Here is a 70394-nt window from a genome sequence, read left to right on the forward strand (position 1 = left end):
CTTCCAGGCACTGTGGTTAGGATGCAGACCACAGCTCCCAGTCCAGAGTGGCCACCTGATAAAATGATCACATCTGCTTGTAGTTTTTTTGCCAGCACATAATGTACCTTCTGGTTGTGAGTGAAGTGACGTGGGTGGGCAAGGACAGGGAGGCTTGGGCTCCACACTGCACACCCTGCAATGCCACCTGGGCGTGGGAAGGGTTCATGATGCTGAAATGCACTGGGCTCTCGGGACCAGGCTTGGCTCCTCCTGTCTCAACCCAATTCTTTCATTTGTGCCACCAACATTTGTTGAGCTCCTACTGAGAGAGCTGTACCGTGGCAAACAGGACAGATACATGCACTCCTAAGAAGCTTGTGTTCTGGTGTGTGAGTGTAACACACAATACATAATAAAACTGTTACAGAAACAAGTGAATTCCAGCTTGATTAGTGTTAGAAAGGGCATAAACAGAGTAATATGGGAGAGAATAATGGGATGGTCAAGGAAGCCTCTCTTCTGTGACATTTAAGCTGAACTCTAAACTATGGGAAAAGGCAGGCCTGGGGAGAGTTGGGTTAAAGCATTGACCTGGGCCTGAGGAGCAGCCTGTGCAAAGGCCCTGTGGCGGGAATGAGCTTGCATATTTGGCAGGCTGCTGGAGCAAGTGGGAAGCAGGAGAGGAACTGAGAATGAGGAATGCAGGAGGCAGGGCCAGGCCTGGCAGGAGCTGGGGTTTTATCCTAAGCGTGAGTGAAAAGTGGAGGTTTGAAGCAGGGGACATGATGATTTCGTTTGTTCTCAACTATTTGCTTCTCTTCCCTGTGGGAGGATCCTGCTTTCTTACCTCATTGACATCAGGTTTAGTCATATGACTTGCTGTGGCCAATGAAATATGAGTAGAAGTGCCATGGGCTACTTTTGGGCAGAAGCTTTAGGGCCTTGCATGATTTTGCAACATCTCCTTCCCCTCCTCCAAAACAACTTGTAGTGTTCTAGAAGGAGGCTCCATCCACCCTGGTTTCAGAGTGAGGATGACATGGATCAGAGCTGCACCTGACCAGCAATGGACAGAAAGAAATCTTTGTTCCTTCAAGCCAGCCACTGAGTCAGCACAGCCCAGCCTGGCCTAATACAGGGGCTAAAAGTGAAACTGGAGAGACCAGTGGGAAGACTGTCTCTCTGGTTGAGGTGAGAGTTAAAGTGGCCTATGACCGAAGAGGTGGAGGAGTGAGGACTTTCCACCCATGATTAAGTCTTTGTGAAGTGTGTTCACTTGTCAGGAGGAAGAGGCTGAGTGTTCTCCTCTCTCCCTGTGAGTCCGCAGGAACAACATAGCCTATTTCCTGGAATTCATAGGCCTTGGCCTTCTGGTTCCTCTGGGCTCTCTCTGCCACCCAGAGATGCATTCCCAAAGGGCCTGCTCTGCTTAAAGAGAAAGGTATCTCCCTCTGATATTAAGGCCAGCTTGTATGTGGCATTAGGACTGAAGCTACTTTTTTTTTTTGGCTTGATGGCCAAGAGCCTAGATAGAGCCACCAAATTTTGGTGAGCTTTGTATCCTGGAGGGGCAGGCTGGGGACTTCAGGAAGAAATGCTCCATTGAGAAAGTGAGGGGAGAAGGTAGCACAGAACATGGTGGTGGAAGGGTCTCTGTGCCTTTTGCACTAGCCAGGGAACCCCTGAATGTCTCTAAAAAGTCACCTGCTGGGCTGGGCGCAGTGGCTCACGCCTGTAATCCCTGCACTTTGGGAGGATGAGGCGGGTGGATCACAAGGTCAGGAGATCGAGACCATCCTGGCCAACATGGTGAAACCCCGTCTCTACTAAAAATACAAAAAATAAGCCAGGCATGGTGGCGGGTGCCTGTAGTCCCAGCTACTCGGGAGGCTGAAGCAGGAGAATCATTTGAACCTGGGAGGTGGTTTCCTACAACCACAGGATCTTTGCACATGCTCTGTTTTAAATTCAGGTCTCAGGTCTATCATCATTTCATCAAGGAAGCATTACTGATCCCATGACAAAGTCAAAGGCCACTCATTAGATGCCCTTATGTCACTTATGGCTGTGCAATGGATGAAAACCTCAGTCACAAACAGGTGTACCATACGTGGAATATATTCCATTGGTCTATTTTTCTTTCCTTACATTAATACCACACTGTCTTGATTAATTTATAATAAGTCTTGATTTATTGTGGGTTAAGTTCTTTAACTTTGCTCTTCTTCAAGATCATCTTGTCTATTCTTGAACCTTGCATTTTTTATAAAAACTTTTAAAATTAACTTGTCTGTTTCCAACAACAAAAAAAGCCTGCTGAGATTTGGATTTAGATTGCAGACTAATTTATGGAGAATGGATGGTTTTTACAATATTGAGTCTCCTAATCCATGAATGTGGTATACTCTTCCATTGATGTAGGTCCTTTCTTTGAATACTGTTTTATAGTTTTCTGTTTATAGATCTTATAAATCTCCTTTGAAATTTATTTTTAATTATTTGATATTTTTGGTTCTGTTATAAATTATATATTTTACATTTTATGTTCTATTATTTTATGGATATATAGAAATACAATTGTTTGATAAATCTGCCAATTAATTTTAATTACTTATAAATTACTTTAGAATTTTTTTTTTTTTGAGACAGAGTTTCACTCTTATTGCCCAGGCTAGAGTGCAATGGTGCGATCTCAGCTCACCACAACCTCCGCCTCCCAGGTTCAAGTGATTCTCCTGCCTCAGCCTCCTGAGTAGCTGGGATTACAGACATGCACCACCATGCCTGGCTAATTTTGTATTTTTAGTAGAGACAGGGTTTCTCCATGTTGGTCAGGCTGGTCTCGAGCTCCCAAACTCATGTGATCCACCAGCCTCAGCCTCCCAAAGTGCATTATAGGCATTAGCCACCGTGCCTGGCCTACTTTAGAATTTTTATGGACACAACCACAATGTCTCCTTCTTCCTCTATAATCCTTAGATCTCTTTATATCTTTCTCTTTTTTAATTTAAAAAAATTGTTAATTTTTTTTTTTTTAAGAGATGGAGGTCTTACTATGTTGCCGAGACTAGTCTTGAACTCCTTGGCTCAAGTGATTCTCCTGTCCCAGCCTCCCAAGTAGTAGTTGGGATTACAGGCACAAGCCACCATAACCAGCCTACTTCTTTTCCTTACCTTAGCGTTCTGGCTAGAATTTTCAGTACTATGTTGAATAGAAGTGATAGAAGACACAACTGCCTCATTAGCACTCTCAGGTGAAGATTCTCAGTATTTTACCCTTTAGGTATAATGTATGCTGGGGTTTCACGTAGATCAGGTTTATCAGGTTAAGAAAATTTCCCTCTTTTTTACATTTTTAAAAGTTTAAAAATCATGAATGGGTGTTGACTCATCAGATGATTTTAAAAAATCTACTGATTGTATGATTTTATCTTTTATTTTTCTTATTCTATTAATGTGATCAATTACAATAATTGATCTTAAAACGTTAAACCAAACCTCTCATTACTGGGGGAAATATCCAGTGTAGTTGTGACTATAACAATCTTTGTACATATGAATTTTTTCAGTTCATCTAAATTACCAAATTTATTATTGTAAAACTTTGCACAATAACTTCTTATTAATTTTAAAATATTTTATTTTTATTTTTATTTTTATTTTTGAGATGGAGTCTTGCTTTGTCGCCCAAGCTGAAGCGCAGTGGTGTGATCTTGACTCACTGCAACCTCCGCCTCCTGGGTTCAAGCAGTTCTCATGCCTCAGCCTCCCGAGTAGCTGGGATTACATGTGCCCACCACCACGTCCTGCTAATTTTTGTATTTTCAATAGAGACGGAGTATCACCATGTTGGCCAGGCTGGTCTTGAACTCCTGACCTCAAGTAATCTCAGCCTCCCGAAGTGCTGGGATTACAGGTGTGAGTCATCATACCTGGCCTAAAATATTTTTAATATCTGTAAGCTCTGTAGTGCTGTCTCCTTCTTTTCACTTCAGATTTTGGTTATTTGTGCCTTCCACACAAAACCAGCTTTGGGAACCTTGATGAAGCTATCCATATTACCAGCCCATAAACCATCCACCATTTATGCTCTGGGATTTTGCCGCTTCCCTGGATTCTCCCTGGGAATGAGAATTCTAGATTTTTTTCAGATCCCACGAGACTATCTGCATTCTGTTGTCTTCCCCAGTACTTGGTCTAGGGGAAATATAACATAGGGTCTACCTTTCCAGGGAGCTACGATCTCTACACCACACCACTGCTTCTGACTCCTCACAAGCCCTGTATGCCCACTGCATACATTTCTACTTACATCAGTCCAGGGATCAGTACATAATCTGAGGGGTGGGGGAGTTTGCTCTCACTCTTTATACAATCGCCAAAATTCCTCCATGACCTGAGGTTTTGACTACCTTTTTTGAAATTGAAAACCAGGAAGAAATTCCTATTTTCTCTCTTGGCTGTCTCATTGCTTCCTTGAACTGAGTCAGGTCAGAGCACAGAGAAATGGGGTGAGTGGGTAGAGATGAGGCTTGGGAAGTAGGCAGGTGGGCTTCAGTCCATCACTTAACCCCTCAGAGCCTCAATTTCCCCAGTTATAAAATGAAGGTAAAGGACTTTATCTTGTCTTGCTCACAGTGTAATGACAGAGGATTAAATAAATGCTCAAAAGCAAGGATGCTTAAAGAATGTTTATTTTATTATGAACTATACAAACCACTCAAAAGGATGTGTAAATATACATGTACGGTTTAAGCAATAATTATAATGGTACATAATTATTAATATAAGAAATCTCTATAATAATAATAATGATAAAACAGATGCCTGCGCCCACATCACTCAGCTTAAGAAATCACTGTATTCTAGAAGCTCCATGTGCGTCTTGATCCCTTATTATGTTTCTCCCGAGAGATGGCCGACATATTCAATTTTGTATTAATCATCTCTTTTTTCTCCTTATAGTTTTACTTCTTAAAAAGCCCTTAACAATATGCTTTTTAAGTTTTGCTGATTTTTGAGCTATATATAAGTAAATCTCACTCTATGTCTTTTGGTGTGATTTGCTTCTTTCATTTGACATTGTGTTTCGGAATCCATTCGTGTGTTTGTGTATAGCTATAATTCATTCATTTTCACTGCTGTATAATATTCTGTTGTAGGAATATAACAGGATGGAGTATCATCCTTATTGATGGATCTTTGGATTGGTTCTAGTTGAATTACTTCAAAAAATGCTACAACACATATTCTTGTATGTGTCTCCACACAACAGCTGTAGCCTAATGCAGACCAAAGACTTTCTTTAGGAGTGAAATTGCTGAGTCTTAGGGTGGGTACATATTTAACTCAAAAATATTATTTACTAGGTGCATTAGTTTCCTATTCCTGCTGTAATAAATTACTACAAACTTAGTAGTTTTTAAAGAATACACTTATTATCTTACAGTTTCAGAGACAGAAGTCCTAATTGGAACTCACTGGGCCAATCCAGGAGTCAGCAGGGCTGAATTCCTCTGGAGGCTCTAGAGGAGAATGTTTCTCGGCCCTTTTAAATGTCTAGAGGCTGCCTGCATGCCTTGGCTTATAACCCCTTCCTCCATCTTCAAAGCCATCAGTGTAGCATCTTCGAATCTCTCTCTGAGTCTTCTTTTTCTCTCTTCCCCTTACAAAACCCTCGTGAATACATTAGGCCCACCAGATAATCCAATCTCCCCATCTCAAGGTCAACTGTTAAGCAACCTTAATTTCATGTGCAACATTGATTCCCTTTGGCCGTGTAACCTAAGATAGTCATAGGTTCTGGGGATTCGAATATGTGCACATTTGGGGGTGGGGTGGAGTTTTATTCTACCTGCTACACCAGGCAGTTCAAAATCTTTTCCTAAAGCTGTTGAGCCTTTTTATGCTTCTGCCAGGGAAGGCCCAGTACTTTGCTCCTGCAAAAACAGCTTTTCAAATTTTAAATTTACTTATACTTTTAACTATTATTATTATTATTATTATTATTATTATTATTATTGAGACAGAGTCTCGCTCTGTTGCCCAGGCTGGAGTGCAGTGGCACAATCTTGGCTCACTGCAACCTCCACTTCCTGGGTTCAAGCAATTCTCCTCCCTCAGCCTCCTGAGTGACGGGGACTACAGGCGTGCATCACCACGTCCTAATTTTTGTATTTTCAGTAGAGACAGGGTTTCTCCATGTTGGCCAGTCTGGTCTCGAACTCCCAACCTCAGGTGATCCACCCGCCTCAGCCTCCCAAAGTGGGATTACAGGCGTGAGCCACCGCACCCGGCCTAATAGTTTTGATTATAATGTCTTTATTTTGAGATAGTAAGATTCACATGAAGTTGCAGAAATAGTACAGAAATGTCCCCTTCACCGGGCTTTTACGTGCACTTTATTTTTTTGGAGACTGTGTAGTTTTATGATATTTGATCACCTGCAGACTAGAGTAACCATCACCACAGTCAGGATAAAGACCCCTTCAGACCCTAATCATGGTACAAATCTTAGTGATTGTCATGACAAGGCCAGCCCCTGAGGCCTCATGTGGGTAAGAGGAATGGCTCAGAGCCAGGGGATGTTCTGGGGTGAGACCGCAGGGGAGGTAAAGAGAGGGTCAAGGCATCTGAGGTGCTGACCCACTGGGAGGTTCGCCTCTCTCCGGGGGTCCTGGTGAAGGTCACCTTGACCAAGTCCTTCTCCATGCACCTGAGCACGCAGGCAGCAGGGAGACGCAACGCCTTTAACTCTCCCAGATTAATCCTTCTAAGTTGCAACAATATTGATATGCTATTATTTTCCATCTTTATTCATCCCCCGGCGAAGAAAGAATGACTCCCCCCAGGCCATTCATAATTGAAAAATGCTTTTAAGGCCTTTATGAGTTGAATACTAAATTTCTCGAGGTGCCTGCTTTATTGGGCCTCCAGTCACCGATGATACATTTGCTCCCTAATGTTCTTTAAGGAAAGGAGCTCGAGCGGCATGATGGATGTGTCCGATTGGAATCAATGCTCATTAGTGACTCCAGTGGCCAGGTGGGCCTGGGCTGCTTGCTGGGCAAGGGACGGGCTCTCAGCAAGAGACAAGGGTGAGGCCTGTTGGCTGCCATTTGCCTTGGACTGGAGCTTAGCCTGCCTGACTTCCTTCCTTCCTTCCTTCCTTCTATCCTTCCCTCCTTCCCTCCTTTCCTCCTTTCTTCCTCAATAGATTCTTACTCTGCCAACTGTGCCCCAGGCCCAATGCTGGATACAGGCCTGGATCAGGCCCAGACACAGTCCTCAAGAAGCTCCCAGGACACACAAACAAACACACAAAGACAATAGAGTGCTCCGTGTTTGACACTGAGAGTGTGCTTGGGGCCTGGGAGGCATGAAGAAAAGAGAGGTTAGTTTTACCTGGCGGCTAGAGGTCAGAAAACACTTCCTATCAGAGGTGACAGTGGCATGAGATCAATACATGTGGTGTGAACGAAGGGACTCACCAGTGGAGGAGGAGAGAGTCACACGGTCACAGGCAGGGAGGTGTGACCCAGCCTGGGACGAGGGGAGCCATCAGCTGACTTCTTAGATAAGTCACCCAGGTGGCCAGAGCTGCAGCCCTGCCGATCCAACTCATACAATCCCTTACTTGACAAATAACAGAATAAGAGGAGTCGTCGGAAAATACCTGACCCCACCCCTCATTATTCTGATGGGCAACTGAGGCCCAGAGAGGGAACAGGACTTGCTCAAGGTCTCCTAGTGGGGCGATGGGGAGAGCCAGGACCCAGGGATGAGTCTCTGGCTGGATCACCTCGAGACCAAAGCCCTGCTTCGGCGCTGACCTTGGAAGTCTTAGTTTGTCATTGCATGAGAGTGTGGGCTCAAGACTTGAAACTTGAAGTCTCCTCAACTTCCAAATGCTATGAAGACCAGAGAGAGAAAGGTCTGATGTCAGGTCACCACAGCGAGTTAGTGACACAAGTGGTGGTTGGGGATGTACAAATAAATTTAAGCTGAGTAAAAATAAGCAGAGAGAGGAGGCCAGTGTTCACTGCGCGCCTGGGGCAATCCGTTCCTTATCTGCGTCCTCCTGTTGAATCTCTAGCTAGCCTTGGTGGTGCACAGTGTAGCTCTCGTTTTGCAAATGAGGAAACTGAGGATAGAGGCAGGGTGACTTGCCCAAGGTCATACAAGGGGAATCAGGATTTTAACCCAGTTTTTTTTTAATTTTATTTTTTACTATCATTTTTTAAAAGTCAGGCCCTCTCTCTGTTGCCCAGGCTGGAGTGCAGTGGCATGATTATGGCTCACTGCTGCCTCAACCTCCTGGCCTCAAACAGTCCTCCCACTTCAGCCTCCCAAGTAGTTGGGACTACAGGTGTGCACCACCGTGCCCAGCTAATTTTTTAAAAAATTGTTTCTTTTTTATAGAGGTGAGATTTTGCCCTGTTGCACAGGCTGCTCAAACTGCTGGCCTTAAGCAGCATTCCTGCCTCGGCCTCCCAAAGTGCTGGGATTACAGGTGCAAGCCACTGCCCCTGGTAGGAGCCCAGATTTTTTGAAAATGTCAAAGCGCCTGTGCTTTCTCGTGTCCTGGGCTGTCCCCTTATGTGTCTCAAAGAGAAGCTGAGGCTCAGACACAGGAGAGCTGCCCCCTCTAGGGTTCCTAAGGGGCCTCAGTCCAGGGTCTCTGACCATCCCCCATGAGGCATTAAAACCTGTCAAATAGTTAAGTGACCAGATAGGCCTGGTCTTTGTCCTCCCCTGAGGAGGCTGATGCTCAGTCTCTGTCCAAAGCTCTGGGGTTGGGGGACGGTGCCGTAGGGAGACAGCCACCAGGATGGGCAGAGGGGCAGGGCCAGTGCCCCAGCTCTGCCTCTCCAAGGGCCTCCCTGGGCAGGCCTCTCTCCCCACGGCCTGCTGAGGATCCAGGAGGTCTTGGTCTAACACAGACTTGGCATGCAGGTGCTCGGGGGGCAGTCAGGCCTCTGACCCCTGCAGCTGGCTGTGAGCCTCACACCTGAGCTGTGGGCTTGGGATCTAGTCTCTTCTCCCTGAGTGACGCCACCCTAGTGGTCCATGTGGGCCATGTGTCTGCAGTCACTTGCTCCGTCCTTAGGCCCGGGGAGCCAGCCACAAGTTGAACAGGCCCCTGGCAGTCATAGAGTCCAGCTGGTCTCACTCACAGGCTGTCTTAACTCAGCTAACCTCAGGCCTGGGGTCCTTGGCCAGCACACCTTCTCATTGCATCCAGCCACTATATCAAGGTCCCTCCAGCATGGACCTGGACGTGGCCAGGCCAGCTGCCCAGAAGGAGCAGTGGTTTCTTGGGGTCCCCCAACCCAAGAGATGGGCAGCCTGGTCTCCTTCCTTCCTTGATCCATCTCTGCCCCTCCAAGTACTCTTTCTCTTCCTCACGATGCTGCAATACTCACTTTGGGGTCTTTCCCCAAATCTTTGAGTGGCCCTTGGCTTGTAGCTCAAACATCGCATCCCTAGCTAGGATCTCTGGGCTAAAGCAGTGTCCCCTGCCCCGGTCACTTTCTGCCACATCACCCTGCATTGTTCTCTTTAAGGCATCGCAACTCCGAAATCACTTTATTGACGTGTGTGTTGATGTGTGTGTTTACCTCTGTGTTATCCGTCTCCCTCATAGGGAAGTTGTATTTAGACGGGTTAAATGAGTGAAGGAAGAAAGAGTGAACGAATGAATGGGTCTTGGCCTGACTGTTGCTCAGAGCTTAGAAGGGGTGCTCTGACTCAGTGGGCTTAAATCCCTGCCCTGCCACTAACTAGCTGAGTGAATAGTAAACAAGTGACCTCATGTCTCCGGGCCTCTGTTTTCCCTTCTGCAAAGTGGGACCAGTGACAGCTTCCTCCCAAGGAATAGGAAAGTGAACACAGCGGTCAGGTGAGGGTCTCAGGATGCAGTGAGATCTCACTGCCAGGGGCTGATGAATTGCTGGGCAAAGAACATTTCCTTGGGGTGTGTGGGGCTGGGGTTGGAGCAGGCTGAGTGCAGTGAGTGAATTTGGGAGCAGCAGGAACCTTGGATTCTGGTCCCAGCAGCTCCTCGCTGGCCATGTGACTTTGGTCTGATGACTGTTCCGGGCCTCAGTTTCTCCATCAGACTCACGGGAAGACTCATTTTTCATGAAGACACACAAGAAATGGTTTGGGAGCACACGTGAGAGCATGTATCCGTGGGGCAGAGGGAGAAGGAGCACACACTTGGGCCTCTGATGGGCCTGGGCTTGTGCCTCGGCTTGGAGAACCACCAGCTGTGTGGCCTTAGCCACAGTGAAGTGAAGGTGGGCCCCACTGAGAGTGGGACCAGCCCTGAGGTTGCCAGCTCCAGGCCTGCCCTTGGGTGCTCGCAGGAGGTGCTAAGTAGAGACAGATGGTAAAGGAACAATGTTGGCCCAGCAGGGAGAGTACACTCACACAGGAGGCCCAGGGGCTGTGGGAACCAGCCCTAACCCTGTGTGTCCCTAACCCAGACACTGTGTCAAGGAAGGCTTCCCAGAGGAGGCAGCACAGAAGCCAAGACCCAAAGGGCGAGGAGGAGCTGGCTAGTGATAGAGTGAGGAATGGGGAGGGGGAATGCCAGGCAGGAGAGACAGCTGTGCAAAGGCCTGAAGGTGAGCAAGAGCTTGTTCTCCATAGGCCCCATCTGGTGGGTCTCCCCTCCCTCCCAGGAGACTCCTGTTGTGAAACACCCCAGCCTAACATGGAAGCTGTGGATCTCTGAACTCAGGCAATCGGCCATCAGCATTTGTCTCAGTCTGCTCTGGTTGCTGCAAAAGAACACCACAGATGGGGTGCTTAAACAACACACAGTTACTTCTTACAGCTCTAGAGTCTGAGAATTTCAAGATTAAGGTGCCGGCCAGTTTGGTTCCTGGTGAGGGCTCCCTTCCTGTCTTGCAGATGGCCACCTTCTCACTGTGTCTGCATGTGGTGGAGAAAGAGTGATTTCTCCCTCTTCCTCTTCTCATAAGGGCACTAATCCCATCATGAGGGGCCAGCCTCAAGACTGCATCTAACCCTGATTACCTCCCAAAGCTCCCATCTCTAAGTACCATCACATTGTGGGGGTTGGACTCCAACCAATGAATGTTTGCAGGGACACAATTCAGTCCATAGCAGCATTTGTTGGAGGCCTGAGGGCCAACTAGGAGTACATGGGATCTGGAAGGACCCTCAGTGGTTTTATTCTAGAGGATCAGCATCATGAGGGCAGGTGCTGTGTCTGTCTGGGGCCCAGAACACAGTGTGGCACATGGCAGGTGCTTGGAACATACTTGTTAAATGGAAGGAGGAATCCAGCACTCTCCTATTAGGTGGAGAAACTGAGGCTGAGCTAGCTAGGGCAAAGGGTATGTCCAGCATCATGCTGAAGGCTGACGGCCACACCGGGAAAAGGGCTGCCCCTCAGACCAGTTCAGCTCCACTTGCATCCTTTTATTTGACATTTATTTATTAATACCTACTGTATCCCAGGGAGCATTCCAGTGCAGGAGGTACAGCAGTGAGCAAAACTGACTGTCTGATTTCATGGAGCCTACTCTAGTGGGGAGAGGAGGGCAATAAACAAGATTAAGAATTAAAATAGATAGGATGTCAGGTGCTGACAGATGCCATGCAGAAAAGGAGTAGATCCAGAGGGGAGAGACAATGAAGAGAGGGCTGGGGTCCTTAAAACAGACATGTCCGGGAAGGCATCTCTGGGAAGGTGACATTTGAGCAAGGCCTAAAGGAAGATGGTGGTTTAAAACTATGCCCCCAAATTCCTTGATATTCTTCCCTTCAAGAGACGAGTTTAGGCCAGCCACGGTGGCTCCTGTCTGTAATCCCAGCACTTTGGGAGGCTGAGGTGGGCGGATCACCTGAGGTCAAGAATTCAAGACCAGCCTGGCCAACATGGTGAAACCCTGTCTCTACTAAAAATACAAAAATTAGCCGGGTGTGGTGGCAGATGCCTGTAGTCCCAGTTACTCAGGAGGCTGAAGCCAGAGAATCGCTTGAACCCAGGAGGTGGAGGTTGCAGTGAACAGAGATTGTGCCACTGCACCCCAGCCTGGGTGACAGAGCAAGACTTCATCTCACAAAAAAAAAAAAAAAAAAGAAGAGAGAGAACTTAATTTTCTTTCGTTGGAGTGTGGACTGAACTTGGAGACTCACTTCAAGCTAGTAGAATGTGCCACAAACTGTGGCTTATGACTTCCATGGGTAGGTCATGAAATACATTGCAGTTTCTGGTTTGCTCTTTCACTTGGAGGACCGCTCTGGACAAAACCAGCTGCCATGCCATGGAGAGGCCCACCTAGAGAGGAACTAACCCCTTCTTCCAGCAGCCAGGGAGGAACCAAGGCTTCCTGCCAGCAGCCTTGTGAATGCACCATCTGGGAAGAGGACCCTTCTGCCCCGGTCAAGCCTTCAGATGGCTGCAGCCACTGCCAACATTCCCAGAGCAGTGTCATCCGAGGGCCTGAGCCAGAATCAGCCACTCCTGGATTTCTGACCCATAGAGACTGTGTGATAATACGTGCTTGTAGTTTTAAGCTACTAAATTTTGGGGTAACTTGTTATGCAGCAGTAGACAAATATAGAAAGGGAAGAGTCAACTGTAGGGAAACTGGGGGTGACAGGGACCAGCAGAGGGAGTAGCAGGTGCAAAGGCCCTGAGCCTCCACGTAGGGAAGGCGGAGACAGCACCTGTGGCCCAGCCCCCATCTGGTTGGTCCTCAGTGCCTTTGTTTGCCACCAGTGCTCTCTTGACCCCTCGAGGGGTATTATTGAATGAGAAATTTGATGACAGACCCAGGAAGGCTCAGAGAAGTTAGGGACTTGCTCAGCCACATGGCCAGTTGTGGCGAACCTGAGATGCGGGCTCACTCCAAGCAGGCATCTTCCGTGTTATGGCCACCAACACTGACTTCTGACCCCTTCCCACACCTCCTAGATCAGACTTCCCAGAGGAGGGGCCTGGAATCCCCACTTTTATCACTTCCTGGGTGATTTGGATCCATGTTCCTGATGGCAAGCCCCTGCCCTGCAGGCCTCGGTTTCCTTGGGTTCTCTGCAGCTCCTGATCTTCAAGCCTCCCAGCCAAGACCATCTCATCCTTCAGAATCTACCCCAGGTGTTACCTCCTCTAGGGAGCGTTCCCCCGACCCTTCCCTGATCCCCAGGGTCAGAACTCCCAGCCACAGGTGGGTGCTGAGCCCTGCTGTGGCCCCTCTTCCACAGAGGTATTAATGATTGTCCATGTCATTGCTCTTAAACACTGGCTCACCATTATTCATTTAGACGTCTGAGTCCCTGAGGCTGGAGAACACGTATGCTGTACCCCATACAAGCCCAAAAGCCAGTGTAGGGCCTGGAGCCTCATAAACTCCAGGCCCTACAGTACAGTGCAGTGTTCTGGATGGGGAGAAAAATCAAAAGATGGAAAAAAAATTGGAAGAAAGGAAGAAAAGGATAGGAGGAAGATGGGGAGAAGATGAAGGAGGGATAAGAGGAGAGATAGGAAAATTGTGAGGAGGGATGAGAGGAAGGACGGGGGGAGGGTTGAGAGGCGGGATAGGAGGTGGGACAGGAAGAACCAGGAGGAGGGTGGGAGGAGGAATAGGGAGAGTCCAAAAGAAGGCTTAGAGGAGGGATGACAAGGGGCTGGAGAGTGAAAGGATGGATAGGAGGAAGGTTGGGAGGGGAGGGATGGGGAAATGAACGCATGAATGAGTATCCAAGTGGGTGAACACAGTCTCTCCAACCACCGTGGCACCCGTCTACCCAGACAGGAGTTGCAACTTGCTGTAACTCCAGGCGGGCTCGGCTAAGTTAACCAGGCCTCTGTTTTACTAACGCCCTCTTTTGCAGCAGAGGCAATTAGAGCTAACGGCTGGAAGCTTCTCCCCAGGCAGCCCCACCTGCCCTGTCCTGTCCCATTAACTTCCAATTCAACAGCCATCCCTGACCTGCAATGTATAATGAAAGACATTCAAAATATATCCAAATGGCATGAGTATTGATTTATTAATGCTGGGGAATGTTGCTCTAATTGAATTGAGATCCAGGAAGTAAGTTAATGTAGCTGACGGTGCTACAGGAATTGAATTACCCCAGGGCCCAGAATTATTACCTTTTCACTCTCTTTGTTGTCAGTGGGATAAATAACAAATCAATTGACGATTCACCCTGGTGGCAAGAAAAAAAGGCCCACGGAGCCCTGGGCACAGGGCTGGGGAACAGGCATGGGTGAGGGGTGAGGAGCTTCCTGGAGGAGGTGAAGCGGGAAGGGGAGAAGAGGAGGGTCTGCCCCTAGGCTTAGAACCCTGCCTGAACTCCCTACTCTTGCCAGCTTCTCTATTCCAGCAGCCAGAGTTCCATAACCCACAAGCTGCCCGGGCTGGAACAGCCATCTCTGTCCACTGAGGGCATCCCTCACTGCCTCTCTGGGGTCTAGAGAGTGGGATGAAGTTTCTCCAAGTCACCCGGAGAGTCTCATCACATCCCTGGCCTCACTTCTGTTTGCTCATCCTCAGGTGTCTGCGCCTGGTCCCTCTCCTTCTCCCTCTCGCCCTGGGCTTCCTATCCCTAAGGGTCCTCTGTGGCTGGAGGCCTCCACTGGGCAAGGGTTTCTGTCCCTCTGTGGAAGGCCTGATGTTCCTTTCACCTTGCCACTGAGAGATTCGTGCAAGAATTCTGGAAACGTCTGAGAGGAAGAAAGATTCTGGTTTGCTCCATTGTAAGGAAGAACCCCAGGAGTGAGGCCAAGAGGTTACAACTTCAACTAGCATCTTCCTTAAAATCCCCTGCACTCCTCTTCCCCGTTGTGTCTTCCAGCTTTCTCTCTGCCTCACCTCCAATGCCACACCTTTTAGGGGCGTGGCAGTCTCTTCAAAATAGAGGCTTGTGGACAAAGGCATGCCTGGTTTGCAAACCTAGGAATGCTCGTTGCTAGCTTTGCAACCTTATTGAATTCTTACCTCGGAGCCTCAGTTTGCCCACCCATCAAATAAGAGCAAACCCCCCTTGAACCTCACACACTGGTGGCTCAGAAGTGCTGCAGAAAACACTCAGCTGTCAACGACGGCGGGGCTGGCGAGTGGCTGCCAGGGACCACATGCTCCTCCTGCCAGACGCCTCCAGCCGTCGGCTGTCCAAATGGGTGTCTGCAGAGCAGCCCGGCTGGCCATGTTCTGGTCAAGGAAGAGAAAGGCTGAGTTAATTAAATCAACAGCTAACAGTGCAGGTTACCCACAAAAGTGAACTTTAGTGCCCCTAAAACCACTGACCAAAGGAGGGCTGGGAAAAAAAAAAGAAACCACAGTTGGAGTAAAATGGAAAAAGAAATCATCAGCTCTCCATCACTTCAGCTGGCCACAGGTATCAGAATATTAATTGGTCTTTGACTCGATTTGGCTGTGGGAGTCAGGGCAGGCTGTGGCTTTGGGGAGCCCGACAGCGCCATGGGGCCAGCGCAGGGCAGGCTGGGAGCTCACTGGCCACAGGGGAGGGGAGGGGAGAGGGGCGGGGGCCTGGGGCCTGGGAGGATGCACTTGTGAGCAGGGGGGTGGGCGGGTGTGAGTGTGGAAGTGGGTGTGGGCGCCCTGCGGGTGTGAGGCGTGAGAGGCACGTGTGAGTGTGGTGAGCTGGCCGGGCCACACGCAGCGTCACTTGAAAAGAGCCCAAACCATGCTGGGTGCAGAAAAGCTCTCCAGGGATGCTGGCTGTTGTTCTCATCTGGTTCTCACAACAGCTCCAGCAAGAAGGAGGCAATTCCGTGAAGGAGGCGGTGGAGGCTCGCAGATAGGGCTTGCCAGGTCTCTCCGGAGAGCTCCCGCCGCAGCTGCAGCAATCACGACACAGATCATGATATGGTTAGTTCATATTTAGGAAGTGACTGGTGGGACTTGAGCCCAGTGCCAGGCACAGAGGAGGCACCGGAAGCATTTGGGTTGAATTTGCTCAGACTCTGAATCTGTGCTCTGGACAGGCACCTGTGCCCGGCCCAGGCCCTGCACTCTTTTCCAGTGGCTTCTCAGGGGTCGGCCTGCAGCAGCCAGGGGTGGGTATCCATGCCGTGGCGGAGAGATCAGAGTTGCACTGTGGGGAGTGGCTTTCTTTTGGCTGCAGCTGCTGCTTGGTGTTCTCTTCCGCTCACGGCCTACGGGCACAGAGATTGTGTCCTGCTCTTCCGCCTGCTGCCCACCCATTACATGTGCCCATGGAACATAAGAAGAGCAAGTCATCTATCTGAGGGGCATCCCCGCTGCTGGGGACAGGTTCAGTGGAGCCCATGAGTGGTGTGGAGGGGCAGCAAGTGCCCAGCAGACCCTCAGGAGCACCTGGATGCACTTTGAGTTTGGGGGAGTCGGGAGGATGCAGTCTCTTTGCAGCAGTGCCCCCCGTGCCTGGACAGAGGCCTTCAACCAAGGAAGGTCTGCTCAACTCCCCAGCCCTCTTTATTGATTTTGGGACACTGTGGGCAAGAAGGGCTCTTAGATCACTTGTCTGGCCCTTCAGTTCATAAAGGAAGTGATGAGGCACAGAGAGGGGAAGGGACTTACTTGAGGTCACACAGCAAGTCAGAACGCAGGGCTCCAGGTTTCCAGCTCCAGGCCTCTCAGACTTTCGTGCTTCCAGGGGCCATGTCGGTGACGTTAAAACCATAGTGCAAGTGACAATGTGGCAACTGACATTGGCTTCAGTGTCAGGAAGGCAAGAGGGAGTACTGGAGACTGTGGCAAACTGGAGAGTCCTTGTCTGATCCCAGGGAGGGGGGGCTGCTACCCAGCAGGAAGGTGGGCTTTATTCCACCAGAGCTTCTGCTTTCTCCAGCAAAGTTGGAAATCGGGGTTTTCATGTGATGTGAAGTTTTACAATTGTTAAATGTTGACAAAGCTAAAACAAAGAAAACTCAAAAGCATGGGACATGCAAAGCAAAATGACTCGTTTGACACCTGTGGGTTACAAGTTTGCCACCTTGGGACTGTCTTTCTGTGGGGCTTGGTGGGTGGAATTGTGGGAAGAGGTGAAAGGCCTAGATGCTGCCAAGAGGATCTGAGCTTTGAGACACTGTTGTCTGATTATATTCATTCATTCATTCACCCTCTGGTCTGGGCTTTGCAGTCTCTCTTCCTTGTTTCAGGGGGTCTGCCTTCCCTTTGGCAAAATAACCTTGTTCTGAGATTCCCAACATCCCAGCAGCCAGACTACAGGCAATGAAGGATTTCCAGGGAACATGGGAACCTGCTGGTATCTCTCCTTGCATCTTTCTGGATAAGGTTTAAGGGCTTTCTTGGTGTGGTGGAGAGTGAAGCTGAGCTACAGAGCCCACTCTAGACAGACCTAACCCCTAGTCCTGGTCCCATTCCTACCCTGGGGATTAAAATTTGGGATTGGCAGATCAGATTTGGATCCAGGTTCCGCCACTAACAAGCTGTGTGACCTTAAACCAGTGACTACCCCCTCTCTGAGCCTCGGAAAGAAGACCATGCAGATGCCTGGCCCATGTCCCCTCAGCATTCACTTTTTCCCATTTGGTGCTGCTTACTGCACACGCCATGACTGTTTGCCCGAGGGCATTTCCTCTCTGTGTGAGTGAAATCGAAGCTGAAGGGCTTTGAGCCCTGGAACATATGCATCCCCTGAAGCAGCCCTCGGGCAGTAAGGCATGAAGGCAGACAAATATCCCAGCCTCCTGTCCCCTCAGTTAGGATGATCCTGGGGCATATTCCACGCCATCTCCCAGCAAGCCCCAACCACTTCGGTTGCCCGCAGTGGTCATTTGTTTAATGACTCAGCCTTTGATGACTTTCTTCCCTTCCTTGTCTCATTTCTCCTCTTCCTTACCGGTATTTCCTGGTATCATCTCTGAAATGCACTACTCACAGGGAACTGAGCCCTCACCTAAGGGCTGCTTCTGGGGGACACCATACTAAGAACCTCAGTTTATGCAGCTGTCAAAGGGGTCCACTTACCATCAGCATAGCTTCAGAATTGCTGTGAGGGTAAACAACTTACTGCATATGTAAAATGCCTGGGAGCTGCCTGGCACCCTGCTAGCCTTTCCTCAATGGGTGGTAGGTTTTTTTATTTTTTATTTTATTTTTATTTTTATTTTTATTTTTTAGACAGATTCTCACTCTTGTCGCCCAGGCTGGAGTGCATTGGCAACATCTCGGTGCACTGCAACCTCCGTCTCCCAGGTTCAAGTGATTCTCCTGCCTCAGCCTCCTGAGTAGCTAGGATTACAGGTGCCCACTACCATGCATGGCTAATTTTTTGTACTTTTAGTAGAGACGGGGTTTCACAATTTTGGCCAGGCTGGTCTTGACTCCTGACCTCAGGTGATCCGCCCACCTCGGCCTCCCAAAGTGCTGGAATTACAGGCATGAGCCACCGGGCCTGGCCAGGTGGTAGGTTTTATTGTTGTTGATGAAGTTGTTGTGACATTGGGCTGACCCCCAGGTCCCAATTTCAGGTCCATTAGGGCAGTTTCGATGTGGGGGCCTGGCTGCTGCAGGAGGGCCTCAGGGGCTGACTTGTGCACTGAGGGTGAAAGAGGCAGGAAAGACAGTGGCCTCTGTGGTGGGGACAGAGGGGATAGTGGGGTCTGGGTAGCAAGAGGGTTGGGCCCCCAGGGGAGCGCATTGGCACTACCCCTGCCCCCAGACCTCAGAGTTGTTATTGAAAATGGTGCTAATGGGGCCAAGCCCAGCTGTCACCATCAAGGGAGTGGGCACCGCAAGGGAAGGGGGCAGAGGATGAAGGGGACCCTGTAGCCTGGTGTGCCCCGTGGCCACCTCATGCTTTAGGAGTTGCCTGAACTGAGTCTCCAGCAGGGGCAGGGTTTAAGAGAGACAGAGTCTGCTGAACTCAGAACAGAAGACTTCTGGGGTGGTGGTGCAAAGGCCTGGCTGTCTCCCTGGAAGAGCACGTGCGAGATCTTTAACCTGCCCAGATTCTGGGGAGGCCACAGAGGTCAAGATCCCAGTAGGTTCTTGAGCCAGAACCTTGGTCAAGACACTCCCCACCTCCCGCCCCCTAATCAGTTTCCTCATCTTTAAAATGGAGCTAAAAAGAATCCCACTGACTTCCTAGGCTTGTTTTGAAGTGTCCATAAAATAAAATTGAGCCAGAGAAGCATGTGCAAGCTCCTTCCCTGGGAAAGATCATGGCCTCCCTTCTCTGCCCAGGCCCTCAGCTTGTCCCTGTCTATGCCTCTGACCTTCTGCCTGCCTGGCCTGGAGGGTGGAGGTGCCGCACCTACATTTTCTTCTGACTTACCTGCCTTTGGCTGCAAACCTCACACAAACTCAGGGGGCCTGTGGTTGCAGCAGAATCTTTATGTCCAAAGGGATGTAGCTCCCTTTGGGATAAAGGGTTTAGGGTGCCCCCCAAAGCCTTTAAGGAATGAGGTTCCAAGTGAATCTCTTGACTTCAATCAGTAGTATCCGTCCCTGCCACCAACACACACACATACTCACACACACACGTGTCCTCTCTCACAATCCTGCACGAACCTCCTGGGAGAGCCGTCCTGGACTTGGTCTCTGAGTTCCCACAGCCAGAATCACCCTCTCCTGCTTCACAGCCATCTTGCTCAAGAATCCTAAATCAAGCACCTGAGAGTGTGCAAAGCCCCGTCGTGTACTCAACTCTCTCATTTGCTCCACAGAATCGCCCCTTGAGGGTTGTAGGTCACAGTTAAGATTCCCATTTTGCAGATAAGAAAACTGAGCCAGTGGCCAGGACTAGGGTGAGGCAGGCAAGAGGCCCAGGGTGTAAAATCTAAGGAGGTGCTTGTGGTGTGGCACCCATCCGGCACGCATGGGAGCCTGGGGGTGAGCTGCCCTGTGCCCCTCGCTTGACTCCATCCTCGCCGTGGGCCACTGAGTCCTGGCTCTGAAGCTGAGGCTGGAGGGGCTCCAGGACCTGCCTGAGTGTCTCAGTGAGGAGGTGGCAGAGCTGTCACCAAGGTCCCTTTTCCCTGACCCTGGGCTGGGGCTCTTTCGTCTACACCACAGTGAGATAATATTTTTGGATGGAGGGATTTTTAATGGGGAAAATGACCCTGGTAGAAGGAAGAGGGGTTTGTGTGGGGTTTTGGTTTTTGGTTAAATACAAGACCTGGAAATACACCAGGAGTCTGTCCAGGAACAGCTGGGAAAGCCCTTCGTGCACACAGTATGAGGCCCAGTGTGGGGGTTTGCAATTCTCATGATTCTTATCAGTCTTCCAGAAGGAGGGGACAGCTCAGCATTGGGAGGTACTAGTGTCCTCAGGGGTGTGGGAACAGGACAATTTGGCAGAATCTGGTAACACGAACAAGTGCACAAATCCTGAAGCACAGCCATCCCACCTCTAGAAGTAACCGGAATGGCTGCTGATGCTCCTGACGCGGCAGGCCTTGTTCTTAGTGCTCCACACGGGATAATTCATTGCATGCTCACAGGGGCCTCTGAGGTAGGTGCAGTTGTTGTCCCCATTTTCCAGATGAGGAAACTGAATTCCAGAGAGACCTGTCCAAGGTCACTCAGCCCGTAAGTGGCAGAGCCGGCTCCTGTGTCTGTGCTCTAAGCTGCTGTCTTTTTTATTTACTTATTTATTTTTATTATTACTATACTTTAAGTTTTAGGGTACATGTGCACAATGTACAGGTTAGTTACATATGTATACATGTGCCATGCTGGTGCGCTGCACCCACTAACTCGTCATCTAGCATTAGGTATATCTCCCGATGCTATCCCTCCCCCTTCTCCCCACCCCACAACAGTTCCCAGAGTGTGATGTTCCCCTTCCTGTGTCCATGTGTTCTCATTGTTCAATTTCCACCTATGAGTGAGAATATGCGGTGTTTGGTTTTTTGTTCTTGTGATAGTTTACTGAGAATGATGATTTCCAATTTCATCCATGTCCCTACAAAGGACATGAACTCATCCTTTTTTATGGCTGCATAGTATTCCATGGTGTATATGTGCCACATTTTCTTAATCCAGTCTATCATTGTTGGACATTTGGGTTGGTTCCAAGTCTTTGCTATTGTGAATAATGCCTCAATAAACATACATGTGCATGTGTCTTTATAGCAGCATGATTTATAGTCCTTTGGGTATATACCCAGTAATGGGATGGCTGGGTCAAATGGTATTTCTAGTTCTAGATCCCTGAGGAATCACCACACTGACTTCCACAATGGTTGCACTAATTTACGGTCCCACCAACAGTGTAAAAGTGTTCCTATTTCTCCACATCCTCTCCAGCACCTGTTGTTTCCTGACCTTTTAATGATTGCCATTCTAACTGGTGTGAGATGGTATCTCATTGCGGTTTTGATTTGCATTTCTCTGATGGCCAGTGATGGTGAGCATGTTTTCATGTGTTTTTTGGCTGCATAAATGTCTTCTTTTGAGAAATGTCTGTTCATGTCCTTCGCCCACTTTTTGATGGGGTTGTTTGTTTTTTTCTTGTAAATTTGTTTGAGTTCATTATAGATTCTGGATATTAGCCCTTTGTCAGATGAGTAGGTTGCGAAAATTTTCTCCCATTTTGTAGGTTGCATGTTCACTCTGATGGTAGTTTCTTTTGCTGTGCAGAAGCTCTTTAGTTTAATTAGATCCCATTTATCAATTTTGGCTTTTGTTGCCATTGCTTTTGGTGTTTTAGACATGAAGTCCTTGCCCATGCCTATGTCCTGAATGGTAATGCCTAGGTTTTCTTCTAGGGTTTTTATGGTTTTAGGTCTAATGTTTAAGTCTTTAATCCATCTTGAATTGATTTTTGTATAAGGTGTAAGGAAGGGATCCAGTTTCAGCTCTCTACATATGGATAGCCTGTTTTCCCAGCACCATTTATTAAATAGGGAATCCTTTCCCCATTGCTTGTTTTTCTCAGGTTTGTCAAAGATCAGATAGTTGTAGATATGCGGTGTTATTTCTGAGGGCTCTGTTCTGTTCCATTGATCTATATCTCTGTTTTGGTTACTGTAGCCTTGTAGTATAGTTTGAAGTCAGGTAGTGTGATGCCTCCAGCTTTGTTCTTTTGGCTTAAGATTGACTTGGCAATGCGGGCTCTTTTTTGGTTCCATATTAACTTTAAAGTAGTTTTTTCCAATTCTGTGAAGAAAGTCATTGGTAGCTTGATGGGGATGGCATTGAATCTGTAAATTACCTTGGGCAGTATGGCCATTTTCACGATATTGATTCTTCCTACCCATGAGCATGGAATGTTCTTCCATTTGTTTGTATCCTCTTTTATTTCATTGAGCAGTGGTTTGTAGTTCTCCTTAAAGAGGTCCTTCACGTCCCTTGTAAGTTGGATTCCTAGGTATTTTATTCTCTTTGAAGCAATTGTGAATGGGAGTTCACTCATGGTTTGGCTCTCTGTTTGTCTGTTGTTGGTGTATAAGAATGCTTGTGATTTTTGTACATTGATTTTGTATCCTGAGACTTTGCTGAAGTTGCTTATCAGCTTAAGGAGATTTTGGGCTGAGACAATGGGGTTTTCTAGATATACAATCATGTCGTCTGCAAACAGGGACAATTTGACTTCCTCTTTTCCTAATTGAATACCCTTTATTTCCTTCTCCTGCCTAATTGCCCTGGCCAGAACTTCCAACACTATGTTGAATAGGAGTGGTGAGAGAGGGCATCCCTGTCTTGTGCCAGTTTTCAAAGGGAATGCTTCCAGTTTTTGCCCATTCAGTATGATATTGGCTGTGGGTTTGTCATAGATAGCTCTTATTATTTTGAGATATGTCCCATCGATACCTAATTTATTGCGAGTTTTTAGCATGAAGGGTTGTTGAATTTTGTCAAAGGCCTTTTCTGCAACTATTGAGATAATCATGTGGTTTTTGTCTTTGGTTCTGTTTATATGCTGGATTATGTTTATTGATTTGCGTATATTGAACCAGCCTTGCATCCCAGGGATGAAGCCCACTTGATCATGGTGGATAAGCTTTTTGATGTGCTGCTGAATTCGGTTTGCCAGTATTTTATTGAGGATTTTTGCATCAATGTTCATCAAGATATTGGTCTAAAATTCTCTTTTTTGGTTGTGTCTCTGCCTGGCTTTGGTATCAGGATGATGCTGGCCTCGTAAAATGAGTTAGGGAGGATTCCCTCTTTTTCTATTGATTGGAATAGTTTCAGAAGGAATGGTACCAGTTCCTCCTTGTACCTCTGGTAGAATTCGGCTGTAAATCCATCTGGTCCTGGACTCTTTTTGGTTGGTAAGCTATTGATTATTGCCACAATTTCAGCTCCTGTTATTTGTCTATTCAGAGATTCAACTTCTTCCCGGTTTAGTCTTGGGAGAGTGTATGTGTCGAGGAATTTATCCATTTCTTCTAGATTTTCCAGTTTATTTGCGTAGAGGTGTTTGTAGTATTCTCTGATGGCAGTTTGTATTTCTGTGGGATCGGTGGTGATATCCCCTTTATCATTTTTTATTGCGTCTATTTGATTCTGTCTTTAGAAGCGTTCGCCTGAGGGTGATCACACTCTCAGGACTGCAGAATGTTCACAAAGAAGGGAACCACATCAGTGCCATGAACAGGGGAGCCACACCCTCCAGAACATCCTACAGTCCTCCCGGACTGTGAAACAGAATGAATGCAAACTACACATTGTTCCCCCGTGCTTTCTACTGACACTGTATATGACTACATATTAATCGGAAAAAAGGGACGTGCTACTCTGTACCTGAGCCCATTTGTTTAAGAGAAAAAGCAAAAGCACACACAGCTCTCTAAGCATTGAATGGGCTGGGGGTATCCAGACCAACTGGGTGCTGGTGCCGAGGCTGCCTCTAGGGATTGGTGGGGATGGAGAACCAGCTCTGGGAATGTGGGCAGTGGGCAGTGATCTGTAACAATGAGCCGGTGTTACTTTTCTAATTAATCAGGAAACACGTATTTTTTAAAAGAAAAGGTATAAAAGGATCTTAAAAAATGTGTCCTGAGGGGGCCCCCCCTTAAGTTTTGGCTCCCAGACTCCCTGTGGAGGCCTGTACCTCAATGACTCAGGTCTGTCCTTAGGGAGAGGGGAGGGACGAACGTGTCACAAGGAAATATTTCTGCTTTTTGTCTTTCTCAGCTCACCCTTTAGCCTGGGGCAGGTGAGGGGCTGGGGGCATGGTGCCTGATCTTCTGCTGATGGCCTCAGTGGCAGAGGGCAGTGGACCAGGAACCTAGACTCTGCCTGGGAGCCCTCACCCTTCCTAGGTCGCGATGTCCCTCCTCTCCTCTTCCTGCCCAACCCTGACCACTTGTGTACACTTGGGGTATTTCTTTCCTCTGGCCTCAGTTTTCTCACCTGCAGAATGGGAATAATTTCTCTCCTAAACTCGCTCTAAGGATGAAGTAAAATGCACTTGAGAACTGTCGAGAAGGGAAAGATTGGAGAGATAATTACAGTTTTTATTTAGTAGTAACCTTTTGGATCAGAGAGATCTGGATTTGAATTCTAGCTCCCGCACTGACTAGCTGTGAATAAGGTAGTGAACCTCTGGCCTGTTTCTTCATCTGCGAAATGGAAATAAAAGTAAGTAATTTGCAGAGCTGAAATAGAAATTCAATGAACTAATTCAAGGAAGCATTCAACCTGGCTCCTGGCATACAGTAAGTGCTCAATAGTTGGTTGTCGTGATAAGGAGGAAGGGGCAAGGAGCTGCCCGGGGTGCCTGCAGCTCACTGAGGCCTGAGGGCATTAGTGGCTGTGCGGCCGGGAGGATGGCCAGTGTGAAGGGCAGGCACTTGGGAAGCTGGGCCTTCTTTCTGCCGTGACTTTGAGAAGGGGAACCAGGGCTAGGGTTTGGCAGGAGGAGTGTGGCCACTATGGCAAGTCCCACAGCCCGAACCTGGGGGCTGCTCTCCCACCGCACGCTGGTGGGCCGTTGGGGAATGGAGAAGTTAAGAGCCATCTCCTGGGGAGGGCCAGACAGGCCTGGCCGAGGGTGGAAAATCCCTCTGGTCAGAAGGCATGAGGAGTGGGAAATGCTGGCTCCAGGCCTGGCCACCTGCACCCCCCACAATCCTCAGTCTCACACCCGCTGCCTGGGCCCCAGGCTTCCCCAGCTCAGCCCCACCAGGTCAACCGAGGCCAGGTTAACCTTCCTGAGGCCCAGCCGGGACTGGCCACTCTGCCGGTCAGGCCTCTCAGTGGCTCCCCAGTGTCCGCAGACCCACCTTCTCACCCTGGCCTTCTGAGCCTGCCTCAGTGCACCCTCAACTTGTCTTCAGCCTTCCCAGTGTGGCTGGAGGGGTGGCATGAGGATCGACCAGCCCCAGAGTCTCCCAGGCTGATGGGGTACAGCCCTCCCTTCCTCAGCTTTGCCCAGTCCGGCACCCTAGACTTCTCCCCTGCATGGAGTACGCACTGGCTCCTGTGGGGACAGCACTTCCCAGCTTATGCAGCAGATCATCCATAGTCCCACTGCACAGCAAGGTGGGGACTGGGACCTCCAGGTAGCAGCCATGGAGATGGCCCTGCAGCTCTCCTTCAGGAGATGCTGCCTGGAGCACAGCAACTGAGCGCCAGCTCTCTGGATCCACCACCATGTTTCCCTGGAGGCCACATGCCCTGCCCCAGTTTCTTCCTACCCTCCCTTCCCCAGCACAGTGGAGGTGTCATACCTGCACCCTGGCCTGGAGCCCTCTCTGCCTGCTCCTGTTCCCTCTCCTGGTTAATCTGCCCAGGGTCTCCCCCAAGAGGCCTCTCGCCCATCTCACCCCATCCTGGTGCCTGCTTGTCAGAGACCCAAACCAATGCACCCATTCAATAGTGGGGCAAATGGAAACAGAAGTGAGAAGTGACTTCCCAAAGTCACACAACTAATTATGGCCAGATCCAGGTCCAGAACCCAGGTTTCTTCCTTCCAGCACTTTTCCCCATGGCCTCACCCCCTTGATCAAATACTGAGATCCAGTGTCAGGACAGCCTCCTTCACAGGGAACGAGGCTGCCCTGGAGGCCCTGAAATCAGGCAAGAGATTCTTACCTGAACCCACATCTTGAGAGATCTGGGCTCCTGCCCGCAGAAGCCAACACCCTCTCCCCGGTGGTGGTGGGGGCTCAGGTCCTGTTGCCTGTGGGGGTCCTGCTGGGATGGGGAGGACTGTCTGCAGGGAGCCTGGGCGCCTGAGCCACTGGCTTTTAAAGCTGCACAACATTATTAAGTCCAGGCCGCAGCAGGAGGGGCGGGTGGGCGCTGGGGCAGGGACGACAGGCCCTAATGGCTTCTGAACGACTCTCTGTCGCCATTTCCCACTTCTGGGGAGGGCAGGACAGGGGCTCAGGGCTCCGCGTGCGGGGAGGGACTGCTGGCGGGTGGGAGCTCTGGGGAGCCTGATCTTGCACTTGGGAGGCAGCCCTTTGTGAGGGAGGCTGTGTGACCAGCTCCACCTTTCATTATCAAGGGCCTCATTCTCCAGGGAGGGAAGGCAGGGCCCTGGGTGCAGGGACTTACTCAAGGCCACAAACTGAACCAGCACGAGAGGCTTCCTGACCGCCTTTGCCCCTTGCAGTGATGTGCCCCCTGCCCCAGCCTGCCCTGCATGAGATTCTCTCCCGCTCTTCCCATACCCAGGCCAACCATCTCCATCAGCTCCCTGGAAGAAGCCAGGGCTGCGGCTTCTCCCAGGGAGAAAATAATCCAGCACAGCCAGCGCTTCTGCATGCTTGACTCCCTCACTTCAGCGGGGGTTTATCTTCATCACAAAGCACACTCCTGTTACACATAAGTAATGTGTAACATCTTAGCCTCTGCTCTCCAGGTGAATCATGAACCCAGGAGTTCCCACTTCTGCATCTTCCTTCTTGCAGCCATTCTCCCCGGCCCCCTCCTCTCCATCCCTCCAGCATGACAAGCCTGTCCCTCCACTGGGCTTCAGCTGGGCCCTGCTCCCCCTGCTCCCCGTGCCCCACCACGGAGCTCCGCTCATCCCCCACATCCCAGCTCCATGGCCACGCCTTTGGAAAGGCACCCTGCCCCGAACCCTTGAGGCAGTGAGGCCCGCACATGTCTGTTTCTGACACCCATTCCTGCTTGTCGTAATTATAGTCATTGTCGATACATTTGGGATTCTTTGGTTCATATGTTTCTCTCTGTGCTCTACAGCAGGTTCCAAAAGCACACAGGGTCAGCTCTTGTTGTGTTTACGGTAGCATTTGATAATAATGAAAGGAAGGAAGTGAGGGAGGGAGGGAGGGAGGAAGGAAGGAAGGAAGGAGAAAAGGTGGGGGAGGGGAGAAAAGGGAAGAGAGGAAGGGAGGGATGGAGGAAGGAAGGATGGATGGATGGATGGAAGGAAGGAGAAGGGAGGAGAGGGGGAGGGGAGGGAAGGAAAAGGAAGGGAGGAAGGGAGGGAGAGAGAAAGGGAGGGAGGGAGGAAGGAAAGAAGGAAGGAGAAGGGAGGAGAAGGGAGAGGAGGGGAGGAAAGGGAAGAGAGGAAGGGAAGGATGGAGGAAGGAAGGAAGGAAGGAGAAAGGAGGAGGGGGGAGGGAAGGGCAGGAAAGGGAAAGGAGGAAGGAAGGGAGGAAGGGAGGGAGGAAGGGAGGGAGAGAGGAAGGAAAAAAGGAAGGAGAGGGGGAGGGGAGGAAAGGGAAGGGAGGAAGGGAGGGAGGGAGGGAGGAAGTAAGGGAGGGAGGGAGGGAGAGAGGAAGGAAGGAAGGAAGGAAGAATGGAAGGAAGGATGGATGGAAGGAAGGACAGAAACTGAGATTCGGGAAATAGACCATCGAGCTCACACAGAAAATAACACCATAAAGGCAAGATGATTGCTTGAGTTGAGTTCCAAATTTGGCTTTGAGCTTCCCAGCAGCCAAAGCAGAAAGGAAGATATGGTCAGTGACATGAGTGTTGGTGTCACAAAGGGGGAACCCATCAGTTCCTCAAGGAAGTCCAGCTGTTTGTGGGAGAGCTCATGGTGGCAGGGTGACTGGGGTCCTCTGCCCTCCTCTGTGTGTGCACTCATGGCTTTCTCGAGGCAGTCTGTGGGTAAAAGCTGAGACGCTGCTGAGCGACGGTGTCTGTGCAGAGAGCTGAGGCGACGGGCCACGGCTTGCCCCGGGGAATGGGTGTGTGGTGTGCTCACTCCCCTACCCCATGTGCTCCCAAATCCTCAGTCCATGGGTCAGGGATGATCATCCCAGCCGGGGAGCCCAGCTCCATGCCTGGCTCTTGGCAAAGCTTGGCTCTCAGAAGATCTTAGGCTGCACCTCAAGGAGTCACCTCTGGCGGGGGAGAAGGGCCACCTGTGGCTGCAGGGTGTGGAGTGTGGTGGTGGAGGGTGGGCCCTGGAGTCAGCCTCATTTTCATGCCTACTCCAGCTCTGCCATTTCCCACAGGTTCCCTCCCCTTGCCCTGCTTCCTTCCTGCTTTGTGGAATGGGATTGTCACAGCACCGCCCTCGGGACGACGCTGGAAGGATTGAATGAGACAAAGCACATCCAGGGATGAACATCATAGGAGCCCAAGACATGTCAGCACTTGTTAGGGTCATTATAACTAGAGGTGCCCAGTGCCAAAGCCAGAAGGTTCTCACCAAAGAGGCAGAGACTTGGTGAGAGGAATGTTTGCTTCCGAAATGAAAAAAACCAGGGGGACATATCTTATGGTACAATTTTAGACACTGTTGTCTTCAACATCTCCCATGGACTTGCCCTGAACTTGGTTTCTCTGGAAGGAAGCAAACTGAGGCTCAGAGCCGCAGCCTTGGGCATGCCTAGAATGTGTGTGTGGGGATGGGGGTGGGTGGAGATGGGATGGACCATTTGGGAAGATGAAAAATACCAGGTATTAGGCAAATGCCCAGGCTCACATATACCCAGGAGGGGCTCTAGGAGTTCTGGAGAGAAAGAGACCATGCAGGAGGCCAAGAAGGGGTCCCAGGGGTGAACTAGGAAGAAGGGTAGGATTCAGGTGCCAGGAGGGAGGAGAAGGGCATTGCAGGTGCAGAATTTGTTCAGGGGACAGCCATGGGAGCAGCTGCCACCTGGTGCGGGACTCCACCCTGACTGAGCTTTGTCATGTGGGCTTATGGTCCTCACAGCTCACATATGAGGAAACTGAGACACGGAGAGACTAAGAAACCTGTCTGAGGTCACATAGCTTGTGTCTGGTCTGCTCAGGCTGCCATAACAAAATACCATGGATTGGGTGGCTTAAATAACAGAAATTTATTTCTCACAGTTCTGGAGGTTGGAAGGTCCAAGATCAAGGTGCCAGCAAGGTAAGCTTTATTACCAGAGAGGTTTCACCCTTCTCTTGGCTGTGGGCTGTTGCCATCTCGCTTTGTGTGTGCGTGGAGAGAGGGAATGAGTTCTCTGGTGTCTCTTCTTATGAGGACAATAGTAACCCCCTTGGGTCCACAGGGCCCCACCCTCAGGACCTCATTTAACCTTAATTACTCCCTTAGGGGCCCCATCTCCAAATATAGCCATAGTGGGGGTGATGGCATGTGAATTTGGGGGTCACAAATGTTCAGTTCATAACTTGCTATCGAATCTCTTGGTCCTAGCATTGGTTTAACCAGGCGCCAAGTCGAGATCTGAACCCAGACCACAGCCCTGGCCTTGAGCACACATGTCGGGGGGGTGAGTGGTTGGGGCTCCCAGGCTCAGGGGTGCCTGGACAGAGCAAGGTCCTGCCAGAGCCGAGGATAGTCTGGGGTGAGCAGCGGTAGCAACCATGTAGAGGCAGAAGTGGAGGAGGGAGCTTCCCCAGGAAGGTCAAGGATCGATGGAGAGTAAGGAGAGCTGGTCTGGGCAGGGCGAGGCACTCATTAGTGGGAGGCCCAGCTGGCCGACTGCTCCAGACCGTGAACTTGGCAAAGGGCAGCCACCCAGGGGCAGAGGGTGGCCTGTCCATGCAGACGGGGCTCCCGAGGGGGTCCTGGCCAGATCAATGCGGGCAGCCAGGTCGATGACAGCTCAGCAGGCCCTGGGGGCGAGACTCTGGCTCCCCACACAGGGGGATCATAATAGCACTCACGCGGCATCAGAGCATGTGCTAAGCACTTCCCAGGCCACGGGTGCTATTGCAGAGGCCCTCAGTCAAGTTCACCGCCTTAGGTGTTCCACAAAGCCACCCTGCAAAGCTGCTCTTGCAATCCCCATTTTACAGATGAAGAAATTGAGTCTTAAGAGAAATCGAAGGAATTTGCCCAATGTTGGGGAGTGGCTCAGACCCAGACAGCCCAACTCCAAACCCCAGACTCTTGATGATGAATTTTTGCAGGACCATCTCTCCTTGGCTGGGGCCTGGGCGCCTGTTTCTCCTGCGGGCTTGGTGGACAGACTGGTGGGCGGTCTTATCCCCTCTCCTTTGGCTGTCTCTGGTTTGGTTTCTTCAGTGAATGGCAGGTAGAGGTGGAGTGCAGAGGGGCAGGAAAGCAGAACTGAACTCCATAAGGCAGCTGAGCAAACAGGCTGGCCTGAGACCCAGTGAGGAAGCTGGGGAGGAGGAGCTGGGGCAACCATTGTGCAGGCGTGTGCACTGGCTGCCATCTCTCCACCCTCATGCCCCAGCTGTGGACTGGCATGGGCCCATAAGGCTTCTCTCCCAGACTGACCCTTACAACTTTGCCCCTTCAGGTCACTGAAACCTGGAGCCCCATGTTGGTGGGGAGGGGTACCAGCCCAGTGTAGATTGTTGTGTACCTACTGAGTGCCAGGCACAGTGGTAGGCACAAGGGATTCTATGGCAGGTTAAACCAGAACAGTCTCTACTTACATGTGGCTTACCGTCAATCAGGGAAGTCTGGCATTCATCACCTAATCCCACACAGCAAGGTGAGATTGTGGCTGGGACCAGCGCTGCGGAGCGGCCACAAGACAGAATAATGGTGGTGGTGGTGTGATCTAGCAAAGAGGATGAGGGAAGGCCTTCCCAAGGAAGCAGCAGTTGAGTTGTGCTCTCAAAGAGAGTAGGTTAAGAAGGAAAGGGAAGAACGTATGGCCTGTGCAAAGTTCCTGTCTGGGGAGGAAACGAGGAGGATGCTGGGGTCTGAAAGAAGGCAGCCAGAGGGCGGGAGCGCAGAGGAGGCGAGAATGGTTTGGGGAGGTGGCTGGAGAGGTAGGCAAGGGCTGGACACACAGGGCCTTGGGGTCATGTGGAGGAGGTGAGGCTTACTCTAAGAGCTGTGGGACATCACTGAAGGAGGGGACCGCATACACTATTTTGTGGATTCTAGAACACACATTTCACCTTTGCTGCCTATGAGACTGATATGCATCTTATAATCCATGGCACCTGGCGGTGTCTTTCTGAGTGGTACATAAAACTGTGGTGTGTCTTACAATCGATCAAAGATGCAGTTTATGGAATGGATGAGAGTGGGATGCTCCAGTTCAAGAGGTGAGGAGCCTGGGGTCCCACGTGCTCAGCTCCCCTCACCATGCAGGAGCCCCGGGTCCCTCTGCCATTCCCAAGACTCCAGAGAACACAATTCGCTTGGAAATTAAGGGTCCTGAGCTTGGACATGTTTTCACAATACATATACCCAGGCGCCACCCCACACATGCCGAACCAGACGCCCTCGGGGGTGACCTGGGAGTCTGCACCTGTCAGAGCTGCTGATGACTCTCATGTGTGCCAGACTTGGGAGCTGCTGGTCTATTTACTCTCCAAGGCCTCAGTCCTGACTTTCCAGGATGCTGTTTCTGGAACGTGAGTTTTTAACTTACACAGGACATCATGTACTTTAAAGAGCACCCCACATGCTGCGCACAGTAGGCTGGGTGTGGGACTGCAGACATGGCGCAGCAGAAGTGGCCTGAGGTTGCTTCCCTGACACCTATGGGAAGGGAGGTCCCAGGAGCCCCTAGAGCTGCCCTGCTCCATCAGCCTTTTCTATGCCAGCAAATCTTTTTCCTGAAAACCTTTCTGCAGGCAATGGAAGGGTTGCTTGTCCCCATCCTGGTTCCCACCCTTTCCTCTGTCTTTATCTTCACTTTTTTTTTTTTTTTTTTGCATCATCTGGGGCAAGGGCAGCTGAGTCGGGGGACCCCAGGCTCCTCCCATCTACAACTGAACAGAATCAAATAACCACACACACTCTTTGTTTTCAGGGCAGTTGCTTTTGGCTGGGTTGTGGCTAATACGGGTCACAGGAGTCACCCAAGTGATGAGGATCAATAGCAGATCCAATTTTTCCTGCTTCAATTTTAGAGCATTTCAGGTTCACATTAGTTTGATGCAATTGAACAGAAAAGCAGCTGAGCAGCTGCCCAGATCCCAGAGGTCGTGCTGGGAGCTCCCCATTTTGTGGAAATGAACCTGCAAAGTCCTCTTCTCCCAGATGGGCCTCTGAGGCCTGCCAGGGCCATATAGGGGTCCTCTGCCCCCTTTCCTGCCCCAGGTAATCCCTCTGCTGGAGGAAGGAGGAAAGCAGTGGAGGGTGGGGTGGATGGCACAGCCAAGGCAAGGGGGTGCTGGGAAGATGGCCTGGAAGCTGCTTCTCTTCTTACCCCCAAACCAGGGTGTGGGGTCACCCTGGGTGATGTAATTCTGCAACCTGCTTGCTAAATGCAGACAAAGGAGCTCATCTGTTTATTTTTAGTGCCTGGCAGCTGCCTGAGTCTCTGACAGGCTTAACAGTTCTGCTGCCTGGAGGAGGCTGTGTTGTGAGTGTGCGTGGGGTGGAGGGTGATTTTGGGGTCCCCAGATTTATCTTCCTTTCACAGGGCAGACATGTGGTTTACATGTTCACCATCACAACACCACACAATTGTCCCCAGTTCCTCAGACTTCAGATCTGGGATGAGGAGTGCAGAGATATATAAGGAAGGGTGTTCATTTCAGCAAAGGCCTGGAACTAACTGAAATGTCCATTAAGAGGGGAACAGTGGTTCATCTGGACAATGGAATCATAGTGGATAAACTGAATCTAGTGACATGAAAATGCACCAATCTGGAAAAATCTCCAAGACAGACTGCTAAGCAGAAAAATTAATAATAAAGCAACATGACTGGCATGATTCCACTCTGTAAGAAAATGCATGACTATGTTTGAACCAGTGTACATCCACACAGCTCCGCCTCCGTAATCTTGGGAAAAGGATACGAAAGATTCATATGCTATGTTTGGAGGCTTTTACTTCTTCATTCATGTACTTGACAAAAAAGCTATGGAGTATGGGTATTTAGCCTTAGCCTTTCTGTTTTCTTTTCAGTATAAAATCTGCAATAGCTAAGAATTATGGTAGATGTGTATACATAAATATGGAAAGATTTCCACACTACTAAAAAAAGGCACGTCAGAGAAAAATGTATATGGCTTGGCGCTATTTCTGTAAAGTAAATCCTACATATGTCGATCTCTGTGATATCCACGTGGAGTCTTTTTAATGACATAAAAGGGTCTGTAGAATAGACACCAACCTGCTAGCGGGGCTCACCTGCTAGGAGGGGCAGGGGATTGTAGGGAGGAGGAGAAGGTGAAGGGAACTGTCACTTTTTAACTCCTAGGGCTTGTGACACCATCAGAACATAGGGACCCTGAGAAATGGGGACACATGGGCAGTGAGGAGGGGTGTGGGGCTCAGAGGCCCTGGTGATGGCGACGGTGATGGGAGACAGGTGGCTGGGGTGACTGTCTGTCTTTGAACTTCACGTCCTGGGATCTTCTGCTGCTCCTCCTGCTGCCTCAGAGACTCAGGGGCCAGGAAGGGAGGGGGACACTGTAGGGAGACTGCGTGTGTATGGTGGGGTGGGGAGCAGGTAAGGGGGCTTCTCCAGGGGCTGGCCCCTGCCTGTCCCTGAGGTTGGTGAGTAGCTAGGGGAGCTCTGAAGTCCTTACCTGCTCCCAGTTCTTCCTCCTCTCCCAGCCCTTTCTGGTGACCAGGGCAGGCAAGCATGGCCTTGGACGCTGGCTCTCGCCCCAGGGACTGACCATGGCAGACACATCCACAGCCCCTTTTCAGAGCCCTAATAAGTCATTCGTGTCTACCCACAGAGGCTGGGCCTGGCCCTTGGCTGATACCAGCCACTCATAAGTCCCCAGGGCCTCCTGACTGCCCCTAAACCCCATTGAATAAATGAATAAGTGAAATGAGAGGAATAACAGATCTGCTGGTCACCTGGGGAACTGGAAGCAAAGAGAATCCTAGGGGGCCCACGGGCTAACGGTCCAGCTCTGAACAGGAGGGTGGATGCTGGGATGAGAGGGCGAGGAGAGGGCCCAGGGATCCCAGCTCTGGGGTGGAGAGCATGGTCCCAGCAGAGCCAGAGGAGTAAGGAAGGGTTCACAGGGCTGGGTCGGGGGGCCACAGCACAGGGTTCCTGCCGTGTGCCCAGCCTGGGGCTGCTACTTTGCTGTGAGGACAGTGTCCCGATGGGCTAGGTCCAGGGAAACCTCAAAGAGGCTGTCGGGAAGGACTGTGTCTGGAGGGGCCAGTCTCTTGTAGCAAGTGGGTGCTACTCCTGGCCTCTCTGCTTTCTAGCTGTGTGACCTTTGGTAAAGGACTTCATCTTCTGAGCCCTAGCTTTCATCATCTATAAAACAAGGGTAATCATGGCACCTCCCTCACAGGCCTGTTTAGGATTAAAATGAGAGGCTGTGTTTATTTAAAGTGCTTTGTGCAGCACCCAGCATTTATTAAGGGTTGAATAAATGGCAGCGATTCTCCCTGCCCTCCACCTCACTCATATGAATATTATGGATTCGGGGTCTCGGAAATGCACAGCTACGCAGGGGGCTAGGCTGGATGATTCAAGGACAGGATTTCATGAGGGGAGAGGCTGGATTGGGACTTCTGAAGGCATCCTCTAAAGAGCTGGTGCCCAGGAAACGCTGCCTCCCTGGGAGCCACACACTGTTGTGGGTTTGGGTCTAGGCCCCGCCAGCCTTGCCCAGGACGAGGTCAGAGCTGGTCAGCGGCACATGGAGTTGTGTGCAAGTGTGGGTCTGCAGAGCAGCTGGGTGAGGGGGGAGGGCTTTCATGCTCTGGGGCTGAGGCCGGGGTGTCTGATCCTCCTGCTCCAGCCCGGGGGTTGGGAGCTCAACAGCCACTTCCTCAAAGAATCTTCAAGGGGCCATGACCTTGACACGATGCTGCCTGACCTGAGCAGGGATTCCCATGAATGCCTCCTTGAAGCCATGTGCAGTGGGATGGACAGATCAAGGCAAAACCTTGGCCCAGGAGCCGAGGCGGGTGGTGTGGGAGCCAGCATTCCCCAGAGGACGTCCTGCGTGGCCCCTTTGGTAGCAGTCTTGAAAAATAGAAAGTGGAAAAAAACAGCCCCCACATTCACTTGCAGGTGAGCAAATGGGCCTGGGAGGGGTGGGCCTGGGAAGGAAAGCATTTCTTCCTAAACCTGGAACCTGGCCTCCTTCAGGGACCTGGCCTCCCTGACAGCTCTAGGCCAGGCTGGTCACTTCCCTGAGTCTCAGCGTCCCCGTTTGTGACATGAGCTTCACAGCTGGCCTAATCTCCCCAAAGATAAAGCTCTTTGGAATATGTAAGCCTCAGTTTCTGCATCTTTAAAATGGGGAAAATCATAGCATGCACCTCAGGGGCTGTAGTGAGAGTTAACGAGTTGATGTAAAGCACCAAGGCACCAGGCCCAGCCCGAAATACCAGACAGTGTCCAAAGCAAAGGGGGTGGGGATTTCCCCTGTCCCCTCCATTTTACAGAGGAGCAAATGAGGCTCAGAGAAAAGTGGTTTGGCAAAGCTCACCAGCAAGGCGTGGGTGCAGCTGAGACTGGTCACCGGCCCACTGCCCTGCACGTCCCGGGCCCCACCCCAGGCCCTCCTTTGTCTCCCGGGGCTGGCGTCAGCAGAGTGCAGGCCCCTGTGGACCCACAGAAGTAACGCAGGTGACAGCTCACACCCACCCCACCCGCTGTCACCTCCTTAATTCCCAGCTCCAGCCCCGGGTGGACCTGTGGTCTGGACCAGCTGGACTCCTGTGGCTGGTGGTTGAGACCCCAAAGCCACAATCAGCCAGGCTATTGATTGAGGGTCCCCTGCATGGTGGGACACTGAAATGGGTGGCAGGGCCGGGCCCAGCCCTCCAAGAAAGCAGTTTGTCTCTGCTCAGCCCTGTGGTCGTGGGCAGGGGGCTGGGCTTTGGAAACCCAAGGGGAAACAGGCCAGGGGCTCTTTGCCAGTGGTCAGTGAGGACAATAGCCAACACTTATTGGGCCCACACTCCACCATTAACGTTTTCCCAGATGAGCTCATCTAATCCTCCTGGTTCTTGGAGGTAGGTAATACCATTCGCCTCACTTTACAGGAGGGGAGACAGGAATGCATTGAATACCCTGCCCTGGGTCATACCACAAGGCGAACAGCAGAACCAGGGTTTGAACCCAGGCCATCTGGCTCCAGGGCCTGAGCTATTTGTGCTTACTCTACAGGGAAACCAGGGCCCATTAGAGGCCCATCCTTGAGGGGGGCAGAGGCAGCTCCTTGACTGGAGAGAATCAGAAGCCACTCAAGGCTCATGTGGATTAGTACCCACAAGGCCTGTCCCTGCGGCAGAGGCCTGAGCTGAGCCCCCAGGGACCCCACATCAGGCAGTTGGTGCCTTGGTCCAGCAGCAGGGCTTTGGGGCCAAAAGGCATGGGCTGCGTGAACTGGGATAGGCTCCCTACCCTTAGTTTGGAACAGACTAAAATCTCTGCTCTCACGAAGAAACCGAGCACTATGAGGGAAGATCCTGCTAAGGGGTCATGACTGCTTTCTGGGATAACGTGGAAATCCAGGTGTGCTCTGACTGCTTTTCTGTCCCAGAAAGGTGGGGCAGGAGATGCCTTCCCCAGAGGTCCAGGGACCCAAACTCCAATAGGCCTGTCCAGGGGTGTCCAGCAGCCTAAAGCCTGGGTCACAGGACCCTCCTGGCTGATGGAGGCCACCCACTCCCTAGCCTGTTGAAGTTGACTCTTTCCTCCTCCATTTCTTCCTTCCCTCCCCATCCCTTCTCCCTCCCTCCCTCCCCCCTCCCTCCCTCCTTCCCTCCCTCCCTCCTTCCCTCCCTCCCTCTCCCCTCCCTCCTCCCTCCTTCCCTCCTTTCCTTCCTTCCTTCCTTCCTTCCTTCCTCCCTCCCTTCCTTCCTTCTTCCTTCCTTCATTTCTTCCTTCCCTTCTTTATTTGTCTTATACCAAGAATAGTCAAGACACTATTTTAAAATTGGGGGCAGGGCGCAGTGGCTCACGCCTGTAATCCCAGCACTTGGGGAAGCCAAGGCAAGCAGATCATGAGGTCAATAGATTGAGACCATCCTGGCCAATATGGTGAAACTCTGTCTCTACTAAAAATACAAAAATTAGCTGGGTGTGGTGGTACGCACTTGTCGTCCCAGCTACTCAGGAGCTTGAGGCAGGAGAATCGCTTGAATCCGGGAGGCAGAGGTTGCAGTGAGGCAGAGGTTGCAGTGAGCTGAGATCGCACCACTGTACTCCAGCTTGGCGACAGAGCGAGACTCTGTCTCAGAAAAAAAAAATTAGGGTATAGTTTACATATAATAAGAGTCACCCTTTCTAGTATATAGTTGGATGAGTTTTGAAAACATATACAGTTGTGAGAACATTTCCATCACCCCCAACAGCCACCCCACACTCCTTTGTTGTCAATCAGTTTCCACCCCTGCTACCTGGCCACTGGCCATCACTGATCTGCCTTCTGTCATGATAGCTGTGTATTTCCTAGAATTTCATATGTATGGAATCCTATATGATGTGTGCTTTTGTGTCTGGCTTTTCCACTTAGCATAATGCTTCTTTAGGGGACTATAATTCATTTGAGTTCATTTTTATAGATGGTGTGAGGTAAGGTCCAAAGTTGCTGCTGTTGTTGCTGTTTTGCATACGGAGGGCAGAGGATTTTTCCCAGGCCTTGAAACCTGATGGAGTTTGTCTGATTGGATTTTGAAATTGCTTGGGACTGATGACTCCTTTTTTCCTTCCATTTTGTCCCTATTTGAATGGAAATGTCTATAACTGTTGTCTTATGCTGTCCCACCACTGTATTTTGGGAGCAGAAAGCTTGTTTTCTAGTTTCACAAATCTGCACATCCAGAGGAATTTTGCCCAGAACTGATTATATCCTCAGCCCCACCCATACCTGAGACTTTGCAGATGTGATGAAGGATCTTGAGATAGGGAGAATATCCTGGATTACCCTTTTCAGATGGATGCAGGAGGAGTCGGAGCTGGAGGAAAAGGCGATGTGATGACAGAAGCAGAAATTGGAGCGATGCACTTTGAGATGGAGGAAGAGGCCACAAGCCAAGGAATGCAGGTGCCTCTAGAATCTGATAAAAAGAAAGGGAATGGTTTTCCCTCAGAGCCTCTAGGAAGAAACACAGCCCTGCTGACACCTTATCTGTCTCAGGGAAAAATCTGAAATTTTGACCTCCGTAGCTGTGTGACAATAAATTTGTATTGCTTAAAGCCACAGTTTTTTTGTGGTAATTTGTTTTGGCAATAACAGGAAACTAATGATGGCAGCAGCGGGCCATCTGGAGGGGCTGCTGCCATCACACTGGCTTCATCAGGGAGGCATGGCTGGGGCTGCATTCTCCATGGAGCTGGCAGGAGCCAGGGACAAGCAGGAGCTCCACCCCCTTCTGAGTTGGGGCGGGATCTCCCCTGGTACCACTGCAGCCACCCAAACCATGGCTGCGGACCCAGGCATCCCTGTGCTCTTGGGACCTGGGAGCAGGTGGGAGCCCCACTCTCCTGGGCGGAGCCACAGCTGCCCAAACTGTGGGTGTGAACCCAGGCATCCTTGCATTCTTGGGGACCCAGGAAGGGGCTCCCTGCCTTCACAGGCTCAGAAGTGCCCGCTCCCACTGCCTGGATTCTTTCTACTGTCGGTGCCTGCTCCGATCTCAGAGCAATGTGGGGCCAAGCCTGTGTGCTGTCACAGCCAGGCCAGCGGTGCACACACTTGGGGCAGCACTGACATTCTGGCTCCTTGCTGCCTTGGCCCCCTCCAGACTTTGGGCACCGACAAACGTTGGGGAGGAAGCTGAGGGGGTTGCTGAGGGTGGGTCGACGCTGGCCTGCAGGTGCCCATTGGTGGGTGCAAGCAGCCTGGGGGCCATGAACAAGCCTGGGAGCAAGAGGCAGACAGGCTCCTGGGTGGAAGGGGATGGGTTCCCGGTGAGGCCCCACCTTCAGGCCAGGGAGGGCTGCCATCTGCCTTCAGAGAAAAGCAACCCACCCCAGGTCCTCCTCTCTGCTGAGAGGATGAAGAGACAATAGGATGACCAGCTGTAGAGAGGAGCTAGCCTCTCTGCTGAGAGCTGCAGAGACAACGGGATAACCTGCCTGCAGAGAGAAGCCACCCCCTCTAGGGCCTCCTCTCTGCGGAGAGCTGCAGACAACAGGATGGCCAGCAGCAGAGAGAAGCAACCCTCTCTGCTGATAGCTGAACACTTGTCAGGACAACTAGCTGCAGAGAGGAGCTACCCTCTCTGCTGAGACCTCAACACTTGTTGGAACCTGCCTGCAGGAACTACACGCTCTGCTAGGAGCTGAACACTCATCGAGACACTCTGGCTGCAGAAAGGAGCTACCCACGGCAGGTCTCCTCTGAGCTGCGCTATTGCTCAGTAAAGCTCCTCTTCCTTTTGCTCACCCTCCACTTGTCTGCATACTTCATTATTCTGGATTGCAGGACAAGAACTCAGGACCTGATGAATGGCAAGGCTAAAGAGCTGTAACACAAACAGGGCTGAGATATGTCCCTTGCTCGCCATGCCGCAGGCAAAGAGGAGAGAGGAGCTGCGGCCCTTCAGGGAGATCAAGCCTGGGTGCTCCCTGAGCCAGACCTATGACTCCCTCCTTGGGTCCCTGTGGTTCCTGGCATCTCCAAGCTTCCAGGTGCCACTGTGTTCCCAGTGCCAGCTGTGGATGCTGCTTGCAATGCGCCTGGTCCAGCCACAGACTCACAGAAAGCTGGCACTGGTGCTGGCACCTAGAGCTGCCTGCCCCACTGCAGCAGCCACACAGAGGTTTCCGGCCAGAAAAGTGACACCCCAAAGATCCTGTAGCACTAATACACCAACTCAAATTTGAAGAAGAATATTAAGAAAGCCTTGTCTTTTTAGAGACGATGGCTTATTATAAAGGTATAGTGATTCAAGGAGGACGTTCAAACAATGGAAGAGAGAACCTCTGAACGCACCCACTTATAAATGGGCACTTCGCACATGGAAGACGTCAGCATTTACAGAGCAACCTATTTAATAAAGAAATGGTGCTAGGCTAACTGGTTCTTCACACAGAAGAGATAAAATGCTATTCCTACCTCACACCAAACATAACGTACATTTCAGATGACCCAAAGCCCTGAATGGGAAAGAGCAAAATTTAAAATTTTTAGAAGAAAGTAATTATTCATGACATTGGGGGTAGAGAAGTCCTAAAACAAAAACAAACTAGATACAAAATTCAAATCATAAGATAAAAAATAAATAGTTAAGACTACATCTGTGTTGAGCATATACTATGTATCAAGCGTGATCTGCTCCACACTGCCACCAGAGCCACACATCTGACCACACCTGTGCCTGATTGAAGCCTTCTGAGCAAGGTGGTGCCCAGCCCGCCAGGGGCAATGCAGGCCTACTTCTAGAGCAAAGGTTCCCACCCTCTCCTGAATGCATCACACCCCACACACCTTCATTGCTTTCCGGCATTCCTTAAATACAACACCCTCTTTCGTGTCTCTAAGCCTTTGCACCTGCTCTTCCTTCTGCCTGGAGTGCATTCTCTTATTCACCACCTGGACAACTCCAGTGCATCCTTAAACACCCAGCTCAGGTCTCATGTCCCCAGGAAAGCATGCTGGCTTGCTGCGGGACCACTGCCTGCAGGACAACAGGCAACGTTGCAGTTCTCTCATCTCCACAAGCACTTACCTGGTGCGGTTCATTATGAAGTCTTTGCTGCTGCTTCCATTATGAGGGAGGTCCCTGGGGGTGAGGTGGGATGATGCATAACGTGATAGTTGAGTGTTGGCTCTGGAGACAGACAGTCCTGGGGAGAAATTCCAGATCTGCCATATTCTTGACAATGACCTTAAGCTTTCTGAGCATTTGTTTCTGTAGTGTGGGGCAGCAGGCCCACCTCCCAGGGGTGTTGTGAAGGTGAGATGAGATGACATGCGATGTGTTCATACCTGAGTTTGGGCTGATCTGAAAGCAGACCCTGCAACTCACACTAGGATGTGAGTTGCAGGTAGTTCATTTATGATCCCAAGGAGTACCTGTAAGGGGGTGGGGAAGAAGCCAGGGAGGAATATGCATTAGCCAGCAAGTTATAGCTGCGGGCATCCGGGGCTCCATCCCACTGGGGACCCTGGGAAGACAGCGTAGAACACACCTGAGTTACCCCAGCTGAGCGGGGAGGGAGCTGAGTGTGTATTCCTCGGCTCCGTTCCAACATTGCTTGAGAGTCACTCCTAGGGGTGTGCTAACTCCCAGGACTCTGGCTTGCCCCCCACCACTGACCAGAGAACATTGTTGTGGGGCGGGGGGAGTTGCAGGTGCTGTGGTTGGAAGCTTTCCCATGGGCATGAGCCACAGGAATAGCCAAGGCACGCGGGCAGCACTGCCATCTGCTGCAACCACGCATGCACCTGTGCTCAGTCACCAGAAGTTGCCCATTTGTTTTCTCATTTGTTTCCACAACCATCCTGGGAAAGGCATTCTGCCCATTTACAGATCAGGAGACTGAGGTCCAGAGAGGTTACCTAAGAAGACATTTGTTGAATAAATGAATCAATGAACAAGTGAACACACAGACCTCTCTGAAGTGGTGAATTAAGTCAATCTGAGAAGACGAGAATCCAAGAGTCCCGATTCCCAGCTGAGGCTTGCATTCTCTCCCCTCATGCCCAGCTATCTCCGCACAGTGCTCTGCCGTCTCGAATCCCTTTCCACTCAGTAGTCACTGAGCCAGTGATGACTCCATGTTCAGGCTCAGGGGGGAAAGCCCACTGGTGTAGGAGATTTGGGTTCTGGTCCTGGCTGTGTCTTCATCTGTGCTGTGATGTTGGGTATGTCCTGGCCCCAATCTGGGCTCAGTTTTTCCAACTGTTAAATGGGAATGGGTGGATGTTAGATCAGCTAAGTCCCCCAGGCTGTTGGAACAGTGGGGAGGCTTTGGGTTGGGCTGCCCAGACTTGCCAGGTCTGGCATGGGAGATGGAGGGAACTGATGTGTCCCCTCTGCCCAGCATCCTGCTTGACAGGGCTGGCAGCTCAGTGGTTACAGCATCTCCTGATTTGGCCACACCTGGCTCTGAGGTCAGATTTTGGCCTGATGCAACGCTGGTGGCAGGCTTCACTCCGCAGACACACACTTCCGACGCTGACCATGTTTGAGTCCTGACTTGGGCTCATTTGCTCTTTGATCCTGGTGATGGATGAAGTCCTGATCTGAACATAAACCGACGGCTGTCCCTTGTCACAGACTGGTCCCTCAGCCAAACCATATACTGACTCCTGCCTGGGTACCCACTGACTCCTGATCCAACCACAAACCTCTGGCCCAGGCTGACTGCTGACCTTGGCCCCACGCTGACCACTGGGCAGCGGCTGGGCAGCCTGAGATTAGTCACTGGTGTTCCTCAGCCACTCTCCACTGCTGGTGGACTTGAGATACAGCCCTTGTAAGTAGGAGGGTCCCCTTACTCTAAAGGGGACACACTGGATGAGACAGCAGGAGGCACTATTGACTGGGCCTCTCTGTGCCACCATAGCTGAGCATGGCCACCCAGGCTGGCTCTGCCTCCCCAAGCCTGGGATTCATCACCCGTGCTTGGTTCAGTAGCCTTTCTGGAGCCTGCATCGTGCCCCAGTCCTTTGGGGTCCCTGAACTTTGGGGGTGCCAGAAGTGATGCATTCCATTAGAAACTAAAGAACCTTGAGTTACTCTTGGAAGAGCTCTGGTATGGAAGGCAGAAGACCGAGGCATGAATTCCAGCTATGCCACAGACTCACTGTGTGACTTTGAGCATGATCTTTCTGGGCCTCAGTTTCTCCATCTGCCCTGCCTCTTCCCTGCCAGATGTAGAAAGTGCTCCTTAACTAGGGGCATCTATGAAATGGGAACAACAGCGATTTCTAACTCAAGGTTGAATGAGATGAATCAAGGAGACAGTTGCCTCAGGGCCTTTGCACGGCTATTGTCTCTGCCTAGAATGCTCTTCCCCCAGACACCCACATGGTTCTTTCTGCTTTCTGCTTAAATGTCATCTCAGGGAACTGCCCCTGGCCACACAGCTTAAAGTACTAACACCTTCCCCAAATGCCTTCTCTCCTCCTCCTAATTAATTTTTCTCCAGAAGTTATTATATGATCACTGGCACACACTGTATGCTTTTATTTTGCTTATTATCTTTCTCTCATGTCCAGAATATAAGTCTCATGAGATCAGGAATTTTTGTCTGTTTTGTTCACTGTTGTGATCCAGCACCTAGCACACAGGTGCATAGGAGATGCTCAGTAAATATATAAATGAATGAATGAGTAAATAATCCATGTAAAGTACTTAAACTGCAGCACCCAGCACTAAGTACTTAATGCATGGTACTTGTTGTTGTGATGATTGCTGTCACCAGTGGGTGATGGCAAGGAGTTGGATCTTGTCTTTGAGACAGTGGAGCCCCACCTTCTCCTGGGAGCCTTCCAAGACTACTACAGTCCAAGCCTACCACACTCACTCAGAGCTACAGGGGTTATTGCATGGGGCAGCTGAACCAGCCGTTGACTTGAAATCAGCCAGTGTGGACTCCAATGGCAAGGTTACATCCCCTTGCTAAGCCTCAGTTTCCTCAGCTGTCAATGAAGGTGGATACAAGTACCTACCCCATAGGATGGTGTGGCCTAAAAGAGGTAGAGCATCGCCAGTGCTGAGTGCAGTGCTGGTTGCATGGGGTGGCCATTGGCTGTAATCCCTGGAACTCAGGCACACGAGCTCTGTGTTCTGTTCTGGGGCCATCTTGCCTCATCCTGTGGCCTGTGAGTCCCTGGAGGGACTGGAACCTGGTGCTCTTGGTCCCTTGCTACCCCAGCAGCCTGTGGTCAGACCTGGGCCTATAAGGTGGAGATGCATCCTCATGGCAGGTGGATTGACAAAATCGAGACTGTGCATTTGCATACTGCCAGTCACAGACACCAGGGGGCGGCCTGGCTATGTGTGCGGGGGGGTGGGGAGGGGAGGGTGGGGAATGGGGCTGGGGCATAGGGTGGGGTGGGGTGGGGTGGGGTAGGGTAGGAGGGATGGGAAGCAGGGTTAGGGGTTTGCCCTGGCTGGTAACTTTCAACATCCCTCTTCCAGAGCCCACCTTGTCTTGTTTTGACAGACAGGGAGACGTCTGGTCTGTCTTCCAATCTGTCAGCTGTTTCTTGAGTTCTGGTTGGGAAAGAGCCCAGGAGACCTAGGTTTTTCAGCCTGGCTCTGCCACTCACTTGCTGCATGACCTTGGGCAATGACCTTTCCCTTTCTGAACCTCAGTTTCCTCAGCTGTCAAATAGAAAATACCAGCCATAGTGTCCCATCATGTGGTAGGTTCCAAGGTTTGTCTCAATTTTGTTTTTAATCAATAAGTGCATTCATGCCTGCCACAAAGTATTGCCTCTTCTTCCTCCTAATTCCTTCTTCCTGGCTGATGGCCGATCTCACCCTATTATACATGTTGCCCTCTGTTGGCTGGCAGTAGAACTACAGCTTCCGATACTGCCCTCAAGTGTGGCTCAGGGGAGGAAGGAAGAGGTGCCGGGGGAAGGGTTTGAAGCCCAGTGTTACCGATCAATTCACTTATTCAGCTAACATTTATTGAGCCCTTACTGTATACCAGGCCTGGTGATAGGCTCTGAGAACACAGCAGTGCAAATGATATGGCCCATGCCTTCAAGGAGATCACAGTTACTTGCAGGTTTGCACACCTGGGATTTTCTTTGGCGTGTCCCATGCTCCTTCCATCTGACAGTGAGTGTAGTGGTTAGGTGCGTGGACTCTGCGTGTTGGGATGCCTGAGTTCAAATCTTGGCCTTGCCATTTACTAAGTGCCTGGCCTTGGATAAGCTATTTCACTTCTGTACCTTTGTTTCCTCGACTGCAAAATAGGGATAATAATACTACCCACCTCATAGGGTTACTACAAAGGTTGAATTAGTTCATATATCTAAAGTACTTAAAACAGTGCCTGATCAGTGGTGCATAGGTGTCAGCTAAAATAATATATAGTAAATATTTGTTGAGAGATAGAGGGACCAATATGTACACTTCTCCTACCATCCCCAAGGGGGTCTGATGTGAAGGTCAGGTCAGTTGAGCTCATTTTGCAATTGGCATTTTCCATTCGGAATGTCCTCACCTGCCTCAGAGCACAGAGGTTCATTTTCACCCACCCTTGGCTGGTCCCACAGGGTTCTGGGTGAAGCCTGAGCTGGGTATCCCAATTACCAGCAGGGTAATGGTAGAAGCAAGATGATTAGCTCAGTCTCTAAGGCAGACCATGTGTCAATGGCGGTGCTGGTGGTGCTTGTGGTTATGGTGTTGATGGTGGTGGTGGTGATGATGGTGTTGATGGAGATACTGGTAGTCTGATAGTAGTGCTGGTGTCAATAGGGATGGTGGTGATGGTGGTTTTGATAGTGATGGTAGTGATTGTAGTGGTGATGACGTTGATGATGATGCTGGTAATCGGATAGTAGTGCTGGTGTCAGTAGGGACGGTGGTGATGGTGGTAGTGAGAGTGGTGTCAATAGTGATGGTGGTGATGGTAGTGGTGGTGGTGATGATAGTGGTGCTGATGCTTGTAATGGTGTTGATTGTGGTAGTGATGGTTGTGCTGGTGGTGATGAGGTAGTGATGTGATGACGATGCTGGTGGTGCTGATGGCAGTGCTGGTTATGGTGTTAGTGGTGATGATGGTGGTGTTGGTGGTGGTGTTGATGATGCGGATGGTGGGGATGGTGTTGATAGTGGTGATGGCAGTGGTGGTGGTGATTCCAGTGGTATTAGTGATGGTGGTTGATAATGATGCTAGTGGTGATGGTAGTGATGTTCATGGTGATGATGGTAGTGTTGCTGGTGATGGCAATGGTGATTATGGTAGTGCTGATGATAATGGTGGTGTTGGTGTTGATGGTGGTGCTGGTAGTGATGGTGGTGTTGATGGTAGTGGTGGTGGTGTTGATGGTGGTAACGGTGATGCTAGTGGTGACTGTGGTAGTGTTGATAGTGGTGGTGCTGGTGATGGTGGTGGTGCTGGTGATGGTAGTGGTGCTGGTGGTGATGATGGTGGTGGTGATGGTGGTAGTGCTGGTGGGAGCTCTGGGGTTTGGTTCAGGAGACCTAACCTCTTCTCCTGGGTGAGCTCACTCTTCCAGCCACAGCTACCATCAATGTTCTGGGACAGGAAGATGGGATAGAGTCTCCCTCTGAACTCTCCAGAGACCTTTTTTGAACCAGAAAAAGGAAGTCATCATTGGAACATCAAGTACCCTTCCTTATCCTGCCTGTAAGAACTGTGAGATAATTTTTTCTCTGTGCCTCAACTGCCTCATCTGGGAATGGGAAAAGGGAAAAAGCATCCTGGTCCTGAACATGTTATTTTTGTCTTTGAGAATCTGATGAAGCCTGACCCTCCTCCTTGGGAAATGCAGATAATGTGTGTATATGAACACACACACACACACACACACACACACACACACACACACACACATCCCATAATTCCACATGGGATTTGTGGTTCCCAGCTCTTCTTTAGGTCCATGGACTCTCATTCTGTCCCCACGATGGGCTAGCCTCTACCTCCTCCGCCAGCTCTGCCATCCTGAGGCCCTATCTCCAGAAGCCTGAGCTGGGACTGGGCAGTGGTGCCAACGGCATCAGGAAGCCTGCTGCAGGAGGGCTGCTCCAGGCCCCGCCCAGCCTCCCCCTTACCCCTTGGCTGCACCACAAAGGCTGTTTCGGCTCCTGGGTCTGTGGAGGGCTCTGCCAGCCTGCAGTAGACGGGGGTTTGGGTGCCACAGTGTCAGTGGCAATGGCGTCTCTGGCTGCTGATGTGGGAGAGGTGACTTCACACGCAGCTCCTCCAAGAGCGCGGCCTCCAGTGACTCAGTGGAATCAAGGAAAGAGATTTGCCACCTCTCACCCAATGGGGGGAGGCAGGGGTAGAGGCAAGCAAGAGGAGTCCTCCCCACAGGAGGTGCCAGACCCCACTCCTTGCATATGGAGTTCAGGGGAGGGGGCAGCAAAGAACGGGAACCCTTGAGATCTGAGTTCCAGTCTACCTCCAGCAAGAAGCCCTTCCTGTTCACAACACAGTACGGAGCATCTGCGCGCCCCAGGAGCCCTGGGAGACGAGGTTTGCTGTCTTGTAGGAAAAGGCCCAGGGGCCTTGGTTGACTTGGCCAAGGTCCCATAGCTAGGAAGGAGCTGAGTGAGGCTTGGGCCAAGTGCTACCTCCCAATGCAGTGCTCTTTCCAGAACCTCACGGCCCTGCTACCCACTGGCTGTGGGACTGGGGACAATCTCCCTCCTTTCCCACCTGCCTCCTCTGTAAGGACTCTTCGGGGACTTTCCAGCTCTGGCCTTTCAGGACTCCCCATTTTCACTGTCCCTCTGAGGCAGCGGGTGGTGGGTGATCACCCCATTTAACAGACGAGGAATAGGTCCAGACGGGGAAGCAACTTGGCTGAGGCTTCAGGGCGAGGAAGTGGCAAAGCGGGGCTGAGAACCCAGGTCTGTGGACCCCCAGCCACAACGTCAGGGGCCCCGGCCGGACCCAGGCTTCTAAGAATGCAGTGTTGGTCCCAGAACCTGAGAACAGGGACTTTCAGGCTGGCTGGTTCCCAAGTGTGAGTGCAGGAGGGCCTGGCTCGGCAGGGGGTGGGAAGGGGCCAGCCACTTCCTGCTGGGGCTGGTGCGGTCCCCATGCGGTGGCCATCAGAAGCTGGCCACTTCCTGGTCTGGGCTGCCTTCCCCTTTCTGAGCCTGGGAGGGAACGAAGGCGCGGAGTGAGGTGCCCTTGCGTGCTGCGGCCTGGACGACGTCTGGCCTCTTTTCATTTCCCCTGCATACCGCTTCGCTCTCCACAGCCACCAACGGTCGGAAGCTTCTGGGAGCTGACTGCCAGGTCCCCTGTCCACAGCCGAACCCCTCCTGCCTACGGGCTTCCTCCTCCCTGGGGCTCAAGGGACTCCTAGCCCTGCTGGGGGTCTGCCCACCAAGGGCCTAGAATGAGGCATTGTCGTTTGTACCGAGGCTGAGAGGTGGCCATCGGTCCGAGGTTCCATGCACAGCCAGTAAGTGGCAGAGCTGTAATTGGAGCTCAGATGTGTCTGACTCCAAAATCCACATCCTTTGCATATTTAACAACCCCCTGTCCCCTCAGAGGAAGTCTGACCAGAGGAGGCTGGGACGAGGGGACATGGAATGACCCTGCTAGACACTGACCTCTGAGGCCAGTGATGGGACCAGCTTCTCCTCCCTGTTAGATCCTGGAACCCAGCCTGGTGCATGCCCCAGAGCAGGTGCTCGCGACACTGGCAGAAACACAAAAGGCATCCTGACTGTTCCTGTCCAGCTCCTGACACTCATGAGCACCTGCTGCATACCAGGCCTGGGCGTGGAGACACAGGCCCAAGGGAGAAGACCTTGCCCCGAGATCGGTGGCCATCTTCCGTACCAGGCTTAGTGTGGACAATGTTTAAATGCGCCTCAAATTCCACATGCAAGAGAGATCCTTTAAGTCCTTCCAGCAGGAAAGCCAGAGGCTCACAGGGACCCCCTCTGGTGCAACAAGGAGGTAGCAGGGTGTGAGGATGAAGAACGTGGAGCCAGGCAGGCCTGGGTTCAGATCCCAGCTAGACGAGCCTAGGGTGGCCTTGGGGAAGTGACTTCATGTACCTCAGTTTCCTCACCTGTAGAATGGGAATCAAACCATAGAAAGTGCCTTACAAGGCCTCCCTTCAACCCACTCTGGATTAACAAACACTCTCCCTGTCCTTTGAGAGACAGGCTAGTAGATGCCACAGCTTCCTGAATGTTCCAGGCAGGCCGGCCGCTGCTATTCCCACCTAGGCGGCTCCTCTGACTCAGTGAGGCTTCTTCCCAGACCTGCAGCTGCTGGCTGTAGCGGCCGAACCAGGGAGACCAGAATGTGAATGGGAAAGAGAGTTGTGTCACAGAAAACCAAGAAAGGACTTTGCAAAGGCCCAGTTATAGGCAAGTTGTCAACGGAAGAAAAAAAAAAGTGCTGCCAAATGAGGTGTGGGCAAGACAGCCATAAAAGACTGGGGAAGACAATAGTTAAAATCTGTCACAAACTTTCATTGAATTAGGTGTAGACTAAAACTGGAGGGAGGGGGTGATTATTAAAAATCCAGAGGGAGTCTAGGGAGTCTGTGCTCAGATGGCTTCACAAGCATCTCTAAGGTCCCACTCCGCTTTAAAGGACTCCTAATGAGAGCCATAAACACTGCTGCACAGGTTGGTTTTATGCAAGAAAAACAAGGTAGGACCCCAGCTGGGGGCCTCAGTCTCAAAGACAGCCTTGGCCCTGCATCAGAAGATCATCTCATAAAAGTACACGCGCACGTGTTACGTTCAATAAAATGCCTACTTTATGTATCATAAGATTTCCTGCATTAATTTTTTTTTTCTATTAACCAACCACTGGTTTTGCTCTCATTGGATAAGAGGCTTCTGCTATTAATAGCACTTACCTCACTGGGCGGATGTGAAGGCTGAACGAGGTACCGATGCAAAGTGTCTGGCGCGATGCCTGGCACACAGTAAATGTTCAGCAAATATTAGCTGTAATAATCATCTCCAAATCCAGACCTCTCACTTGGCAGATGAGAAAACTGAGTCTCAGCAGCGTGGAGTGAGCGGGCTGCAGACCAAGGCCTAGAATCTGCAGCCTGTGTGAGAATCGCCCACATCTGAAACCCAAGCCTGCGTCTCCCCAGGGCCTCTCTCGTTGCATATTTTGGAGGGGGTGTCACTTCCCTGAGGAACGTCAGGTGGAGGTCACGGGAGCAGTGGTGTGTCCCTCAGCATCCTTCAGGATCATTGCACCCCAGCCTCCCACTGCCCATCCTACTCGGTGGAGGTCTGAGTTTTCCCTCTGGTTCAAGCTTAGGGTCAACCCTAAGCTTGTCTCAGTGACTCTCTCTGTGTTCACCGATCTTGTGTATTTTTATCTCAGAGGCTTTCATTCGTGTCTTTAATTATTTGTTTCAATGTCTGTCTCTCTTCTGAACGACTGGGAGTCCCCCGGAGAGCAGGCCTGATTCATCTGGAAACCCTGAACCCAGCCCAGTGCCTGGCTCCAAGCAGGGGCTTCATGCATGTTTTTTGAACAAGTGAGCAACGGAACAAATGTGAACAAATGGGGGTCCCCAGTGTCTCACCGTCTCTGCACCAGACTTTCTGGCCAAGGTTGTAGCAAAGAGAGGCTCACACTTTGTCTGACTTTGGAACCAGCCAAAAATGCCTCCAGGATTCATGGATTCCCTGCCATGGTACAGGCCCAGCAGCTGAGGCCCTAGCCTAGTGCCCAGACCCCTCCTGCTCTTTGTTTTCCTCCTTTATCCCTCCAGCCTCCATCCCTCCAGCCTCCATCCTTGTATTGCTCCAGCCTCCAACTTTCCATCTCTCCAGGCTCTATCCTTCCAGCCTCCATCCTTTCATCCCTCCAGCCTCCATTCCTCCCATCCCGCCATCCTTCTATCCCTCCAGCCTCCACCCTCCAGCCCCTATCCTTACAGCGTCCATCCCTCCCATCCCTCCATCTTTTCAGCCTCCATCCCTCTAGTCTCCATCCCTCCAGCCTCCATCCTTTCATCTCTCCAGCCTCCATTCCTCCAGCCTCCATCCCTCCATCCCTCCAGCCTCCATCCCTTCATCCTCCATCCCTCCAGTCTCCATCTCTCCAGCCTCCATCCTTCCATCCCTCCATCTCTCCAGTCTCCATCCTCCTCTTCCTAGGGAGCCTGAGAGTGTCTGGCAGGGCAGAACAGACCCTGGGAAACCCAGCCCTGGAGTGAGGCTCCCCTCCAAACCGTGAATGGGGTGTGGTTTGGGGCTTTGTCTCCTCTGAGTCACCTCCATGGTGTGGTGGGGTTGACTCAGACAGAGAGTGAGAAGGAGAACTTGGTTGGTCCTCCTGGTTTCCACGGGTCCTGAGACTGGCCAGGGTGGGGCTGGGTGGGGTGGGAGGACAGGGAGAGGCCCACACTGAGGAAGGTGTTAGAACCACACACTGGGAGGACTGACATGGATCTCAGGTCCCCGGGAGCATCTAAACCCCACACTTTCTGCTCTGGAACAGTGAGGGCTGGAAGCAGCAAGGTGTGGCGGAGGGAGGAGTCTGACTCTGTTCTTACCTCCTCCCCTCCCTAAATTTCAGACTCTTCACCTTACACCAAGGGGGTTAGTTCCAAATCCCCTCTAGCCAACTTCCAGCCTGAGTGCCAAGGCCAGGCTTTACCTAATGACCATGGGGACTGGAAGAGAAGAAAAACAGCCAGGCGCAGTGGCTCATGCCTGTAATCCCAGCACTTTGGGAGGCTGAGGCGGGTGGATCACTTGAGGCCAGGAGTTCAAGATCAGCCTGGCCAACATGGCAAAACCCTCTCTCTAGTAAAAATACAAAAAAGTTAGCCAAGTGTGGTGGTATGCACCTGTAATCTCAGCTACTCGGGAAGCTGAGGCAGGAGAATCACTTGAACCCAGGAGGCGGAGGCTGCAGTGAGCTGAGATCATTCCATTGCACTCCAGCCTGGGTGACAGAGCAAGACTCTGTCTCAGAAAAAAAAAAAGAAGAAGAAGAAGAAGAAGAATGACCAAGAGCTACCCTTATTTGAGCACTTACTGCATGCTAAGGACTGGCTGATTGTTCCGTATGCATGACCTCATTTAGTCCTCATGATAGCCTTCCAGAAACCCACTTTGCAGATGGGGAAACTGAGGCTCAGAAGAACAATGACTTGCCGCAGGGCACACTCTAGGCTAGCTGGTGAGCTGGGCTTCCCAGGTCTCTTGACCCCCAAATCCTCATCCTTGACTGCTTGCTCCCAAAGTTACTGTTTCCCCTCATCACCTGCACCCCAAGATGCTCAAAGTGGTATCTTCTGACTCTAAGAGGGTCAACCAGGGAGGCCAGCCAGGGCCACTGGTCTCTGACCTCTCTTGCTTGTTGACAGCCCCCGGGGGCTGTACTGCTGACTGCAGCCACTCCAGACCATCTCTCCCCAAAACCCTGTCAGACAGCTCTGGAGGAGGCATTTGGCTTTCCTTTTACGGTTTTTCTTTTCTTTTAACTTCTCTGCAACAAATATAGAAAATACAGATAAGCACAGGAAAGAGCAAGAAAATCACATTCCTTATTGTCTTCATTAGAATAGTGACATTTGGGTGCATTTCATTCCAGTATTTTTCTTTTATGCACTTGCATTGCCAGTTTTGTTTTTATGAAGACAGGATTGTTTGTCAACAGACATTTCCTGAGTACCCACTGCGGGTGGGGAGTTTGCTCCGTCCATCAGCGACAGCTCCGCCTCTCCCCTCACAACAGGTTCTTCCCTGAGAAGGGCTCCCGCTGCTGGGGTGGGCAAGATGGGCACCAGGAGAATGGGGCTTTGCAGCCTCGCAATTCAGAGCCAAGCTTTGGAGAAGGTAGATCTGGGCTGCTGGCTGTGTGGCCGCGGGGGTGCCACTTGACATCCTTTTCAAGAGTGGAGTGGCTTCCTTTTCTGTGGAGTGAGAGTCACCACTTGTCACACAACAGGTTTTGAAAATTAAATGGCCAAGTGAATGGGAAGGGTTTGGCGCCAAGTCGGCGCTCGGTGAGTGTTTCGTGGGCTCTCTGTGGGTCTCAGAGGACCTCTGTGTTGAGGGCGTTTTACTTCCTGGTGCTCTCAGGGAGCAATGCTGGACCCGGGACTTGGGAGACACCTCATGAAAGTTCAGTGATTCAAATCTTGCCTCTTGGCTTGAGGCAGGGCCTGGAAAACCTCTCACCGCCCTGCGGTGTTTCCAGAAAACACAGGCTCTGGCGCAGTCATCTTCCTTCCCGTGGGTTCCTAATATGGGTGTGATTTGCAACCGAAAAACCAAAGCCAACTTCACAGCTGAGACCACGAGCTCATCTCTCTTTGGGTTCTGTCCCAGCTCCCCGAGCCCTGGGGCTGATGAGGGTGGCGGAGGAGAGTCAGGGAGAGAAGAGGACCTGCAGAGGACGGAGGTGGGGTGCGGACTCGGATGAGGACTCAGGCAAGCTGCAGGGCCCAGAGGCACTAGGCCCCCCAGAGGTGCTCCGTACATGTTTGCGGAGTGAACACGAGTGAATGAGGAAGCCAGCTGAGGCATGCGCACTGGGAGAATGGGAGGAAAGAAGCCTTCATCTTTTCTGCCCATATTTCAAACCCCAGTGCCTGCCGCAGAGCCTAGGGGCACCCAAAGGGCCCAGCAGAGAGGAGAGGAACAAACTCCCCTTGCTGGTGGCTGCCCTCAGTCTCAGATGCCACTCTGTGACCCTGCCCTGGGCTCTGACCACCTCATTCCCCTGCAGCACCCCCCATGCCCTCTTAGGTCTCCCAGCTCCCATCTTTCCTGGGGAGCTTAGCAGGTACCATGCTGCGTGCTTGACTCTGGAGGATGGCACGCTCATGGTGGACTTTCCGACACGCAGGGAAGACATTCTAGAAGCCATCTTGCAGGCAAGCAACTGCTCCACCCAGGGATGAAGCCACCATGTGTGTCGAAGCCAAAAGCCTAGCCAGCCATCCCCAGTGGCCCTGCTGCCTGGTGGCAGGAGGCAGCTGACTCTGGGAAAGGACCCAGAAAGAAGAGGAAGAAGGGGCTGGGGGGCTGCACGTGCTGGAGCCACTGTGGGGTCCTGGGAAGTGGCCTCTCCCTGACTCTGAAATGAGGGGGCTGAGCCACAGGCCTTCAGAAGGGCCCCCAGACCTATGCCCCCCGGAGGCACATCCATGGGTTTTGGAGGACAGAGAGTGCAGAGGAGGCTCCCAGCTGGAGGCGGTGGGCACCCTGTGGGGAGCAGTGGGCAGGAGTTGGACTTACGAGGCAGGGCCGGCCCTCACCAGGGAAAGGAGGAAAGTGAGTAACGGTGACAATAATATGACAACTTCCATGACTGAGCACAGCGAGCTGGAAACTTCTCTCAAATGATCTCCTTTCATCTGCAAGACCGCCTCTTGCATGGCAGACAGCAAAGGCCAGAGCATCTGGAGTCGGGCGGGCAGTGTTCATGCCAAACCTCACACCTTCGTCTCCTACTTGGGATCCTCAGAGCCCCTACCCTAGAGGGTGATTGGGCCGTGTCAGAGAGGAGTCACTTGGAAGAGTGTCTGGCAGAAAAACGGGGCTCACATCTTGTGATTATTATTAGTATTATTAATGCAGAGATGGAACCTCAGAGAGGTGAAGTCACTTGCCCAGGGCCACACAGCAAGTAAGTAGTGGGGCCAGCATTTGATTTCAGACTGTCCAATTCAAAACCTTAGTCCTTCCCCAATACCTCCTGGCTTGGCTTCTGTCTTACGTCCCTTCTGGTCCCTCAGGAGGACAAAGTAGTTAAAACCACAGATGCCAGACAATTGCCCTTAGGTCCCATCCATTTCAGAGGAGAGGGATTTGCCAGAAGTCACACAGATAGACCTGGCCAGGGTGGAACCCTCAGTGGACAGACCCTCACGCCAGAGCCCCCCAAGTGTATCTGTGGAACCTGACAACAAGGTCACCCCCTTTCTGGCCCCCTGTTCCGCTCCCACCTCCCATGGGGCACAGGAAGTGATGGCTGAGATCCATTTCAAACCACAGGGGAAATTTTTTGTCTGGGCTGTACTGGAATCCCGCCAGGGCTTCAGGTCAGAGGTTCTCAGTCATATGCAAAAGACAGGGGATGTAGAATGGGCTGGGGAGGGGGCATTGCATTCCCATAACTACTTGGCCTTGGGATTCCCCTCGCCTGATCGGGCAGCTCTGAACTAAGCAGGCTTCTGAGTCCCCATCCCAGACTTGACTGCCCAGATCTTCCTGAGGTCATGGTCAAGTCAGGCCCTGGTCATCTCAGCTCCACGTCTGATCAGAGCTGAGTGCTGGGTGAGGCACGGCCGACCAGCCTCCCCTGCTGGCTCTGCACACTCACTGTGGGACCCTGGACAGGTCTCTCATCTTCAAAATCATCAGCTTCCCGCTGTCTCAGAATCCTTCCCAAACTTCCCTTCTGGGATTTCCAGGGAAGCTCGTCATAAGCACTTCTGCTTCTGCAGGACCAGTCTCCTGAACCCCAGCACCAAAAGAAAAGCCAAAGAACATTTTAAAAAATTTTTATTTTAAGCAGAGCAGGTGCCTGTGGCTTCTTTCTTGTCCACCCTCCCAGCTGGCATGAGGATGCTATGAGCTTGGAGGAGAAATCTTTGCTCTGTAAAACTATAAAGGGCTGGAAAAGAACTGCAAACCATTCCTTCTTAGGCTGAAAGCTTCTGGAGGACAGCTGCTGGCCCCCTGCCGAGGCCTAACAGAGCACTGACACTCAGGGCTTTCCTGGGGGCAGCTTGGCTGGCAATGGGTAGTGTCCAAGTCTCTACAGCACACAGTGTGCCCCGTCCCTGAGGCTGGCAAGGCTGAACCGTAAGGCAAGGGTTGGATCAAAGCAGGAATCGAATCTGGCTGGCACAGGTGTGAATAGTCCCAGACAGACCAGAGCTGATTTCCAGGGCCCTCGATACATTTATTATTATTATTATTATTATTATTTTGAGACAGGGTCTTAGCTCTGTTGCCCAGGCTGGAGTGCAGTGGTGCAATCATGGCTCACTGCAGCCTCGACCTCCTGGGCTCAAGCCACCCACCCGCCTCAGCCTCCCAACGTGCTGGAATCCCAGGTGTGAGCCACTGTGCCTGGCCTATTACTATTATTAGTATTTGGCGATGATGGTGGGGACTACTGGGCAGGGAACCAAGAGTCAGGATGCTAGCCCCTGCTTTAGCATGGCCTCCTTGGGAGTCCTTGGACAAGTCCCCTGCCTTTGCTGGGCCTCAGCCTTCCCCTCTGTACAATGGGGGGATGCCTATGATTCTGGGGCCAGGGCAGGAAGTTGGAAATGGGCAGAGCAGGGCCTCAAGTTTTCAGTGCATTTGTGACTTTCAGTTTGGAGACAGGCAGCTCTGGCCTTGGTAGAGATGGCTCTCCCAGCGTCTGTGTTTCAGAAGATGGGCTGGGAGTGAGGACGCTCAGCCGCAGTCTCCCATCCTTCCCCAACATGCCTGAGCCTCCAGGTTCTGCCCCGCCCAGTCAAGCAGAGTTCCCTTCCCCAACCCCCCAGTGAGTTGCTGTGTGACCTTGGCTAAGTCACTCTACCTCTCTGGCTTCCATTTGGGGTAACAGAGTCACAAAGGCCTCAGCAAAGGGCAGCCTGTCCTGGCCACCCACTCCCCTCCCTTTGGCCACATATCATCACTCCTATTGTAGCACCACTGAGCTGGGAGAGCCTTGGGGGATGGTGGAGGCCAAGTGTCCAGTTTCACAGGTGAGGAGACTGAGGCCCTTAAAGGTCTGCCCAGGGCCAGCCATCTCCAGTCCTCATGCCCTCTTTCTCTGCAGCATCGCTCTGTAGTAATAAAGAACACACCCAAATGACAGAGGCCTGCAGCTGGAGCTCCAGCCGACTTCCAAATCCCCAGGCTTCCACATTCCCAGACTTCTTTGAGCCCCTGTGTCCTTGTCTGTGGAACCGGGATAGCAGCAGACTCTGCTCACAGGCAGGGTAAGCCCTGGAGGGAGGAAGAGGGCATGAGAAGCAGTCTGAGGACACTGGTGTCCAGGGTGGCCCTCCTTCTCCCCACTCCCCCTAGGCCCCGTGCAGCGGCCCAGCCTCTCTCCTGCCATCCTTTGGCTTCCTGCCCTCGGTTTCCCCCTCGTGCCTCCCTGGCCCATGCTGCCTCTTGCTAGGCCTCTGAGGCAACCAGGAGAGCCCCACAGAAGAGGCAGCAGTGACGGCAGGTGGTGGGCACCGAAGCCCAAGCCCCTCAACGGTCTTCAGAGCATTTGATGTCAGAAGGGAGTATTTGTTTCCAAGGCCAGCTGCACTGCTGCTTGGTGTGCCCCTGCTCCTCTGCATGATTCCTACCTGGCGTGGCTGCTGCTGTGGCCTCTTCCGTGGTCATCTATCCTTTCCCCCCTTGCTGGCCTGGCTGCACCCCCTGAACACTGCATTGCCCCTGTTGGCGTGGCTGCTGCAGCCACTGTAGCCCTTATGTGGGCAGAAACGGCAGCACCTTTGCTGGCATGGCTGGTCTGTGGTCAGATAAGCTGCTCCCCACCCACCCTGGCATGGCCACTGGGAAGCACGCTGTGGTCCACTGATGGCCTCTGCTGCCAGGATCCAGGTCTGAGGCCACAGCTGTCTGCATCAATGGCAGTGCTCGAGGCACTCACTGGACATCTCTAGATGGCAGCTGCTGTTCCTTCAATGGGGGCAGCCCAGCCTCACTTCGAAGTCCATCACTCAAGGGACCCCAGCTCCTCCAAGACCCTGGACCCCCAAGACTCTCTGTGCCCACCTCTTCCCAGAACCTCTCTCTGGCCCTGGTGATCTTTCGACGCTCAAGGATGGAGCTGAGTGGTCCTTTCTTACGGGACTTCAGGGTAGCAGAGAGTGGCAGCAGGACAGGGGACCCTCCTCCCTGCTCCCATAATGCTCCAAGGCCATCACAAATAGCCTGGGATCTCCAATAGCCCGTGGCACTGTTGCCCTGGGAGAGTAGGCTCCTCTGAGACCGCCTGTCTCCCCCAAACCCTCATCAGGCAGCAGTTTCAAGGCCTGTGTTCTCCAGGGGGCATCAAAGGGATTTCTGTATAATGACAGAGAAGCTTCTGGAAAATTTTCATGGCCATTGCTGCTCCAGGCTTCTCCCAGCCTCTGGCCACCTTGGTGGTGCTTATTCAGTCCACAAACCTTGGGGACCTACTGTGTGCCAGGGACTGTGCTTGCCGTGGGGATGGGGCAATGGGAGGCCAGACCCATCTCTACCCTGGGGACACTCACAGTCTGGGTGAGGACACAGGCGGAAACAGTGATTTAGCTGCCGTGGTAGTGAGTACACAGAGACTCGCTGTGCGTCACCAGGGTACCTGACAGAGACAATCCTGGAAAGTTCCTGGAGGAAGTGACCTTCCAGCCCATCTCTGAGCCTTGGGGAGGATATAGTCAGGCAAGTGGGGAAGGGTCAGTGCTTCAGGCAGGGGAAGAGCATGTGCAAAGCCTCTGAACAGAAGGGGCATGCCCTTTATAGCCTTGAGTCCAAATCCTTATTAGTTACTGTTTGCCAGGGACAGGTTGGCACAGTGGCTAAAGGCTGGGGCTCTGGCATCACATGGCCTAGGTTTGAATCTCACTTTGCTACTTACTAACTATGAGACAATGTATAAATTACTTGACCCCCTCCCCATCCCTCAGTTTCTTCATCTGTAAAATGGGAATATTACTTTACATGAATGGTCCTGCTGAATCCCAACAACACTTCGCAAAGCTGTTGGGATTCAATGGGACCATTCATGTAAAGCACTTAGCACACAATAAATGCTCAATAAATCTTACCACGAGTCTCACCTACTGAGCATCTGTGTGTGTTCCACAGTTTATCTTCACACAGATCTGTGAAGCTTGGACCCACTGCTCCATTTCATAGATAAGAAGACTGAGGGTTAGAGGACTGAGTAAGGTGGAGATCGATTGAGGTTTTGGAGGAATCAGGGAGGCTTCTTGGAGGAGATGGTGGCTGAGCTGGGTGTTGAGAATGGCCACCCCCGCCCCACCCACCAGCCAGGAAGGCTCACTCTAAGCAGAGTATTTCAGCTTCAGGGGCTCCATTGGTCCCGGGCTCCCTGGGTCTGGGGATGGAACAAAAGGGCTGCCCTGGGCACTCCCAAGGCCTCCCAGGAGTCCCAGCAGGGAAGGCCCCATTGGGCCAGGTTCTCAGGCTACAGAGCCTCCAGCGAGCATCAAACAACAAAAAGGCTTTTCTCACTCTGGATGAGTCACCAGAGCGAGCAGACGCCCCGTCCCTGTGCTGAAGAAGATGAAACCACACATCTGAAGAAGTTTCCCACGCCACCACTTGCTTTAAATAGCTGCAGAGAGAAGTGGAGGAGGGAGGGAAGGGGAGAGGGGGTAGGGAAGCAGGGCTGTCCGCACCAGGACCTGGCTGGGGTCTCCCCCATACCCCAGGACCCTGACACGCACCCCTTGAAGCAGGTTGTTGATGAGAACTCAGGCCCCATGGGTGCCAGGGGAGCCCAGCAGAGGCCCAGAGCCCACGGTGGGCCAGGGCACAGCAGACAGATAGGCAGACAGCAGGAGACACATCCAGCTGGGCCGTGGGGTGCACACCCCTGTGTCAGGGTGCAGGCCCAGGAAGGGGGAAGTTGACCTCACTGTGCACCCCGGTGCAGCCTCTAGGCCCCCAGCCAAGCTTCCTTGCAGGTCACCTGACACCCCTGAGTGCTCTGGCTGTGCCCCCCTGCCTGGCTAGGTTCGTGACTGAGCCCTGGGCGGCATTTCCGGAGGCAGGCCGGGAGCTGGGGCTGCTTACGCACTTGCTGTCCCCCCCTCCAGCAGGGCCGGGTGAGAAGAGAGCCCCCCATCCCCCCCTTCCCGTAAATGAGCTCACCCCCACCCCAGGGCCTCACAGGGATTCTAAGAAGTGGAAGCCAGGCACCTGCTCCTCGCCCACAGCAGGGGGTGGGGGTGGGGTAGGAGGGGGAGGGGCAAGGGAGAGGCCAGGGGTCCTCATAACCCCTCAGCTCAGCCCTCAGGCCTAGGCCAGGGTTCAGGGGCAGCCCCAGGGGTTGGTAAATATTCTTTCCCTTAGGTGTGGAAGAATGCCCTCTCTGTTGTCTATGCGAGAGCAGTGCAGTTCAGGATGCCTCCGTGGCCCGGGCCCATTTTTCAGAAGGCAAACAGGGAATCCCAGAGATGCCTTGGAGGCCAGTCTGGTTCCCTCCCACACTGGGAGTAAGATCACCTCCTGGATGTTCAGGCAGCCCTTGGTGACCATCAGTGGCTCACTAAATATCTGCCTTTGGAGACCCTCTAAGCCAAGGCCCAGAGAGGGCAGTGATTTGTCCAAGGTCACACAGCAGGCCAGGGGAGGTCCAGGCATACCTCTAGGTGAGTCCATACCCTGCCCAACCCACCAGTACTGCCAGCAAACATTCATTTGGCATCTACTGGATCCTTTGCAGGGACATGGGATTAAATAAGACAGCATCCCACCGAGGGGGTCCAAAAAATAATCATGAGCAGTCGCCAGAACCTGGGCCAGGGGATCTCAGTGCTGCCTTCTCATCCAGGTCTCGAGGCTTTGAAAAAATACAGATTCCAGGGCTCCAGCCCTGAGATTAGGATTCAGCAGACTGGGAAGGAGCCCAGGAACCTGCATTTTATAAAGTTCCTCTAGTTGATCTGATGGATTGAGAAGCTTGGAACAGACTGTAAGCAAATTGAGGGCAGGGGCTGTCCCGAAGGAGGGGAGGGGGTTTCCAAGGGCTTCCAGTGAGAGACACACACCCCAGCCTTCCCCTCCCACACCAACCTCTGCCTGTACACAGGGCCCAGCCCAAAGAGGCTTCCAGGAACGAGGCACTGACAAGAATAGTTCCAAGAGGCTGAATGACGGCCCCCGCCTCTCTCTGCTCTCCCCACTCCCGAGTTCACATGCAGGACAGGGTGGCCATGCTCCAGGCAGCCAACGAGGTGGGCGATCCCACTGTGGATGGCTCTGCCTGGTGTTAGGGCCCTGGCCTGTGCCCTCCGTCCCCCGTCTGCACCCTCCCTGAGGTCCCTGTGGCCCAGGCTGGGTGGCTCCGGGCCTCCGTAGGCTGTAGGTCCTGGGGTGAGGGGGACTCTCTTGTCTGTCCAGAGAGTATGAAGCTGGGAAAGGCGGGGGTGCTAGGGCCTGCAGCTAAGGTGTGTGCGGGCTCTCTTCCTGGTACTCGAGGAGTTTGGTGCTCCCGGGCCTGGTAGCGTGGGAAGCAACATGGAGGCCCTGGGCTGGGCTGTCCCTGTGTGCCTGGCAGAGCATCCAGCCAGGACCAGGCTCAGTGAGGACTCATGGACCGACTGATCTGGGGATGTAGGTGGCAGAAGCTGCCCCCTCCCTGTCTCTAACGCAGTGCCCAACTTGGCCACCTCACGAGGCCACTGTCCTCTCAGACTCCATGTCTGCTTCTGTGCAATGGGCAGCAGGGGTGGGAAGAGAAAGGCTTGTCCAGGGCCACAGTGGGGCTAGAGGGAGCAGCCAGGCCCCTCGGCAGGCCTGCTCCTAGCGCCAGGGGCCACATCCCCACAGCCTCCGCTTTTGCAGAGGGCAGGGGAGACAGAAGTCACCGAGAGGAAGTAGAGAGCCCTCCCCAGACCCATCTGAGTGGGGCTGCCAATCGCCGGCTCTGGAGCTTCGAGCAGGGCATGGTGCCACGCCTCTCAGAACCCCATTTTCTCATCTGTGCAGCAGAGACCCCCCGACTCCAGAGGGCTGCTTTGAGGGTTAAATGAGCAAAATCTCGTGAATGTGTGAGGAATAATCATTATTTCGATAGGCGTGATTGACATTTTTCTCACTAGAGTGTGAGTTCCAGGGGCAGGGGTTGTGCCTGACATTGGTAGGTGCTCAGTTGGTTTGTGGAGTGAATAAACGAGTGTAGAGGGAGCCGTTCTCTTGGCCTGTGCTGGAGGCTTCCTGGGGCCTTGTTCAGCACATGTGCGTGCTCACGTTTGTGTGCACCCATGTGTGTAGGCATGCATGTGCATGTGTATGTGCAGGCATGTATGTGTGTGCATGTGTGTGTAGGCATGTATGTGAATATGTGTGTGCAGGTATGTATGTGTGTCTGCAGATGTGTGCATGCAAGAATGTGTGTATGCATGTGTGTAGGCATGTATGTGAATGTGTGTGTGCAGGCATGTATGTGTGTGTAGGTGCGTGTATGCAGGTAGGTATGTGTGTGCATGTGTGTGGGCATGTATGTGAATGTGTGTGCAGGCATGTATGTGTGCGTGTGCAGGCATGTATGTGTGTGTGCGGGTGTGTGTGCACGGGTGTGTGTGCAGGCATGTGTGTGTGCGGGCATGTATGTGTGTGTGCAGGCATGTATGCGTGTGTGCAGGTGTGTGTGCACAGGCATGTATGTGTGTGTGCAGGTGTGTGTGTGGGGGCATGTATGCATGTGTGCAGGGGTGTGTGTGTGCAGGCATGTGTATGTGTGCAGGTGTGTGTGTGTGCAGGCATGTATGTGTGGGAGTGTGTGTGCACGCATCCACATGCCTGCACACTCCTGCATGCGGGTCTGGCCCCGGTGTGGAAATGTGGGTCTGTGCATGGCCTGTCTGGGTCTGTGTTTTGCATATGGGTCTGGCATGTGGCCATTTGCATGTACTTCTCAGTCTGTGGGCCTATAGCTATGAGTGTGCTCACCCCACAGGTGTCCAGGCTTGGTCCGGAGTGAGCGTGTCTGATTATTGGTGTATGGCGGGTATGGGAGGTTGCCTCCTGCTCTCCTGACTCCCTCTCCCCAACCAGGACTCCAAGTTGTGAGCCCGCCTGGGAGTGCCAGACTATGTAAAACAGAGGCCAGGCCCAGGGAAGCCCCTGCAGAGTGGCCCCTGGGGACTTCCAGGCCCCTCCTCCCTGGATGCCCCTCCCCTCAGTAAAGCCTTCTGCCCCTTCCAAAGTCTCATGACTCTCCACTCAGGGGCTTCCTCTCATATCTGGGGGCTGCACACAGTGCCCAGATTTCCCTGTCTGCCCTCTCTCCCACCACTGCTTTCAGCCCCTCTTGCAATGCCAGGCCTGGCGTCTCCCTCCTTCCTTTCTGAGGCCCCCCCTTCACTTCTGCACAGTTCCCCCAGCTGCTTTTGTGAGCTCCACTGTGCGCCAGCTCCTGGGCCCCGGCCATTCCCCTGCATCATGGTTACCACTGAGAGAGCTTCTAGCCGAAGCCCCATTTTACCAATGAGGAAACTGAAGCTCAGAGAAGTTAAGGAACTTGTTCAAGGTCACACAGCAAGTGAGTGAGAATCAGACACAAGCAAGACTCCGAATCCAGGTCTCTTTCTCATACAGCCACACCACCACCATGCTTCAAGTCATATCAATGACTGAGCCTCACTGGGAGGACCGTGTAAACCCCTTCCCCAGATGGACCCCAGGGGTTCAGGCACCTCCCATATCCATGGCTCATAGGATGAAGGCTCCTGGCTCTGGAAAAGGCCTCCTGGCCTGCTTGTGGAGGAACTCAGGCTCACCTTCTGCTCCTGGCGGAGCCATGTTTGGGCCTGGAAACCTCCAAGCCTACCCCAGTTGGGCCAACTTGAAGCCCCCAGGTCTTCTCAATGCCACATAGCATTTGCCTGGCGGGCCCCATGGAGAGGTCAGAATCCCCTTCGGCAGGGTCATTACTGTTTCCCCAGAACACGCTTCCATTTGGCAAGGACATGTGTGTTGGGGGAGCCATGTGGCTTTGATTTAAATTTCACCCTGGAAAAACAATGGTTTGGATTAAGGGAAGAAACAGTTGGTGAAATGTCATGGAAAGAAAGGAGGGGAGAACAGGGAACCTTTGTAGCAAGAGCAGGCCCCAAACTTTCAAACCCACATTCCAGAGGTTTCTGAAGGCCTGCCATGCAGACCTGACCTCCTACCCCAGCATGCTCCTGTCCTCTTCAGTAGCAGTGAGGTTTCCTCAGGAGATATCCCACTGGTCCTGCTCCCTCCTCTTACAGAAGCTGAAACAGAGGCTCAGGGAAGGGTGGCGACCTGCCTGGGGCCATGATGAGTTCTGGTGGCTCATGGAGCTCAAAGGAGGCTAGGGGTGGGGTGAGAAGAGAGACATGAGGCTCTGCTTTCCCCCACTCTGTTGGCACGGGGCTTGACCTCTCTAGGCCTCAGTGTCCCCAATGAGAAAGGGAAGAAAAAGGAATTACAGTATTTTCAATCTCCACTGGAGCTGAGCGAAGCCCAGGAGCCCTGTGGAAGGCCAGTGTGCTTGGCTCTGACTTCCTGACTCTTTCTTTACTTATGCTGGGCTTGGCGCTGACAGCATCCAACGCGTGGCCTGCGCTGAGTTCCCAACACCCACTGTCCCCACCCTACAGACAGCAGACAGAGGCTCCTAGAGGCTAGGAAACTTACAAGGCTCCAAGAGGCTAGGAAACTTACGAGGCCCCTTGGCTAGGATGTGGCCCCAGGGGCTGTTCCTAACCACTGGACTGTGAGGCTGAGGCTGGGAAGAGAGTGGAGAGGATTTAGCCCAGGGCCGTGAGAGCTGGGAACAACCTGAAGCCCACACCCCCAGGAGTACCTCACAGTTTCTAGGTCACCAGCTCTGAGTCAGGAAGTCTCTCGACGTCATCCATTCATTTAGAGGCGGGAGCTGAGGCCAAGCAGAGGGATGTATCCAGGGCCACACAGTGGGGAGGTGCCACATCTCCGGACGGCCAGTGGGGGCTCTGTGGTGTGGATCCTGGAACCAATGCGGGATGACACTCTGACCCGTCAGGCTGGCCTCAGGGACTGTGCGGCCCTGCATCTCCATCTCTGTATTGGCTGCTTAGGGTCGGAACTCCAGCTGTGGTTATGGGTCCATCTGAGACCAGGGTCAGGGCTCAGTGTGTGGCCGGGGCTATATGTCAGCAATGAGGGCTTGGTCTGTGACCAGGGTCAAGGCTGAGGAGTTTAATGCAATGAATTGGCTGTAGAAGATAAAAATGGACTCGAAACCCAAAGGACAGAATCGCTGATGGGGGTTGTGCGTGCTGTGATGGGCCAGGGAAGAGCTGGGCACGGGGCTCTGGATCTACAGAGGCAGGAGCTGGGGCACTTCGACCCCATGAAGTCCTCTTCACACCCACCTCTGCCTGGTGCAGCCCTCCCCCTTCATCCCTGTGCCCCCAGGACAACCCCATCTCTTTCCTCTGGGGAGAAGCCACTGGAAGTCATCCCCCTCCTGACTTGACACCTAAAGGGGCCAGAAGAACCATCTGCCCCCCAGTGCTGGGTTCCACCTGTGCTCAGAGCCCAATCTCACCCCACAGGATGGGAAGGGAACCATCTGGAGGACAGGAGAAAGGCCGCTCTGCACGGGTGGGGCGGGGATGCTGACGAGTCCATCGCCAGGACTTAACCTGGACAGGTTGGTTCTTGAGTCCATGCTTTTTTTTTTTTTTTTTTTCTTTTTTTCTTTTTTTTTTTAATTGATCATTCTTGGGTGTTTCTCACAGAGGGGGATTTGGCAGGGTCATAGGACAATAGTGGAGGGAAGGTCAGCAGATAAACAAGTGAACAAAGGTCTCTGGTTTTCCTAGGCAGAGGACCCTGAGGCCTTCCGCAGTGTTTGTGTCCCTGGGTACTTGAGATTAGGGAGTGGTGATGACTCTTAACGAGCATGCTGCCTTCAAGCATCTGTTTAACAAAGCACATCTTGCACTGCCCTTAATCCATTTAACTCTGAGTGGACACAGCACATGTTTCAGAGAGCACAGGGTTGCGGGGTAAGGTCACAGATCAACAGGATCCCAAGGCAGAAGAATTTTTCTTAGTACAGAACAAAATGAAAAGTCTCCCATGTCTACTTCTTTCCACACAGACACGGCAACCATCCGATTTCTCAATCTTTTCCCCACCTTTCCCCGCTTTCTATTCCACAAAACCACCATTGTCATCATGGCCCGTTCTCAATGAGCTGTTGGGCACACCTCCCAGACGGGGTGGTGGCCGGGTAGAGGGGCTCCTCACTTCCCAGTAGGGGCGGCCGGGCAGAGGCGCCCCTCACCTCCCGGACAGGGCGGCTGGCCGGGCGGGGGGCTGACCCCCCCACCTCCCTCCCGGACCGGGGTGGCTGGCCGGGCAGAGGGGCTCCTCACTTCCCAGTAGGGGCGGCCGGGCAGAGGCGCCCCTCACCTCCCGGACAGGGCGGCTGGCCGGGCGGGGGGCTGACCCCCCCACCTCCCTCCCGGACCGGGGTGGCTGGCCGGGCAGAGGGGCTCCTCACTTCCCAGTAGGGGCGGCCGGGCAGAGGCGCCCCTCACCTCCCGGAAGAGGCGGCTGGCCGGGTGGGGGGCTGACCCCCCCACCTCCCTCCTGGACGGGGCGGCTGGCCGGGTGGGGGGCTGACCCCCCCACCTCCCTCCTGGACGGGGCGGCTGGCCGGGTGGGGGGCTGACCCCCCCACCTCCCTCCCGGACAGGGCGGCTGGCCGGGCAGAGGGGCTCCTCACTTCCCAGTAGGGGCAGCCGGGCAGAGGCGCCCCTCACCTCCCGGACGAGGCGGCTGGCCGGGCGGGGGGCTGACCCCCCCACCTCCCTCCCGGACGGGGCGGCTGGCCGGGCAGAGGGGCTCCTCACTTCCCAGTAGGGGCGTCCGGGCAGAGGCGCCCCTCACCCCCAGGATGAGGCGGCTGGCTGGGCGGGGGGCTGATCCCCTCACCTCCCTCCCGGACGGGGCGGCTGGCCGGGCGGGTGGCTGACCCCCCCACCTCCTTCCCAGACGGGGTGGCTGGCCGGGCAGAGGGACTCCTCACTTCCCAGTAGGGGCGGCCGGGCAGAGGTGCCCCTCACCCCCGGGACGAGGCGGCTGGCCGGGCGGGGGGCTGACCCCCCCACCTCCCTCCTGGACGGGGCGGCTGGCCGGGTGGGGGGCTGACCCCCCCACCTCCCTCCCGGACGGGGCGGCTGGCCGGGCAGAGGGGCTCCTCACTTCCCAGTAGGGGCAGCCGGGCAGAGGCGCCCCTCACCTCCCGGACGAGGCGGCTGGCCGGGCGGGGGGCTGACCCCCCCACCTCCCTCCCGGACGGGGCGGCTGGCCGGGCAGAGGGGCTCCTCACTTCCCAGTAGGGGCGTCCGGGCAGAGGCGCCCCTCACCCCCAGGATGAGGCGGCTGGCCGGGCGGGGGGCTGATCCCCTCACCTCCCTCCCGGACGGGGCGGCTGGCCAGGCGGGTGGCTGACCCCCCCACCTCCTTCCCAGACGGGGTGGCTGGCTGGGCAGAGGGACTCCTCACTTCCCAGTAGGGGCGGCCGGGCAGAGGTGCCCCTCAGCCCCGGGACGAGGCGGCTGGCCGGGCGGGGGGCTGATCCCCCCACCTCCCTCCCGGACGGGGCGGCTGGCCTGGTGGGGGCTGACCCCCCACCTCCCTCCCGGACGGGGCGGCTGCCGGGCGGAGACGCTCCTCACTTCCCAGACGGGGTGGCTGCCGGGCAGAGGGGCTCCTCACTTCTCAGACGGGGCGGTTGCCGGGCAGAGGGTCTCCTCCCTTCTCAGATGGGGCAGCTGGGCAGAGACGCTCCTCACATCCCAGATGGGGCGGCGGGGCAAAGGCGCTCCCCACATCTCAGACGATGGGCGGCCGGGCAGAGACGCTCCTCACTTCCTAGATGGGATGGCGGCCGGGAAGAGACGCTCCTCACTTTCCAGACTGGGCAGCCAGGCAGAGGGGCTCCTCACATCCCAGACGATGGGCAGCCAGGCAGAGACGCTCCTCACTTCGTAGACGGGGTGGCGGCCGGGCAGAGGCTGCACTCTGGGCACTTTGGGAGGCCAAGGCAGGCGGCTGGGAGGTGGAGGTTGTAGCGAGCCGAGATCACGCCACTGCACTCCAGCCTGGGCACCATTGAGCACTGAGTGAACCAGACACCGTCTGCAATCCCGGCACCTCCGGAGGCCGAGGCTGGCGGATCACTCGCGGTTAGGAGCTGGAGACCAGCCCGGCCAACACAGCGAAACCCTGTCTCCACCAAAAAAATACGAAAACCAGTCAGGCGTGGCAGCGCGTGCCTGCAATCGCAGGCACTAGGCAGGCTGAGGCAGGAGAATCACGCAGGGAGGTTGCAGTGAGCCGAGATGGCAGCCGTGCAGTCCAGCTTCGGCTCGGCATCAGAGGGAGACCGTGGAAAGAGAGGGAGAGGGAGACCGTGGGGAGAGGGAGACCGTGGGGAGAGGGAGACCGTGGGGAGAGGGAGAGGGAGAGGGAGAGGGAGAGGGAGAGGGAGAGGGAGAGGGAGAGGACTATTTTTTCAATCAGTCTGAGTCCATGCTTTTAACCAACCACCATAGATTCCCAGAAGCACTGATAAAAGGTAGCCTTAGTATTATTTTAGCCAAGTCTGGCAGTGTGTGGCAAAATGCAGAGACTCAGGGGCCACCCTGAGAGAGTGCTGAGCAAGTCACAGCACACCCTGGGCCCTGGCACACAGTAGGGGTTTAACCAATGGGAGCCGGAGATGATCCGACAGAAGTGGCTTTCAGGCCCCAGGGCCCCCAGGTCAGGAGACACCACAGTGTGGAAATGAGAAGCCAGCTGGAGACCCCTTCCATGCCTGTCTGGCATGGGAACACAGCTGGCACTGCTTGATGGACTGTGCCTAAGCACCAGGGTCAGATAACCGGGCGCTGCTCTTCCTTTTTTTTTTTTTTTTTTTTGAGATGGAGTCTTACTCTGTCGCCCAGGCTGGAGTGCAGTGGCATGGTCTTGGTTCACTGCAACCTCCGCCTCCTGGGTTCAAGCAATTCTCCCGTCTCAGCCTCCCCAGTAGCTAGAATTACAGGTGTGCGCCACCACGCATGGCTAATTTTTGTATTTTTAGTAGAGACAGAGTTTCACCATGTTGGCCAGGGCGGTCTTGAACTCCTGACCTCAAGTGATCCACCCGCCTGGGCCTCCCAAAGTGCTGGGATTACGGGCATGAGCCACTGTGCCCAGCCGGTGCTGTCCTTGTTGACCCTGTCTGCCCCAACCTTGCAACATCGCACTCTCTAAAAACAGACAAAAAATAACCGCAAACAACTGGGCAGGAAGGGACCCTAGAAATCATCACCCCTCATTTTACAGAGAAGAAAATTGAGGCTTAGGGAGAGGAAGGGACTTGGCCACAGTCGTACAGTGCTGTGGGAACAGTCCAGAACAGGGGACTTGCAAGCACATGGCTGCCCCAGGGACAGTGCCTGGTGATTATAGCCAGCATTTACACGGGCCTGTGGGAAGCCCCCTCAGGCTTCTTCTCATCTAATCCTCCCAGAGTCAGGTGACCATCAGGGTGGGCACTTAGGGATGCACTCACCTGACACGCAAATGGAAGTGGTGAGGTCTGAGCCCGGCCACTGAGCACCAAGCCAAGTGCACCCGTGCTGTGCCACTGGCCTCATTCACACAGCCCAGGCTAGGGGGCCCTAGCATGTCTCAGCCTCCGCGCCAGCCCCCTCACCCCAGAGTCTTTGCAGAAGTGCAGCCTGTCCTCGTTCCACCAGGAACACTGTTCTCTTCACCTCCTCGGCCATCTCATGAGAGGTAAGAGGAAGAAAAACCCACAGATACAGAGGCAAAGCCATCCCACACCTGCCACCATTTCCCCTGGTGGATTTTCCCTGTGTCTCTGAATGCAGAGGCACCAGTTAACTTGGAGAAGAAACTTGGGGGCTCAGGAGCTGTGGCCTGGGGCGACCAGGGGCCAGAGCTGAAGGTGGGCAGCATGTTGACTGACTAGATGCAATTAATTCATTCAGCACTGACCTTGAAAAGTGTCAGAGGGACTGCAAGAGCCAGGTCTAGTATCACGGACTAGAACACATCACTTGCCTTCTCTGGGCCTTTGTCATCCCACCTGTAAAATGAGAGGCTTGGTTCCATCGGTGATTCTCAGTCCCAGCTACACAGGGGATCTTTTATTTTTATTTTATTTTATTAGTTTTATTTTTGTTTTATTTTATTTTTGAGATGGAGTCTCGCTCTGTCACCCAGGCTGGAGTGCAGTGGCGTGATCTCGGCTCACTGCAACCTCCGCCTCCTGGGTTCAAGCAATTCTCCTGACTCAGCCTCCTGACTGGATTACAGGCACAGGAGACCATCCCCAGCTAATTTTTGTATTTTTAATAGAGACATAGTTTCACCACGTTGGCCAGGCTGGTCTTGAATTCCTGGCCTCAAGTGATCTGCCTGCCTCGGCCTCCCAAAGGGCTGGGATTACAGGTGTGAGCCAGGACGCCCAGCTTGGGGATCTTTTGAAACATATACTTAATTGATTCTGGGATGGACACCATTTAAACTCTTCCCAGTGATTCAACTGAACAGCTGGGGTTGAGGGTCCCTGGGCCAGACTCTGTGTCAGGGCCCCTCTGGCGCTGAAGTTTCGCCAGAGTATGGGGGTTACGCGTGTGGCTGCAGGTGTCAGACTGACTGAGGTTGGTGTCTGTGCGCCACTTGCTGCTGCGTGTGCCTGGGCAGGCCATGTCACTGCTCCGTGCCTCAGTTTCTCTGTCCGTGGTTAATCATAGCCTTCCCTGCACAGCATTTTTGGGAGGATTAATTGTCCTGGTCGTGTAAAGTTCTGGCACATGCAGAGGTAGGACTTGATAAGCCT

At 52.7% G+C, this 70394-nt stretch overlaps 2 long non-coding RNA genes across 6 annotated transcripts; one reads left to right on the forward strand and one right to left on the reverse strand.

Annotated features, from left to right (window-relative positions):
* Positions 1-27891: 27891 nt before the first annotated feature.
* Positions 27892-32967, forward strand: LOC107973892 (uncharacterized). The gene is made up of 4 exons (XR_001716404.4): positions 27892-28060; positions 28331-28545; positions 29175-29214; positions 32669-32967. It is a non-coding gene; the product is annotated as an uncharacterized LOC107973892 (long non-coding RNA).
* A 1578-nt stretch (positions 32968-34545) lies between these two features.
* On the reverse strand, positions 34546-50151 carry LOC129136594 (uncharacterized). Of its 5 annotated transcripts, XR_010154700.1 has the most exons (8): positions 49684-50149; positions 46898-48879; positions 41745-42034; positions 41119-41205; positions 40859-40976; positions 38053-38242; positions 37280-37413; positions 34546-35195 (listed from the first exon to the last, which is right to left on the reverse strand). It is a non-coding gene; the product is annotated as an uncharacterized LOC129136594 (long non-coding RNA). The 5 variants fall into 5 exon arrangements; XR_010154699.1 differs by lacking the exon at positions 46898-48879 and having other exon boundaries at positions 49684-50151; XR_010154698.1 differs by lacking the exon at positions 34546-35195 and having other exon boundaries at positions 37112-37413; positions 49684-50133.
* Positions 50152-70394: the final 20243 nt, after the last annotated feature.

This window comes from Pan troglodytes, chromosome 1, assembly GCF_028858775.2.
Source record: "Pan troglodytes isolate AG18354 chromosome 1, NHGRI_mPanTro3-v2.0_pri, whole genome shotgun sequence".
NCBI classification, from domain to species: Eukaryota; Metazoa; Chordata; class Mammalia; order Primates; family Hominidae; genus Pan; species Pan troglodytes.